This window comes from Canis lupus, chromosome 9 (genome assembly GCF_003254725.2).
Source record: "Canis lupus dingo isolate Sandy chromosome 9, ASM325472v2, whole genome shotgun sequence".
Classification (NCBI taxonomy): Eukaryota; Metazoa; Chordata; class Mammalia; order Carnivora; family Canidae; genus Canis; species Canis lupus.
The window spans coordinates 22,321,094-22,382,041 of NC_064251.1; the positions used below are offsets into that span (position 1 = coordinate 22,321,094).

At 51.3% G+C, this 60,948-nt stretch overlaps 4 protein-coding genes across 4 annotated transcripts in view; all 4 read left to right on the top strand.

The window, feature by feature from the left end:
* The window catches only part of LOC112655241 (keratin, type I cytoskeletal 14), a 4,413-nt gene extending 3,113 nt beyond the window's left edge, over positions 1 to 1,300 (top strand). The window contains exons 5-8 of the mRNA XM_025440246.3: positions 1 to 85; positions 177 to 397; positions 493 to 539; positions 1,044 to 1,300. The exon at positions 1 to 85 is cut by the window's left edge and continues 41 nt beyond it. Of these exons, the coding sequence (XP_025296031.1) occupies positions 1 to 85; positions 177 to 397; positions 493 to 539; positions 1,044 to 1,141 (451 nt within the window). The 3' untranslated portion in view covers positions 1,142 to 1,300. The remainder of the gene's footprint in view (positions 86 to 176; positions 398 to 492; positions 540 to 1,043) is intronic.
* A 9,150-nt stretch (positions 1,301 to 10,450) lies between these two features.
* Positions 10,451 to 17,250, top strand: LOC112655418 (keratin, type I cytoskeletal 9). Its single transcript, XM_049114044.1, has 8 exons — positions 10,451 to 11,044; positions 12,582 to 12,664; positions 12,783 to 12,939; positions 13,216 to 13,377; positions 14,150 to 14,275; positions 14,400 to 14,623; positions 14,986 to 15,980; positions 17,085 to 17,250. Exons 1-8 carry the CDS (start codon positions 10,451 to 10,453, stop codon positions 17,102 to 17,104), a joined length of 2,361 nt encoding a protein of 786 aa, XP_048970001.1. The 3' UTR covers positions 17,105 to 17,250.
* Positions 17,251 to 47,285: 30,035 nt separating this feature from the next.
* On the top strand, positions 47,286 to 51,398 carry LOC112655196 (keratin, type I cytoskeletal 19). Its single transcript, XM_025440168.3, has 6 exons — positions 47,286 to 47,769; positions 49,708 to 49,790; positions 50,031 to 50,187; positions 50,493 to 50,654; positions 50,764 to 50,889; positions 51,017 to 51,398. Exons 1-6 carry the CDS (start codon positions 47,353 to 47,355, stop codon positions 51,269 to 51,271), a joined length of 1,200 nt encoding a protein of 399 aa, XP_025295953.1. The 5' UTR covers positions 47,286 to 47,352; the 3' UTR covers positions 51,272 to 51,398.
* A 4,965-nt stretch (positions 51,399 to 56,363) lies between these two features.
* LOC112655195 (keratin, type I cytoskeletal 15) lies at positions 56,364 to 60,710 on the top strand. The gene is made up of 8 exons (XM_025440167.3): positions 56,364 to 57,017; positions 57,901 to 57,983; positions 58,109 to 58,265; positions 58,730 to 58,891; positions 58,977 to 59,102; positions 59,268 to 59,488; positions 59,811 to 59,836; positions 60,354 to 60,710. Exons 1-8 carry the CDS (start codon positions 56,466 to 56,468, stop codon positions 60,443 to 60,445), a joined length of 1,419 nt encoding a protein of 472 aa, XP_025295952.1. The 5' UTR covers positions 56,364 to 56,465; the 3' UTR covers positions 60,446 to 60,710.
* The last annotated feature ends 238 nt before the right edge of the window (positions 60,711 to 60,948 follow it).

Here is a 60,948-nt window from a genome sequence, read left to right on the forward strand (position 1 = left end):
GGTACAAAGTGGCAAGAGCGAGATTTCCGAGCTCCGGCGCACTGTGCAGAACCTGGAGATCGAGCTGCAGTCCCAGCTCAGCATGGTAGGGGAACTGCTAGGCTTGCATTGGACTCAGGACTAGGAGGGAGGGAGTGACTACCCTCACTGATCCCTGATCTTTCCCTCCCTCACAGAAAGCATCATTGGAGAACAGCCTGGAGGAGACCAAAGGCCGCTACTGCATGCAGCTGGCCCAGATCCAGGACCTGATTGGCAACGTGGAGGAGCAGCTGGCCCAGCTACGCTGCGAGATGGAGCAGCAGAACCAGGAATACAAGATCCTGCTGGACGTGAAGACAAGGCTGGAGCAGGAGATCGCCACCTACCGCCGCCTGCTGGAGGGCGAGGATGCCCAGTGAGTGCACTGCCCTCTAACCCAGTCCTGCCCCCTCACTATTCACCTGTTCTACCCTATATGTCTAATGATCTTGCCCTTTTCTGTCTTCATAGCCTCTCATCCTCCCAGTTCTCCTCTGGCTCTCAGTCCTCCAGAGATGGTAAGACCTTCCTCCTCCTCAAGCCTGAACTCATCATCACCTCCTGTCTCCCAGCAGGTCTAAGGAGGTGGCTTTTTGAGGGGTTGAGCTAGAGTTTTCTCATCCAGGATTCCTTATAAACCTTCTTGAGTAGATGAAGCCATTTTTCTAAATCTTCCTTAGCATTAGGAGCTAGTGGCTTCCACTTTTTACTTCTGTCACCTGGTACCCCACAGTTTAGGTGGTCAGCACCACGGACAGGGCCCCACGCACCATTTCCTGTGAATACCAGTCCACTTGGGTTGATCTGGACAGAACCAGTCTGGTCTGAGTTCTTAGGAGCCCAGTCTGAGGACACAGACTCTGTCCCTGACCTTAGGGAACTCTAGTCTGAAAAAAATGTCTTGATGGTATCAGTGCTGGGATAAGAGCAGTGAGTGAAGTGATAATCAGGGGAGAGAGCAGCAGGGAGATAGTTCACTGCCTATCCACTGTTGGTAACACCCTCTCTCTCCTTTTCCCCAGTGACCTCCTCCAGTCGCCAGATCCGCACCAAGGTCATGGATGTGCACGATGGCAAGGTGGTGTCCACCCACGAGCAGGTTCTTCGCACCAAGAACTGAGGCTGCTCGGCGTTGCTCAGGCCTAGGAGGCTCCCCTATGTGGAACAGATCTCACTGAGGAATCCCCTCTCTTGCCCCCCAAGCACTCCACACTTGAGTCCTGCCTCATCCTTGTCCCCTCCTGGCAATCAATAAAGCTTTATTATCTCAGTTGCACAACTCCCGCCTCTGCCTGGTCATTGTTAGGAGTGGGGGTGGGGAGAGAGCGGGGGAAGTATCTCTTTGGAGCTTGTCAAAACACCTGGCTGTGGCCTCTGGGATTGGGAGAAAGGGCTGGAGGCGGACTGGGCTCAGGTCCTGGGATACATTCCAAACATACTGATAGATGTGTGTCCTAGGTCATTTGTAGTGTCTCCAAGGGCATGGAGGAACATTCATTCACTCACTCACTCACTCACTTGTTCACGTACTCATTTATTCATTAGTTTATTTATTCACTTGCCAATATTATTGAGTGCCTGTGGCAGGTTAAAGATTTTTTTTAAAAGATTTTTTTTATTTATTTATTTATTTATTTATTTATTTATTTATTTATTTATGAGAGAGAGAGAGAGAGGGAGAGAGGGAGAGAGAGAGAGGCAGAGACACAGGCAGAGGGAGAAGCAGGCTCCATGCAGGGAGCCAGGCATGGGACTTGATCCCGGGTCTCCAGGATCATGCCCTAGGCCTAAGGCAGGCGCTCAACCGCTGAGCCACCCAGGGATCCCAAGATTTTTAAAAACAATTTGGTCATCAGGGATTTCTTTGAGAATATATTGAAAGTTATAGATCTTCTCTCCTCCCCCAGCCCAATAAGCACACACCCATTTGCACATAACTCATGAGGTTCATGGGTCCCCTAAAGCTCGTCAGTGGAGGTCCACAAACCCAGTAGGAGCTCATACTTTACTGAGAGGTTGTCTCCCTCCATCCCACCTGCTTTTGCCTCTAGAGCTGGGGCTGATCCTGTCTGCTATAAGTTGACATTAGCACAGGTTCATTATCATCTCCAAGCCTCAGTTTCCATGTCTGTAAAGTGGGCACAATGACACTACCTATCTCATGGGTGTTTTGTGAGGATTTGCTGGAAGAATGCATGAAGGCCACTAGCACAGTGCTTGGCACAGTGCAGGCTCAGGGCATGACAGTGACTTATACTGGATGAGCTACCTCTCATGGGTGGAGATTCTCCATCTATGATTAGGGCAGTTTTAAAGGCTTAGGGAACAGATTGACTGGATTCTAACTCTGGCTCTGTTCTATGTTAGTTCTGTGATCTTGAAGAGTCTCACTTTCCCCACTTATCTAGTAGGCATGGTGAACACAACTTCTTAGAATTAATATGGGAATCCAGTAAGTGAATGCACATTAAGAACCAGATCGTAGGTTGTAGGAGACTTCTCTGGTGGAAAGTGTCTTCATTCTGTAAGGGGCTGGAAAAGGAAGAAGAAGGAGAGGATCTCACCTGAGTGCATAGTGAAGATTCCAGAGGTGGGTAGGGACCATTGCCTCCAGCTAGGAAAGAGTTGACTAGTCACTGTGTCAATTTCAAGAGCTCATTCATTGGGCTCTGTGAATGAAATTGCTAGGGGGGAGACAAGGATGGGACTGGGGTTAAAGAAACACTTAGTTCTTGAGGGCAAGGGATATAAAAGCCTGGACTTTGGAATTAGACACCCAGGGTTGGAGTTGTGGCTTACACATTTGACTAGCCTGGAAGAATTTGGAAAAGATCCTCTTTTACAAAATGGGAAATGAAAACCCTTACCACATAAGGTCAATGGTAGATTGAATGATCTCACTCAGACCAAGAGTTTAGCATTCTGGTTGGCACATTGTTGTTGCTCTATAAATGGTATAATAAGAGGGTGAATTATTAGGAATTGGAATGAAATGATGTTGGTTTCTTCTCTTCACCTCATCTTCACCCCAGGGAAGAGAGGCCTGCTTTGTGTTCCTGAAACTCTGTGATGTTTTTTCCCCTGAGTTTTGGCATTAAGAAGGGTTTATCTGGGATGATCTCTGGGGGAGGATGCTCCATTCTGGAGATGAATGATTAGTTTTGGAGGTATGAAGGGACAACTCAGGGAGGAGGGAGTTTGAAGGACTTTCCTTGGATACTGGGAAGGGATGGTTTTGTGGCCCTAAGAATGATAGGACTCTGGTGCAGAGGGCCACATGATATCCCTAGGGATGCTGAACCCTAGGGACTGGTGTTTCTAACTGGCCAATGAACTCATGTGTGATAGGATTCTGGGGAGTTGTTCACATTTGGGAGGCCACATGGACCTGGAAAAAGAGCAAAGCTTATCAGCAGTCATCCATGAGAAATACTGAAGTCTAGAATGTTCTGAACTGTGTAAGAAGGCATCATTCTGCTGTGGAGGTGGTGGCAGATGAAAGCTTCCAGCCCCCAAAGATCTGATTTAGAGCAATATAGCATGTGAGATTTTTTTCTAGACTTGAGTGTGGTGTGGTGAGCTTCCCCTCCTCTTGACTGGTTGCCATTTTTCTTTAAAGGAAATATAGGGTGAGTGGGCTCGCTTGATGGTAAAGATGGCAGCTGGAGGCCACCTGACTGAAAGCAGGTTCCGTAGTGGGAGGAGAGGAACTCAAACAGTGGGCCTTGAGGGGCTTCCACCCTGTCTGGGCCCTAGAGGAAAAAAGCAGGCAGGGCTGCCATACCAGAGTCCCACATGGAGTCCACCTCTCTCCGAGGTCCCCTATCACCATACTGCGCTGGGAAGAATGGAGTCAACACTGTGGGTCCTGCTGCTGACCAGTGCTCTTGTTCACAAGGCCTGGGACCACAAGAACCCACCCAAGGACCCAGGCCAGCCACTCTGAGGATGGCAAGACTGCCTCCCCCACCGCCACCCCCAGATCTGAATGATAGGAAACCAGGAAAGTGACTCCACAGCACAGTCTAGTGGAGGCAGAAGGAATTGCCTCTGGGAGGCCTGGGGCAGGTCACATGGCCTCTCTGGCTCCTCTTCTGGCCTAAGCAATTTGGTAGGAGTGATCCTCTCTTCCTGCCCTCTTGGAGTACAGAAGGGCAGTGCGGGAAGAGTGTGGGAGACAGCTCCTCCAACCTCTTCAACTTGGGGGAACAGTGGCCTGCTCTAAGTCATACAGACTGAAAGTGGACCAGGTGCTCTGGTGTCTGGTCCTTGACCAGGCTTGTGCTTCATTCCTGCTGTGTTCTCTCTCAGGGATGAGATGAGGCTGAGAGCCTCACGGGACAATAATGATTTTTTTTCCTAGCTGACTCTGAGGTTTTTGTGTTATGGGATGGACCCACCTTGAAATACTGGGTCCTCTTCAGTTTTGGGGACCCTTTTTATTGTGAGAGGAACTCAACTTTGTCCAGGGAACTTTATGGGCCCAAGTGGCACATCGCCCTGTGGTTACCTGATCTGGTGAAAGGCTCTTCCTCAAGGCCACTGATGACCTGGTTTGGGTAATGTAGCCAACTAGTCCTACAGGTTAGTGTCAGAGGGGGCAGGTCCTGATGTCCTGGCCTGGCCCAACTCATTGAGCTTGGATGCTGCCACAGAGGGGACAAGGGGATGCTAGGGAGTTCCAGGGCAATGGTCTGGCCTTGGGAAGACAGGATAAGCACCAGCAGCTCCTCTTTTTCCCTTTGCTGGGCCAATAATTTCCTGCTGGGGCTTCCTTGTGTGGTACCGTCAGCTGTAGGGCCAGGCCTGGGAAAGGAAGCCTTTTCCTTTGAGGTACCCTTATGAACTCTGAGACGTCCTGGCATGTGAGAAAGGGTAAAAACAGACACAAAGAGATATAAACAAATGCATATAGATAGACAGAGTGAGACACAGGGAGACAAGATAGTGAAGGCGTTGGGCTAGGACTAGGCAGCGAGGATCACTCATTCATTTATTCATTCATTCACACTTATTTATTGAAATTTACTCTTTCATGTGTGGAGGAACATGGGGGTGCATTGAGCCAGCCTGAAACAAGGAGAAAGGCCAAGTGAGGAGGAAGGTAGAGAGGGCCCCAGAAGTCATGTGAGGCTGGGGGTGGAGAGAGGGAACCCCAAGCCTTGTGCCCATCTTAGCTCCCATTCACTGCAGGACAAACCCTGTTCTATCTTCTGTTTGTTTAGCTCTGTGACTGTGGCCAAGACACTTAGCCTCTCTGAGCCTCAATTTAGTCATTTTTAAAATGATTTAAAAATGAGTATCTACTTCACTAAACAATTGTGAGGATTAAATACGGCAGGGCAGGCAAAGCAATGGTGTTCTTGTCTGGAGCCCTAGAGGTCCCTTGATGGAAGAAATCATGATCCTCCAACCTTCATGTGACCTCCTCTCCAATCCCACTGAGCGCAGGTCCTCGATCTTACTAGGGACTCAACAGACCAGAGGAGTAGACTGGTAACAAGAGAGAGGGCTGAGAACCCAAGTTGTCCAAAGGGTTCCAGGGGAAGTTAGGGAGATGGTACATTGCCAGTGACAAGAAAATGTCCCGCTAGGCGCTGGACCCACATAAGTAGTTTTACATTAGCTCTTTTAAGCCTCACCATCAGCTCTTCAGCCACACTGGCTTTTTGTCTTTGCAGTCACATTGTTCCTTCTCACCTCAGGATATTTGTACATGTTCTCTATGCCTTCTCAAGGATACTCCTACTCACTCTTCACTGAAGTGTCTTTTTCCCAAGGAGACCCTCCCCGATCTCTCAGATGGGGCTACACCTTTGTCATATGCTCCCCATTTCCCTACCAATAGCACTCACCCTAGTTTTGAATTATACATTTATTCTTGAGGGTCTGTTTTATCCCATAACTGCCCAAGAAGGTAGGGGCTATGTCTGGCTTGCTCACCACTTTCTCCCCAGCACTCAGGACAATGCCTGGAATATAGTAAGTACTCAAGAAAAGAGGAATCCAAACTCACAATGAGGAAATTGAGATTCAGTGAGGGGAAGCAACTTTCCCCAAATGAGTGGAAGAACTTGGTTTTAGACTCAGACCCGTCTGGCTCCAAAAGTTGGTGTGCTGAGCCTCTTTGCTAGGTATGTCTTCGCACCCTTGCCCAGAGTCCCTGGTGTCATGGGGTCTAAGTCTGGCTAAGTAGGGTGGTGGCAGGTGCCTGACATGTGAGGAAAGAAGTGTTGGCAAACAGGTGAAGGTGCCTGGCCCTGAGCCCATGGGCAGTCCCTGCCTAGCTAGATGGGTAATGGAGGCGCCGGCCCACTGGCCCACGCCTGCCTCCCAGAACAGCCATGCATGATGACTCAGGGTGCTCCCTGGGCCCCACCTGGGGCTCAGTGACACAGCAAGTATGGGCTGCAAGCGGCTGGTTGCAGGCAAGCAGCAGGGCTCCTGTGGCTGGGGAATGGCTATCCTTGTCCCCTGCCCCCTGCCCTTTGCCGACACCATGTAGGTGTCTCTCCTCTGTTCGCCTAGTTGGAGCGGCCCCTTCTGTCCCACTCCTCTTGCTGTGCAGGCAGGGCCTGTGGATGCAGGCTGCAGCCTTGCCCATGGGGCTGCAAGGGCAGTGTGGATCCTCTCCGGGTCTCAGGCACCAGGGTGTCCTGAGCTGATGTGTGCTGCACCTCACTCATGTGCTGGAGGCTTCTGGCAGGAGGTGTTCAAGTAGGATTCAGAGGGCAGGGCCGGAGCCCTATGAGGGTAGGAGCGTGAGCCATGTCATACAGCCCTGAAGAAATCAGTTACTCTGCCCAGGGCTTGGTGAGCCTCCCCTATCCCTAAACTTGAAGGGATGGCACCCAGGGACCACCAGAGGAGGGCCTCATTTCTGGCCACTGCAAGAAATGCTTGGCCTTGGAAGTAGGGCTCAATGTGGAGAGGACTGACAGAGGACTGCAGGGCCACACATGGGGAGTAGCTGGGCATTTGTTCAGAGACCCCTCCAGATGAGGCCTGATGCACGCACTGTATTTATGGCCCCTGACACTGTGTATGGGAGGGCTTCTCATGAGGAGACTGAGGCCAGGCCCCAGGGTAGGGAGGATGGGGCTAAGAGGCAGCCCCTGCTCTGTCCATCCCACTGCTTCCCTGAGCCCCAGTGAGGAGTGCTGGATGGAGAGAGCAGAGAGAGAGAGAGAGAGAGAGAGAGAGAGAGAGAGAGAGAAAGCTCAGGAGAGGGTAGCAAGCATTGGAGCAGATGTGCAGGGACAGCCAGATGTGGGAGAAAGGCCTGACCTCTTAGCACTCAGGGAGGCTGGCAGTGACTAGGATTTCCTTGTGCAGGTAGAAAATTGGCCCCATAAGTCCGAAATTTGGGGGACAGCCAGATATGATAGTCTGCCTGGAGCACATGACCTCTTAAGTCCTCACCATACTGGCACCCTGGGAGATGGGCATCCCCACGGGCAGCCCAGCCTTCCTGGGTAGCTGCAATGGAATTCTGAGAATTGCCACCTCTGCTCTGAGCTTCAGGGGGTTAGGGCCAGCTGGAGGGTGGTGAGTTGAGGAGGTGGCAGGGGTTGGAGGGCTTGGGACCAGGCCTGGAAATGGGCTCTCTCATAAGAGTCAGCTGGGTAGAGGTACCCCAGCTGGGAGCTTCTGGTCAGGCAGGCAGGTCTCAACTGCCCTGACAGAGTCAGACCCAGATGTTTAGGACACCCCCCCACCAGCCCCGAACATGAATGCATTTGCAGAGAATGCACGTACAGGGCCCCAGAGATGCTGCTCTGCTGGCTCTTGCTTCCCCTGCTCACCCCAGCTCTGCCAACTCCTCCTCTATTCGGCTAGGGTACCCGAGACCTGGGGTTTACACACTGGGGTGGCAAAATCACCCAGAGATCAGGGGAGGGAGTAAAGAAAGATAAAGTCTTCCTAAATCTCCGATCACATTGCAGGCAGGTGCTGGGCTCACCAGCAGAGCTCGGCAGGAACCTGGGAAAGGTATTACCAACAACATGCTTGCCACCAACCTTGATCTAAGGGTTTCCCTGTGCATTAGGCATTCACAAAATGCCTTCAAGATTTTGTGTACTACCTGTTCAATTTTGTATTTGACATTTAATATTTGATATTAATATTGTGTACTACCATTTAAGTAGTTACTGCATTTGGGTACATCAGCTAAATGTCATGTCAACAAATACATGTTTATGAAGGAAATCCTATACCACCGTATTACTACCAAAAAAAGAAAATGAGAATCACTGGTCAGAAAAAGAAGGAAATAATAGAAATAAATACTTCACTTCTAACTAGATGCTGTTGCTTTCTACAGGTTCTGTGCCCAAGGCCAGCTTTGGTTTGTGAAATGGCGATTGGCAACTAGGGAGGTATGTTGAAGGGGCTGTCGGGTCCACCTGAGATTTTTCTCCTTGACTGACCAGAAGATTGAGAAATAGATAAAGGAATATTTTTCTCACCAAGTGACTCAATATTATTTAACAGAGTCTCCATGTGTCGCCCAAAAGCATCTCAAGAAATGTTGGTCCTTTATGAAGCCTGAACAACCTGTAGCTACAGCCCAGAGGTCATTGCCTTTTCCAGAAACTGTTACCAACCACCTGGCATCTCTTCTCACCTTTAGCTATTAGCCTGTCCTACTTGGAATGATTGGTTATCCTTCTTTTATTCTGTATGCGTTGGACAAGGCATGGTGTTGGGCACTGGGATGAGTATAAGATGAGCAATGGAGCAAAGTGCAAAGCCAGAGGAAGAGGACACAGGAAGGCTTCATGGAGGAGGGGGGCACACAGATGGGTCACCAGAGATAAGGAGGAGTCTCTGGGTAGAAAAGATGGAGAAATGTTTGAATTGGAGCAAGCCAGAAGCCCTGAGCATTATCTGAGGTTTGGAGGGTGTTTGGGAGTATTGCAGGATTTGGTTAGTGGGTCTGGGGAATGATGGCAGATAGGGCCAGAATGGAAAGATTGATATGGGCCTTGAGTGCCAAGAAGGTAGACCTTATGTTGGATGTGAAGGGAAGTGACTGGAAGTGATGTGGTCACACCCAGGTTTGGAAAGACCACTTTGGCTGCTGCATGAAGGAGAAGTCAGAATTGAGAAAAGCAGGAAGAGCAGCTATGAGCTGATGGCAAATCCAGGTGAGGGCAGAGTCCAGAGGGCTTCTGGGATTGAGTGATCAGAGGCAGTCAAACCATTTCTCCAGCACTTCTTGTGTGTCTCTTCCTAGGAGACCAGCACACCCTTAACATCATCCTTTTACAGAGAAAAGAGTAGAAGCACCGAGTATATAACTTGCCAAAATCACACAGCTCGTGAGTGGGGAGCAGGGGTTGACTCTGGTAGTCTGGCGCCAGAGGGACCCCACCCCTGCCCCGGCCCCGCTGCCAGCCTCCTCACCTCTGTCTTCTGGCTTTGTTCACCAGAACATGCTTCTGTCTTTCCATCTGGAGCAGGGGGCTTGCAAATTCCAGGAGGACTGGAAAAGCCACACATCTCTGTATCCCTCCCGGGACTCAGGAAAGGCTAGGCCAGCAACCAAGGTCAATTCCATACCTGGGCTGGGTTCCTGCTGGGCTCCTGATGAAGGACCAGGACAGTTGAGCCCCTTGCCTTCCCGCCCAAAGGTCAGTCAACATCAGCACCACTTTATTTCTTCAGCCTTCCTCTCTGCATCCTTCGCATGAACCCTACTTTCTGTTTCCAAGCCCTGGTAGGCATGTTGCTTTGTCACCATTGTGGCCTTTGTGTCATGCCACTTGTCTCCTTCATCAACCTGGAGTCTCTGAGAGCCAGGACAGGGCTCCCCAGCAGACTGGGGCTCTGAGAGGGCAGGGGCTGGGCTTCCCACCCTCACTGGTAGCTTTCTGTGGGCAGAGGCGGTGCTTCCCCCATCCTTCAAATAACTCCTTAGTACTCCAGTCCTCGTTCACCCACAGTGGGCACAAGGTGGGAGCAGCAAGGGGCGCAGACAATGATAATCACCAATGGGAGAGATGACTCTACTCCTGGGAGTTTCTATCCCAGAGGGGCTAAGTCTCAGCTAAGTCTCTGCTGTTGGGCCAGCTGGAGACCAAACTCTAGGATCTAGGTCACCCCCTTGGCAGCAGAGCTGATTTATGGTGCCCCTGACAGCCTAATATCACCAAATTACCCCACACAATGGAGAGAGGCTGGGCTGCCTCCTGGCAGTCGCTAAAGGACGCTGAGCCTGGGGCAGCCCTGCCGCCTTCTGATCCCAGACCTCCTTTGGGTCTGTGAGAGAGGGGGCTGGTGCAGACAGAGGCACACCCAGGCATGCCATCATCAACTGGGGGTATAAGTAGGAAGCCTTGGGGACAGCTCTGTACCCTGCACTCGGGAGCCAGTAGCACTCGGACGACTACTTCCTGTCCCACAAGCTGCAACAGAGCCAGCCATGAATTGCAGACAGTTCTTGTCCTCCCACTGCAGCCGTGACAGCTCTGGGGGTGGTGGGGGCAGCAAGATGTTCTCCTGCAACCGCAGCAGCTTTTCAGGGGCTAGTGGAGGAGGGGGCCGATTCAGCTCTTCTAGGAGCTTCGGAGGGGGCAGCTCTGGGGCCTGTGGGAGGGGAGGTGGTGGCAGTTTTGGCTCTAGCTACGGTGGAGGATCTGGGGGCGGTTTTAGTGCTGGTAGCTTTGGGGGACATTCTAGGGGCTTCAGTGGTGGTTCTGGAGGAGGCTTTGGCGGTGGATTTGGAGGAGGCTTTGGGGGCTTTAGTGGTGGTTCTGGAGGAGGCTTTGGGGGGCCTGGGGGATTTGGCAGTGGCTTTGATAGTGGTGCTGGTGGTATTCTGGGTGCTGATGAGAAGACCACCATGCAGGACCTCAATTCCCGGCTGGCCTCCTACTTGGATAAGGTGCAGGCACTGGAGGATGCCAACAAGGAACTGGAGAGTAAGATCCGGGAGTGGTATGACAAGCAGGGGTCTAGGACCTTCCATAGGGATTACTCCCCCTACTATGACACTATTGAAGACCTCAAGAACCAGGTAGGTGGGGAAACTCTGACCCCTCTCTCCTGGTCTCTCTGCCTCACACTCTCACACACACACATACACATACACTCACATGGTTTATCTTCCAAAAAAGTCAGATGCTAGACTCTAGGCTTAGATCATCGTCAAGGAATCCATTTTTTAAAGAAACATTATACTTTCATCAGAAACAGAGTTTGTTTGGTTCTTGATGGCACCAGAGCTGGGACTTTGGCCTGTGCTCTAGGCTTTAATCACCATGTTCCCAACTTTCAGAGTATGAGCAGAGCGGTGAAGAGGCTTAGATTAACATGGGTGAGCCTGAGACTGGATGTGGGGGTCTCCTTTTGGAGCCTGGCCAAGAGGTAGTGGGGTAGTGGGGAGGGAATAGAGATGGGGGCACTCCCGTTTATGAGCCAGGGATGTGGTCCTGGGTCTGTCATCAGTTCACTATGTGACCTTGGGAAACCTGATGCCCTCTCTGGACCTGTTCTATGCATTTAATACAGAGGATGGGCAGACCAGCTCTTAGGTCTCTGCTGGTTTAAAACTTCTGTAATCATGCAAAAAAGAGGTAAGAGAGCTACTGCCCCAAATTGGTAGATCATATGGCTCAAGGGAGGAGAAAATCTGTTCCTGTTTCTCCTCTCACTCCCTAAGAATTTAAAGCAGAAAAACTAGAAGCTGTATCTATTCCTTCCTACCTCTCCTGGGCTCCTATAGAGGCCTGTCTTGATCTTTCCAGTTTTGTTGGACCTAGGTACACATGCTAGTTGTTTAAATGATAACAGGATCTAGAACTCTGGGGATGGAAGTAATCTATCCACGTTTCCATCTCCCCACACGCTGCCTCCATATACCAATCCTCTCACCATCCATCCATATATCAACTCATCTATCCATCCACATGTCCATCTATCCATTTATTCATTCATTCACTCAATTTAATGAATAATTGCCTTCCATGTTGCCCGTGGCAGACATAGTGATGTATCAGACTTGGTCTCTGTCTTGAGGAGCTCACAGTCTAGCTATAGTTTGCTGTTCCCACCTATCTCCCTTGCATTTACAACTTCTGCTAAACAGCCTCTAGATATCCTGTTTCTTCTATCCCACACCTTTCCCGTCTACTTTATCCATGTGTAATCCTAGCTATCCTTCAGGGATCAATTCTATTGTTACCTCCTCCCTGAAGTCTTTCTTACAGTGCCATAGCCATATGTCATCTCTCCTTTCCTTGAGCTCTTCTATGATACTTTGGATGTGGTAGTTGACTGTGGGTTCCCTGAGGAGCAATATCTCATTGATGTCTAGACCTCACAGTGTTTGTTGTAGTAAATCTTCAAATATTTGTTGAATGAACACTGAACATCCTTGCTGAAGCCTGTGAGAGGTCTGTGCTGTGTACCAGCTTTTGGAAGCTCCTTCTACCTCTTAAGCATCTTCCTGGATGGGGTTCTCATCTCTTATGGCTTTGCCTGGCTTCTTGCCCTGCTAGCAATGAGTCATAGAAAAGGAGCATGAGTTCCATGCCATCTCCTCTTTTTCTTAGATTGTGAACATCACAGCGGACAACAATAAGACCCTCCTGGATCTTGACAACACTCGAATGACATTGGATGACATCAGGATGAAGTGAGCCCTGCTCCCACTCCCTATGCTGTCATCAATCTTCCTCCACCCCCTAGTGCTCTGAAAGTCCCTTTGGGACTGGTGTCCTCTTGCTTATTCCCTACCTGTGGCTGTTCTGCAGGTGTGATATAGAGAACAACTTGCGACTAGCAGTGAATGCTGACATCAATGGCTTGCGGAAGGTGCTGGATGACCTGACCATGCAAAAGTCTGACCTGGAGATGCACTATGAGTCTCTGCAGGAGGAACTGATTGCCCTCAAGAAGAATCACGAGGATGTACGGTCCTGGCTTCTTATGGCTTATTGAGAAAAAGGAGGAACAGAAGTTGCAGAGACAGTGAAGGGATAGCTATGGGCACTGCCTGGGTGACACCCTTTTCCTGACTTTTGAGGACACTCCCAGTGCCTCCTTAGGAGTGTCTATGGTGGTGGTTGGGCTTTGCCTTCACAACTGTGCCTCCTTTTTGTATCTCTGAGGAAGCAGAGGGGGACGGCTAAGACCTGGTGGAGAGGATCCCATCCTTTGACCTCATATCTCCTTGGTTCCTGGCAGGAGATGAGCCAGCTGACTGGACAGAACTCTGGAGATGTCAATGTGGAGATGAATGCTGCTCCTGGCAGAGATCTCACCAAGATCCTCAATGGCATGCGTGAGGAGTATGAGCGAATCAGTGCTAAGAATCGTAAGGACATTGAGGAGCAATATGAGACTCAGGTGAGCAGAATGGGCTGCCCATTCAACATTCTCTTTCTCTTCCATAGATCTCTCCATTCCTCCACCCCATCTCTCTATTCCCCCATCCCTCCATCTCTTAGTCCAGCTGTTATCTATCCATCTTCATTCATTAACCACAAACACAATTATTAAGTAGCTTGTCAGTGCCAGGTTTTATGTGAAGTCCTGATGTCCCAGAGATGAGCCAAAATGAGACTGCTGTCCTCAAGAGGGTCATTACATATGTGAACAGTTTGTTACATACTGAACATTTACTTTCAATTATCTATTACATTTGTGAATACATATGTGAACAAAGGCCGAGCATGAACAACTCATGTAAGGCTATGTGCCATCAGAATCTAGTAGAGGTACATGGTGTGCCTCTCATGCCACACGGAACCTCCCTGGGCCTCCAATGCCTAGCATAGACCATAGCCCCTGGCCTATGAGAGCATGATCTGTGGTGTGTGTGTGTGTGTGTGTGTGTGTGTGTGTGTGTGTGTGTGTGTTTGGGGGTCAATTTGAAATAAGGTTAGAAAGGTGGTTTGGGGACAAGTGTGAAGAGTCTTGAAGCCTTGCTAAGAGGGAATGCTAAGTTGAGAGAATTGGATCACCTTGGCTGGCTAGCAGACCCAGAACTCAGGATGATTTGTCCTTAGTTTTGTCTCACTCTTGGCTACAGAGGCAAAGGTCCTGGTGAGTGGGGCAGAACTTTTCCCATTGCAGCCTCTGGTCCAGCCTGATTCTCACTGAGTTCTTGGGTTTTCAGATGAGCCAAATGGAGCAGGAAGTGATGAGTAGTGGCCAGGAGATGGAGTCCAACCACAAGGAGGTGACCCAGCTCCGGCACAGCATCCAGGAGATGGAGATTGAGCTGCAGTCTCAGCTCAGCAAGGTTGGTAGTTCTGCTCTAGAACCTCTTCCAGGATGGGGCACTGAAGGTGTGGTATGATCCCTAGGAGTGGGAAGGGAAGAGCTATGATGTAGCATCCCTCTTATAGCCTCTTCCTCCCTCCTAGAAATCGGCCTTGGAGAAGTCCTTGGAGGACACCAAGAACCACTACTGTGGCCAGCTGCAGCAGTTGCAGGAGCAGATCAGGAGCCTGGAGGGCCAGATCACTGAGATCCGGGGAGAAATTGAGTGCCAGAATCAGGAATATAGCCTTCTGCTCAACATCAAGACACGGCTGGAGCAGGAAATTAAGACCTACCGCAGTCTCCTTGAGGGTGGCCAGGAGGACTTGTAGGTTCCCCAGGACTCTGTGGAATCCCTGTAATTTCTAAGTCCCTGGCACCATATTGTCCCTGGTGTCTGGGGAAGTTCCTGTACACAAGGGTTCTGATGGGTTGGGGACTTCTTCATCCTAGGAGAACCTCAAAGGCTTTGGAAAAGGAGGTTGGTAACAAAGAGAGAAGGGACTAGTCCTTACTCCAGGGAGAGGGAGGCTCTCCTCTTAAACTGTGGTGCCAGCCCAGCCTGTTCTCTGCCTTGGAGAAGGAAAACTTAGAGAGACTCACATTTGGGTCTTGACTCTGTCCAGATCCACCCTTGAATATGTATGTAGGGTCATTCATTTTTCTCTCTGTGTTATCTTTCCTTCTCAGCGAATCTCATGAATCTGGACAAAGTCATTTTGGAAGTGGCGGAAGTAGACAGCAAGGTGGAATTGGAGGCAGTCATGGAAGAGGATCCAGGGGAGGAAGTGGTGGCAGCTATGGTGGAGGAAGTAGTTCTGGAGGAGGGAGTGGAGGCAGCCATGGAGGAGGAAGTGGTGGCAGCTATGGTGGAGGAAGTAGTTCTGGAGGAGGAAGTGGAGGCAGGGGAGGAAGTGGAGGCAGCTATGGAGGAGGAAGTGGATCTGGAGGAGGAAGTAGTGGCAGCTATGGTGGAGGAAGTAGTTCTGGAGGAGGGAGTGGAGGCAGCCATGGAGGAGGAAGTGGTGGCAGCTATGGTGGAGGAAGTAGTTCTGGAGGAGGAAGTGGAGGCAGGGGAGGAAGTGGAGGCAGCTATGGAGGAGGAAGTGGTTCTGGAGGAGGAAGAGGTGGTGGCTGTGAAGAAGGAAGTGGATCTGGAGGAAGAAGTGGTGGCAGCTATGGAGGAGGAAGTGGATCTGGAGGAGGAAGTAGTGGCAGCTATGGTGGAGGAAGTAGTTCTGGAGGAGGAAGTGGTGGCAGCTATGGTGGAGGAAGTAGTTCTGGAGGAGGGAGTGGAGGCAAGGGAGGAAGTGGAGGCAGCTATAGTGGAGGAAGTAGTTCTGGAGGAGGAAGTGGTGGCAGCTATGGTGGAGGAAGTAGTTCTGGAAGAGGAAGTGGAGGCAGGGGAGGAAGTGCAGGCAGCTATGGAGGAGGAAGTGGTTCTGGAGGAGGAAGAGGTGGTGGCTGTGAAGAAGGAAGTGGATCTGGAGGAAGAAGTGGTGGCAGCTATGGAGGAGGAAGTGGATCTGGAGGAAGAAGTGGTGGCAGCTATGGAGGAGGAAGTGGATCTGGAGGAGGAAGTGGTGGCAGCTACGGAGGAGGAAGTGGATCAAAAGGTGGAAGTGGAAGATCATCTCAGGTCCAGTCCTCTTCCTCCAAATCTGGTGAATGTGATGATACACAAGGTAAGGGACAATTCTAGCTTGTGGGGTCAGGGAGGCACAGATGTTAAGCTGTCAAGGTACCACCCCTTTTTGATTATCTTTGAGCTTTTCTGGGGAATGCATATTCTGAAGAGTACTAGATTTTAGGGAGGTCACTAGTGAGGTGTCTGACTTGCCCTTGTTTCTGAATTATCATTAATTTTTATTGAGCTTTGGGTGAGGATAGAACAAAATCTACACATGGCCTGAGTCTCAATGGCATAGGAGATGGGTTGGGAGTTGTGCGTTATCTTACATACTTCCCACCACATCCTAAAGGTGGGTATTGTTATTATACCCATTTTGGAGATAAGGAAAATGAGTTTCAGAGAAGACATGTAGCTTATTCAAGATCATACAAAAAATAAATGAGGGACTCAGCTCTGTGGGTCTTCACAGCCAGCACTTTTAATCATCACGAGGATGGGGAGATCTGGATCAGCAACAGTTCAAGTAGAAATGAGGTTCAGGTGTTGTTGTCAGTGGTTAGCTCATACAAGTCAGTTATCTGGTGCAACCGTCTAAAAGGGCATATACTGAACACAATAATCTCAATGTAGGAGAGTCACACAGTGAAGTGGTCTCCAGCTCAGAGAAAGTTTCCCCTTGTGTATGCTGAAATTTATAAAACAAGAATTTAATATGAAATTGTAGTAAAAGTCTGGATAACACAACTGGGAATGTTTAGGTCCAAGAAGCCTTCAAGTGCACGGGAGCTGTCCTTCTTTGGGTGGGTGGTGTGATTTTTGTGTGTCAAGTGGCACTGCACTGCAGGGCCATGGATGTGCATGTATGGGCTGGGGCCATCCTTGCCTCAATATCTAAGAAATTTACTAATAGATCTGTTGAATGGAGGAGGGACCAGGCTCATGAGCCTTCATCTTCAGAAATGGGAGAGTATCTGTTAGGGCTGCAGGACAGCTTTAGGAATGAGATGGAGGCCACTGGGATCCCAAGGTTCTTCCAACTATTTGAGCTCCAATCTTCTTGCTCCCAGTTTGTCCACCTTTCTTTAAGTCCCAGTCTCCCTGTCTCTTGTTCTAGGTTCTCTCTTCACACTCTTACTTCTCTTCTGTCTCTCCACAGGCTACCACATTCAATACTAGAGCTCCTGTAAACTCTCCTGGCCCTGCCCCAGCCAAGTATTCTCCAGACAGGCAGCCCCCAGATGAAGCCTGCTCATTGTCTTCTGGCATCAGAAATAGCTGGCCACAAGGCCCAGAGCTCATGTGGAACTGGGCTGAGTGGGCATGTGTACCTCTGGCCGCCCATGGGCTCCCTCCCTTGGGAGGGTTGGGGAGATCTCTCTTAAACTGTTTGGTCTGGGGTTGACCCCATTCCCTGCCCCATCTCAAGTTTCTAATAAAGCTTTCCTACTGCAAATCAAACTTGGACTTTGACCCATTTGTTCTTTGGGATTAAGAAGGGACAGAAAGGAGGTGAAGGGAGAATCAAATGAATGTACTCTGTGTGTTGGTTAGGTTTTCTATCAGTTGACTTTTGCTTGTAACAAAGCAACCCACAATTTAGTGGCTTAAAATGACAACTATTTATTTAGCTTGTGATTTTGCATTTGGCAGTTTAGTCTGGGCAGTTCTATTTTCCTGCATGCATCTATGGTCAGCTGCAAATTGGTTAGTGGCTCTGCCTCTGGGGCTTGGCTACATGCTGTTTGAAGGTGCTGGGTGTGAATGAGATACATGACTCTCATCCTCCAGCTGGCTAGCTCAAGCAAGTGTCCCAAGATAATGAGTAGAAGTATGCAGTCTCTTGAGGCTTAGGCTCAGAGTAGTCACTTTGGCTGCATCTTGCTGTCCAAAGCAAATCCTAACCTTGGTCAGATTCAGGAGCAGAGGAAATAGATTCTCCTTGATGGGAGGAGCTACAAAGTCACATGGCAAGGACGTGGATATAGAGAGGGCCATAACTGAGGCCAGTTTGTGCCAACAATCTGCCACAGTCTACTAGCAGGTCATGTGCTAGTTACAGAGGAAAACAAGACAAAAAAAAACAATGTGGTTTTGCTTTGGAAAATTTCATAGATGGTAAAAAATATAGCACAAATAAAATGCTCTAAGCCACAGTAATGAATATTCCATAAGACAGCAGCCAACAATGTTCTCCAAGGATTCTGATTGGGCCTGATACAAAGCTCCTTGTCCTGACTAGGGACAGATGGCCCCTCAGCCTATGTTCCGGGTTTTACAGCTGCATATCAAAACTTCCCAAAGCTTAGAGGCTTAAAAGAACAATGATGACATCTCAATCACATAAGCTCTTTAAAAGGAAAGAGTTTTCTCTGGCTGGTTATAGAAGAGGAAGTCTGAGAGACACCTGAGTGGCTTAGTGGTTGAGCGTCTGTCTTTGGCTCAGGGTGTGATTCCAGAGTCCCGGGATCGAGTCCCGCATCGCGCTCCCTGCATGGATCCTGCTTCTCCCTCTGCCTGTGTCTCTACCTCTCTCTCTGTGTCTCTCATGAGTAAATAAATAAAATCTTTAAAAAAAAAAAGAGGAAGTCTGAGATTTGAAGCACAAGATTTTGATATGCCACTTCTGGCTTGAATATGAAAGGTGCATGTGGCAAGAAATGTGGGTGGCCTCTAGCAGCTGAGAGCCACCAAGAAAAAGAGAATCTCAGCCCTCCAGTTGCAAAGAACTGAATTTTTCCAAGTAAGAAAGAGTTTGGAAGCAGATTTCTCACCAGAGTCTCCAGATAAGAACTCAGACTGGTAGACACCTTAATTTCAGCCTTGTGAAACAGAGAACATTTCATAGAGAACCCAGTCACACCTGCAGAGCTGTGAACTAATATATGGGTGCTACCTTAAGCTTCTACATTTGCAGTAATTTATTAAGCAGAAATAGAAAACAAGTACAAACCTCATCTCAAGATGGAGGAGTGTCAATGTCACATTGAAGATTGGTATGTGGGGAAAAAAAGGAAGACTGGCATGTGGAGTGGTATATATTGATCTTTGGAAAACACAATTTGCCATGGATTGGCCAAATTATTGGGGGAGAGGTTACATAAGCATAAACTTAGGGCAGTAAGTGGCACAGAAGCTCAGGAGAACTTGAGATCCTGGGATTTATGGAGATGGAAGTTGAATCTGGCTCTACCAGATTGGTGGAGTGGTGAGAGTTTTTGCTTCTTTCCTTAGTGCTCCACCCCTTACTGCACAGCTGACTACTGTGTTATCTGATTCTCTTCCTGCTACTAGCTGTCTTCCTCTCCTACCACTTTATAGCTTCTCTCTTCTTCTACTTGGAGAACTATCCATCTTGAGTCAGAGGCTCCCCAAGGGAGAAGCTAGAAACTTGCTTTCCCAACCTCCCTTGCAGCAGGGGCAGGAGCACGTGACACAGCTCTGCCAAGCAGGTGCTCCCACACAAGACTGATTTGAATGTGAAGGAAGCAGTGGGTGGAATCTAATATGGCAGGAACAGAGCTGGGGCAGAGACACACAGTTTATCGAGGCTACAGTAATGGTAGCTCTGCAGGGATATGCAGTGCCCAACATCAACAGTTTGACCTGAAGTTCCGTGCCCAGTGGCAATGGCAGAGGCATCTTCCTGGCACAATCCTTTAGAGTGATGTGGGCAATATTTCTGGTTGCCCATACCCCAAATCTGATTCTCTGCATACCCTGGGAATGATGTACTGCTTTCACTGTAGATGAAAGCAAAGATATTCTGTTATCCTTTGCTTGTTGGGATAAAGAAAAAAAGAGTTTTCCATGTCAGAGACCAGGGACTAAGATGGTCTAGTTTAGTAAGTAGACCAAATCTGGATCATTGATTGCTATTGGAATACCCATGTGATAAATTGTAAAATAATCATATCCTAATATCTGTCTGTATTTCACACAGGGAAAACAGCAAGTTAATTGGGAAGTGATCAGAGCCAACAACCTGAATTTATCAAATCTTTTCTGTGGTACTTAATCTCTGTCACTCTCCTAGAGGTGTACTGTTATTGGCTCTTCTTATCACAATAATGCTTACTCTATGGATCAGGGAGCCATTTACTGGTTGTATCTATTCCACTTCAGACACTAGGAAATAACCATAAGATGGGTCCAGTGCACTACGAGTTCACAAGAAGTAGACTTAAATCAAAACTCCATTTGCTATCTTATTCTTTGTATTGATCAGATTCTCAGTTGCAACCAACAAAGGCTACTCTTTCTATTTTATTTATTTATTTTAAAAGATTTTATTTATTTATTCATGAGAGACACAGAGAAAGAGAGAGAGAGAGGCAGAGACACAGGCAGAGGGAGAAGCAGGCTCCACGCAGGGAGCCTGACATGGGACTTGATCCTGGGTCTCCAGGAACACACTCCGGGCCGAAGGCAGGCACTAAACTGCTGAACCACCCAGGGATCCCCTACTCATTCCATTATAACAAGTAAGGGATTTATAAGAGTTCTAGATAACTTGAAGAATCTTTAGGAGGGCTGGAGAAACAAAAATCAAGGCTGAATTTCTAACATCTTCCAAAATGACACAGCAGAATCAATCTGCCAAGGGAGTTGCTGCCTCTGGTATGAGTAGAAGTTTCCAAGTCAGGATGCAGCCTGCTAAATTAAGAAAAAGTGTCCAGGGCAGCCCGAGTGGCTCGGCAGTTTAGCACCGCCTTAGGCCCAGGGTGTGATCCTGGAGACCTGGGATCAAGTCCCATGTTGGGCTCCCTGCATGGAGGCTGCTTCTTCCTCTGCCTGTGTCTCTGCCTCTCTCTCTCTGTGTTTCTCATGAATAAATAAATAAAATCTTAAAAAAAAAAAAAAGAAAAAGTGTCCATAGCTAAGGACTTCAGAGCCATACTGTCTCTGCCATCATGCCAGCAAACTGGATGCCCCAAGAAGAGCCCATTTCCTCAGATACCTCCCTTCTAAATTAAGGCTCACATGGTGCAGAACCTCATTTTAGTGGCAAAGGAGCCTGGGAAATGTAGTTTTTGGGTGTACCTGGGAAAGAATAGTAATCAAATGACAGATATAATATATACCGACATAAACTTCCAGTTTAACTGATAAACCACAGTGTTGTTTTGCTAACCTCCAATTTTCAGAGATTAAAGTTAGTGTGTGGCCAGTGTCCAATAACCCACGCAAATCTGGGTATTTCTCTTCCCCCTACTCTTGCAAATGCCCACAGGTTCCTATGGGGAAGATTTGGAGGTAGACTTACAGTATGTGCTTATGATGTTTTTGCAAAGTCCTTCCTCAAGGATACCTGGACTTCCCTTTATTCAAAGTCCTCTGCATCTCTGAGCTAGTTCTGGTTTTGGAATAGATGAGTCTGTCATTCTCTATTATGGGGCTTAAGACAGGACTCTTTTTGACCTCAAGTTTTCTTTTTGGAGTGTGGGATAGGGAATTGGGGCACTTGTGGAAGACCCACTTGCTCATATGAGTTTCACATCCTTCTAGTGAGCATTCCTGTACTCTAAAGGCTGATAATCTTAGACCTATCTTTCCCAGACTCCCCTACAGCTATGGCTGTAGGTGCAACTTAGTTTTTCCCAGTCACATATGCTTTTGTGGGAGTCAAGTGGTGAGAGGTCTAGAGTGGGGAATGTTTATGCTGGTATGTATCTACTAGGTACTATATGGTCCTGGGGTCAACAGATCTGGTTCTGGCTTACAGATTCCCAAGCTTTCTGATTGTGGCCAACCAAGAGTTCCCTTGAGGGCTGGTTCTATGGTGTTGATCTGAGAGCTATCTCCGAAGGCCCAGTCTAGAGTCTGCTCCTCCAGCCTTCTTATCATTTTGTAAGCACCTAATGTTCTGTATTAAATTCCTTTCTGTTAAAAAAGAGAGATTTGTTTTCTGTTACTTAAAATGGAATCCTGACTGAATCAAGACCTTGGTGGGCTACTATATTTTGGTCTTAGAGGCCCATGACCAACTGACCATAATCATAGATCCTTACAGATTCTATCATTCTACCTACTATTCTAGCCTCCAGCATTAAAATACCCCTATTTTTCCTCTGCTACTTAGAATCCTATTGTTATTGAAATAGGGATCTTCATTCAGTGGTAGCATCTCTCACCCACATCCTCAGAGAACCCTGCTACTGTGCTTTTCAGAGATGCTGTGCTCCCTCTTGTCTAGGTATTTCTTAATTGCCAGAGTCTACACAATGTCTTCTGGGCTTTTATAGTTGGAGAATCATTGAATGAGTTCCACACGATAATTCTACTCCAACATTTCTGTTTCCATAATTGACTGCTTTCCTTCTTTGTTACAACAGGAATTTTCTGGAAACTCAATTTTATTTTGTATAAGCCGCCATTGAGTTCAGTGTCTGCCACCCAACTGAACAAATAATTAGATCCACTCCCAGATACTCAAGCGAGTAGCTGTACTGTGAATCTCTGGGGAATGTCTCCATGTTGATTAATTCAGCTTGATCAAACATTAGAATCAATTCTCAAACCCAGTCTTCTCATTTCTGCTGGTACAGATTAGCAACATCTTGAAATTCTCCTGATGAGTAACCCTTTCTCTCTAAGCTTTAACTTTATAAAGTACTTTCTCTTCCAGAGATAGGACTTATTTACAATTTTGGCGGCAATAAAGGGTGGTAGGGTAGAGTATGAGGATGATTTGGAGTTCAGAGTACTGTAAGTCAGTGAAATTCTCTATATATTTCCACTCCAGTTCTGTGAGTGCCCCTGTTTTTAGATCAGTGGTCTAATTTTTATACAGGAGACTTGGCAAGTTTGTGATTTCAACTGATGATGTGACATGGCAACTTGGGGAATTCTTTTGAGATGAACTCTTAGCTACCTCAGCCTCATAAGTACAGGAGATAAGAGACCTTTTTAGGGTAGCCTTGGAAAGTCCTTGGTCTTCTAACTGCCCATAAAGTCCAGAACTTAGGAATTTGAGCACACTACACTTTCTCTAGGCTCTCCAGTACTATTAGAAGAAACTAGACAACCCCTAACTCACTCGTCACTGCCTCTGTGGGCTTCCAGAGCTCTCTATTTTAATAATAGTTGGGTTTACACTGGCCCATGTAGGCCAGATACCATTCTGATTCACATGTTATTCCTTCAACAACACTTATGGAGTAAAAAATGTATTACATTCCTTCTATGCCAGGTACTGTTCATGAACAAAAGAGGCAAAGATTCCTACCTACCCAGAGCTTACATTACAGGTAGGGGGAGGGGAAAACAGTAAGTATAATACATAAATAAATTATGAGGATATATTTTAAGGTGGTACGTGCAAAGAGAAGTAGGGAATGGTGAGGGAGATTGGACTGCTGTGGTAGGTAGGGAGGGAAGGATGGCAAGGTTAAATAAGATGGCTAAGGTCAGGGTCATCAAGAAGGTGAAATATAAGCAATGACCTGAAAGAATGAGGGAGGTAGGCAGGCAGGTACATGGTAGGAGATCAATCTGGGCACAGGGCATGGTGATGTGAAGATCCTAAGATGGGAAGGGAACATATTTGATATGTTCAAGGATGAGTAAGGAGGCCAAAATAGTTGGAATAGAGGGAGTGAAGGAATAAGCAGTGGAAGGTGTTGCCAGAGAGGTAAGGCAAGGCTACATCACACAGGGATTTGTGGGGGTACTCTAAAGAACTTGGCTTTGATGCTCAGTGAAATGAGGAGCCACTGAAGGCACAGTTGAAAGCAGAGGACTCCAAGATGGCAGATGGCAGAGGACAGAAGGAGCCTGGATGCCCGAGTTCATAGTTTGGAGGGGAGCTTTCAGGAGAGGTGCCCAATCATGTTGTTCCTTATGTGAGCAAGTGACAAACATTCATCACATTAAGCCAGTGAGATTTTTGAGGTCCTTAACAGCAGCCAACATTGATAAATCCGACTAACACACAGGGTTTCTAGGAGAGGTGTAGCACCACCTAAGTGATATCTTAAAAGGATCTCTTTGGCTGCTGTTTGGTAAGCCATTGAGGGACCATGGGTAGAAGCAGAGAGACCAGTTTGGAGGGAGGTAATGCAGGTGAGGGACTGTGGCACTCAAAATGGAGATGGTCAGGTCAGTTGGTCCTGGACATAACTTGAAGGTGGCTCCAACAGGATTCTTGAATGATTGCATGTTGGTAGAAAAAAAGGGCATCTAGGATGTCTCTGAATCTCTGGTCTGAGCAACTGGATGAGAGGAGTTGTCATTCACTGAGATGGAAAGGCTCTGAGTGGAAGCGTTGGGGTGGAGGATGAGTCACTTTGGGACCGCTGAATTACAAGGTCTGTTAACACTGTTATGGGTTGAGTTATGTCTCCTCAAATCTGTATATTGAAGCCTTGTCCCTTATTATCTCAGAAGGTGACTGCATTTGGAGATATGGCCTTTAAAGTGCTAATTAAGTTAAAGCGAAACCATTAAGGTGGACCCTAATCTACTCTGACTGGCATCATTATATAAAGAGAAAGTTTGGATGCCAAAGGGAGACAGCAGAGGTGTGCTCTCATACAGGAAAGATCATGGGATGACACAGCAAGAAGGTGGCCATCAGTAAGCTAAGGAGAGAGGCCTCAGAAGAAGCCAAACCCATGACACCTTAATTTTGGACTTCTAGCTTCCAGAACTGTGAGGAAATAAGTTTCTGTTGTATAAGCTGCCCAGTCTGTGGTATTTTATATGGCAGCCTGAGCAGACTAAGTCACATATCCAAGCAGAGAATTCTTAGGGGTCTTTTGCCAGCCTTCACTATTTATTTTATTTTATTTTTTAAATTCTAAATCAATCAAGATTTTTATCTGCACAAACCAGAAGCCACATTCTGAAGTCAGTTTGTTAAGGGATATTAGGTAAGTCAGAGAATCTCTGGGAAAAACTCCCAGAGAATGAAGCTGGCAGACCAGGCAGCTGGAGGAAGCCCCATTCTTGCCACCATCTGTGGACACAGATTCAGTAGCATGTTCCACCCGATACTACCGCTAAGGCTCTGGCATCGCTGCTCTGGGTGTCTCTGAGGCCACTCCTGCCAGAGTGGATCCCTCGGGGCACCTCCTTCTTTAGGTCATTAACTCTTGGCTTGCAGGCTTATGCAATGTGTTTGGTTGGGGGGGATTTTGGTCACGTGTCTGTGTTCCAGCTGCCAGGGAACCTGGAAGTCTGTGAATTATGGCTTCTACAATGGGGAGGCACGGCCACCACATAGAGCATTTCTTTGCAAAGGAGCTGGGTGACAAGATCAAGAGAAAGGGGCAGGGCCAAATATGTATCAAGCACTTACTATGTGCAAGGTGCTGTGCTAAGCGCTTCATATATATCACCTTCCTCAGTCCTCACAGCAACGTCATGATGCTGTTCATATTTTCGTTTTATGCATGCGGAAACATGTTTCGAGGTATTAAATGACTTGCCAAAAAGATCCCATAGCTTCTAAGCAGTGGAGCCAGGATGCAAGTCTAGAACTCTTCCAACACAGCAGAGATTGTTATGCCCATTTTCCAGAAAAAGAAACTCTAGTTCAGAGAGGTCAAGCAACTTGTCTGAGGTGACACAGTTTATAAGTACTGAGCAAAGAGTCAAACCCAGTGTGGCCTGGTTCCAAAGATGGTTCTCTTCCTGCCCTGTCTGGCCTCAAGCAATTATTGAGCCCCCTATGAACACAGAGACAAGCAGTGTCCATAAGCAGAAGCTTGTCAGAAATGCTGTACGTGGGAAGCAACAACAGCACAAAGAACTAAGAAGATGAGCAACCTCATCCATGTAGGTTCTTTCCTGAGGCCTCAGTTTCCCCCCCGAGAAGGCCCTGGGTCTGTGCTTGCCAAAGAGAAAAATGAGGAAATGAGCCAAGAGTGGAGGAATGAAGAGTGACAGCTGGATGGTCTTGGAAAACCCTTTTGGCTCCAACTGCTCTTGTTCCAACACCTACCAACCTCCAGTGCTTTGATCTCACTGAGGCCCCTGCCCCTGCAAGTCTCTCCTGCAGATGGAGGCTGCTGTTGGCCCTCCTGGCCTGGGGCTCTGGTGTTCTCTCTCCACCTCAGGCCCAGACAGGAACAACCTTCCCTCCTCTGTTCCACTGGCTAGACTGGGAACCACCAGGTCCATCTGGGGATTCTCCTGAAGTCAAAGGGAAATTCAAGGAGATGGGCACTGCCACCAGGTACAAGCCAGGAGACACACTACATGTGAGGTTAGAAGTTAGTGAGGAGGGACAACTGGGTGGCTCTGTCAGTTAAGCATTGTATTCATGTTTTTGGCTCAGGTCGTGATCTTCGGGTCTTGAGATTGAGCCTCGAGTTGGGCTCTGGGCTCAGTGAAGAGTCTGCTTGGAACTCTTTCTCCTTCTCCCTCTGTCTCTCCCCACTGTACTCTCTTGCTCTCAAATAAATAAATATATCTTTAAAAAAAAGCGAGGAAAAGCATGAGGGGAGGTGGAAGTCTCAAAACTGTCTCTATGTAACTGTCACTGGAAGGGCGCCTGGTGGCTCAGTCAGTTAAGCATCTGCCTTCAGCTCAGGTCATGATCCCTGGGTCCTGGGATCAAGACCCATGTCAGGTTCTCAGCTCAGTAGGGAGCCTGCTCCTCCCCGCTGCTTGTGCTCTATCTCTGTGTCAAAGAAATAAATAAAATATTATAAAGAAAAAAAAAAAGAAACTCTCACTGGAGCTTCCATTTTTATCCCCTCTTCAGAACATTTCATTCATCTGTTCCTTCATTCAACAAATATTGATTGATGACTTTTCTGTATCAGAGCTGGAAGGATATAAAACTATGAGGAAAGCAGATGAAGTGTCTTTCCCCATGGGGCTCTCAATCTAGTGCTGGAGGCAGATGCACAGGTTGGTAGTTGCGGAATGGTGCCAGGAGCATGGTCTATGGCAGGACAAGCCCGGGGCCTTGAAAGCACGCCTCCTGCCCCAGCTATGTGGCTGGGGAGGTTCCTATGACAGGTGTGGGACAGAGATGTTCCTTATGTCATTGTTTCTCAAAACACATTATTTCTCACAACAGCTGTGAGAGGTGGATACCATTGCTTCCACTTGCAGACGAGCCAACAGGCTCAGGGAAGGGGAGTCACTTGCTCAAGTCACACATACAAGGTTGGCCTGGCTCTAAATCTTGGCCTCCCAGTACTGCCCACCTGGCCTCTGACAATTTTTAGAATTTTCTAAGGTCAGAGGTGGGCTTCTGACGAGCAGAGCTGTTTTGAGACAACCATGCAAACAACCAAGAGTGAGCTCTGCAGTTTCTGGCCTCAGTTTCCCCCTGAAGGCACTTTGTCTTCAAACTTGTTAAAGGAATGACTGAGTGAACAACCAAAGAGGGGAGGAGGGCAGGCACCAAATGGTGCCTAAGGACCCAACTGCTCCTACAGTGCCTGCTTCTGATCTTCATACATTGTCAGATGCTTTTGGTCTTCCTAAGCTTTCTGGAATCTCTCCCCCAGGAATCCATCTTTGCTGCTACCAGTGCCCTCAGCCTCAAGGACTTTATTGCCACCAGTGCCCTCAGCCTCAGGGACATGTCATTCTCACTTGGACTCAGACCAAACTCACTGGAACATGATCCCTTTCAAGTGTTCCCCTCAGCGTGATTAAGGAGTGCTGGGGATTGTTGGAAAGAGCTTCTGTCAAGGCAGAGGGAATCCTCAGGGAAAGGAAGCATGAAGACACAAAACTCATAGGATAGTGTCAAGTCTGACACAGACCCATAGGTGGGGTGGTGGTGGGGAAAAAGTTGGCTCCTCCAGGTCCTTCTCAGCTTATTGGGAGCCCCAAGTGGAACTCTTATCTACTGTTATTGAATTGTTGACCCCTTCATTCAACAGGTACTCATCGAGGGACTGCTCTGTGCCTGGCATGCTGCTCATTGCTGGGGCACAGTGACCATGCAGGCACAGTCTCTGTCCTGTAGGGTCTTGTGGGGGAGACCAACGAGGACCAGCAACTATAGTGTGGTATGCTGTGTATCTGCTGAGAGAAGTTCAGGGAAGGGGAGGCAGCTTTGGGCACACATGGGGAGTGTCCCACCGAGTCTTGGGAGCCAGGAAACATTCCACGGAGGAAGTGCTGGGCTGAGACCTGAGGGATGATTGGGTTTATTCAGGCTGTAGCTGATGGAGGTGCGTTGTGTGTGCCTGCATGTGTACATGCTGGGATGGGGTGAGTATTTGGGGCTGAGAGACCCTCCCCTGTCTAGGCCTGAAGGAGGTTCTGAGTGTGGCACAATGGAGGAACCAGGACTTGCTTCCCTGGGCAGAATGTGAGGAGAGGCTGCTGAGAGGCAAGGGTGGGTTGGTGGAGATGCTGAGGTCCGAGCTTATTGAACACATGTGCTCAAGTGTGATAGATGCAGGAATGGGGTTGGGGCAGAAGGCTCCTGGTTCTACTGATTAATGATTCTGAAACTCACCAATTTCAAAGAAAACCTGCATTTCCCAAGTTTTCTTCTTCCTGTGGGGCCTCTCATATCTCTCTCCAATGTCATGGTTCCTCTCCACTGCAGGGAAAGAAAGCTGCTCTAGTTCCTTCTAAGGTCTGAACACCAGGAAAGCAGAATCCTCTTCCCTCTTTGCTTGGTTCCCTTCCTTTCCCTTCGTGTTGATGTCTGAGATGCTTTGGAATTTTCAGAGGGAAAGCTTGGCATCCCATGGAAGGTTTACTAGAAATGAACAAGAAGTATTCAGAGTGGATGTAACCCTATGAGATGGAATCATGCTTGTGAGATTAAGGGTAAAGGAAGACAAGAGTGCTTATCTCTAGTAAAGCCACACTAGGCCTTCAGTCCCCTTCCCGGGCCCTTCATGCAGTGGGCAAATATCCTGTGAGCACATAGACCTGTCCCCATGGACCTCACTACCCACCAGGACACACAGCTACCCAGAAACCATGTCCAGTGAGCCAAGGCTGTGATAAGGGAGTGACACAGGCCTGGCAGCTCAGAGCAGGGCATGCAGTTCAGGTTAGGAGAGAAGATTAAGGAGAAGCAGGTGGGATAGGACAGATGTGGAGGTGCTGTTGGTGGGAAGGGCACATGGAGAGGCCTGAAGCTAAGAGCCAGCCTGGCACATTCAAGAAACTAGAGCAAGTTTGGAGTGGTGAGAGAGAGAAAGCACTGAGGGTTGAAGATGGAGAGGTAGCTGGGCTGGATTGTGAAGGGCTTCAAAAACCATGCCAGAGAGGTGTGCCCCCTGAAGGTCCTGTGTTCATGCTGCGCAATCTTCTAATGTCAAATTTCTCAAAGGCTCCTCCTATGCCCACATTTCCCATTGTGTGAGGCAACTGCTAGGAGAGAGGAGATCTTGGTGGAGGGTCCCCTAGTCCAAACGCAGACCCCTCCCCCTGCCCCTACTCCAGAGTGTCCCCTCTGGAGACAGTGGGCAGTTCTGGGAGGTTCAGTGACTTGTCTATGGAGAGACTCACTGCCCTCCTGGATTTGAACCTGACTAGTGGATTTTCTGTACGCATCCCGTCTCTCCGCCCCTTGCAAAGCATATAGGTCTGTTTCTCTGTCTCAGTGGATATATGCTGCTCTCTGCCCTGCTTTCCATAGCTTGATCTCCAAGGGTCCCTGATAAACTCTGTTCCCAATAGAACTGCATTAAGGGGATTGTCCTATTCCTGGAGGTTTTTAACCATTCAGGTTACACTGCAATTCCAGCAGGTCTGGTACTGGGAGGCAGGAGGCTGGACTGAAGCCGCCGTGTGGGTGATTTCCTCCTTCACAGCCGTGGCTGCAGCGGCCCCTTGTGGCCATTCTACACACGAGGAAACAGTGATCTGGGGACGTACCTTTCCTTAGACAGGGCCCGGAGAAGGAAAGACACATGCCCAGGGTCACAGGGCTGGAATCCAGGTCCTTGGACTTCAGGCCCTCCTGGGACGCTCTCTCTTGTACCAGTCTCAGCTCAATGCCCTTTTGCTGTTGCGTAGGAGAGCCAGGGAGTAGCCTGGAGTGTAGGGCCTGCCCTTGCCACATAGGTCCCCCCTCCCATCCTTCTGGCTCAGAATTGAGCAGGGTCAGGGGTACAGAAAGAGGGGACTGAGGGCGGGCAGGAGCACGGCCGGGGGCAGGCAGCGTCCCCGCGCGGCCTCTAGAGGGCGCTGCGGCACCGAGTTGGCGGGGCCTGGGCGCCCGCTGCAGGGGCGGAGCGAGCCGGGCTCGCGGAGGGCGGAGGACGTGGACACCCACGCCTCTTTCTGTGGCTCGGACGCCACGCCTCTGAGCCGCTTCTCCACCCCCTCGTCCACACTACACTTTCCAGAAGCTGCCCCTTCCAGTTGAGTTTCACAGCGTCCAGGGCTGTGGGCCTGCAGGGTCACTGTCCGGGTTACTGGGATGGTGAACAGTTCCAGAGAGGCCGAGGGTTGGCCGCGTCCAGCCAGCAGCTAGGGCTAGAGCCTGGCCTGGAACCTGAGCTGCAGCCTGGAAATCCAGCCCCGTTTCCTGCACGCTCAGGTTCCCATGAGTTTGGCTCAGGGTTAATGGGAAGGTGTGCTGCTCAAGGCAGGGGGCTTTGGAGTCACCTCCACTACCTGCTTAGGTGGCCTTAGGCAAGTCACTCAACCTTTCTGTACCTCCTCTTCTCATCTGTAAAATGGGTGGTAATCCTTTCCCTTGGGGAGTGGCTGTAAGAAATGGCCACAAGGCTGTAGAGAGACGGCCGGCACCTGGTCTAGGGTAGCCCGTGTTGTAAACATGGGGGCTGCCGGCTCTGTCTTCTGTATAGCCTTCTCCCTAGGCGTCCAAGCTGGGACTGTCAAGAGCCTTGCTGTGCCTCCCTGAGGCAGGGGTGCGCTGCCCTGGACTCTGGGGTGCAGAGTGTGGGGCAGGCGTTGCTCAGATTGCTGGAGCCAACGCAGAGATGGAGCTGAGAAGGGCCAGGTCTGGCGGGGTCAGGAGCAGGGCCCGGGTGTGGGGGTGTGGGGTGAGTCACTCACCAGCCCAGATGCTGTGGAGTGAAGGGGAAGGAGCGTGGGGGCTGGCCAGGCCTGGCGGCACCAAGCACCAAAATACCAGGCAGAGAGGCCGCCCTGCAGCGGGAGGCAAGGGTGTGGCACTGTGCCTGCCCCACACTGCCAGCTCCTGTCCTGTCCGGTGCACCCCAGGAACGGAGTGGGCCAACGGAGAAAGGTGGTCTGGGACTTGCTGATGTGGGCCCATGCAGGGAGTGGGGTCCCTCCCTGAGCGTGAGGGTCAGGATGCTTGCCTTCCCCAGCTCCATGCCCTCTCCTGTTCTCCACCTTAGCTAAGGCCTTTCTTCCTGCTCCTGTGGCTGGAGTTGGAAGAGAATGCTCTGTGGGCGTCTCCCAGACCCCTAGGGTCAGACAGACAAATGGAGACAGTGTCCACATGTGCATCAGGCCCATTGCTAGTTACACCCGCCTGGGACAGGGTGTCTGTGGGATACTGTGGACTCTCCGGACCAACTGAAAGGACTTTAGAGAAGGAACAAGTTTTAGAAGTGTGGACAGGAGCAGGGATGGGTCCCAACCTGGACTGTGGACTGTGGAGGGGGTGGGAGGGGGTATGGGGGGGGCCGAGGAGCAGCAGGACGCTGAAGGGACAGCTGAGGGAGCAGTGTGATGGTAGCTGGCCAGGGCAGTGGCGGGGAGGGCTGCCCAGGGCGCTTAATAGATACCCCCACCTCCTGCAGCTGCCTCCCATTGGCCCATCAGCCTTCCTCCACCAGAACAGGGTGCAGGGGATGGATCTGGAAGGACCTGGGATAATTATCAGGATGAAGGGGACGTAAGATGAATAAGCCAGATCCTGCCCTCACCCTGGCTGGAGGAAATAAGAGCCAACCAAACTCACCAGCTGGGAAGAGCACAGTCCCAGGAGAGACAAAGCACAGCGACAGGCCTTGGGGGAGGGAAGGAGTCCGTCTAGTTGGGTGGGGCCGGGGATCACAGGGCTTTAAGGAAGAAGCTTCCTTTTGTTGCTGTTACAAGTTGCCATAAACTTAGTGGCCTAAAATGACACCAACCCGGTGGCTTAGAGTTCTAGAGGACAGAAGTCTGAAATGGGTCTTATGGGCCAAAGTCAAGGTGTCAGCAGAACTGTGTTCCTTCTGAAGGTTCTAGGGGAGAGACTGTTTCCTTGTCTTTCCAGCTCTTAGAGGCCGCTGCGTGCCTTGGCTCGTGGCCCCTTCCTCCTTCAGGCTGTATCATTCTGCCCTTTTCAATGTTCCTGTCTCCTCTCTCTGTCTCTGAGCATCTTGCCTCCTTCTTATGAGGACTCTGGTGATTACGTTGAGTCCGCTCAGATAATCCAGGGTAATCTCTTCATTGCAAGATCCTTAATTTAATTGCATCTACAGAGTCCTTTTTTGCCGCCTAAATTACGGTGTTCAGGTGTTCTGGGGGCAAGCACATCTTTAGGGGGCCATTATTGTGTCCACCATGGGTGGCCCTGGAGGGAGGGTGGGGTTTAGACATGTGAGGACTGAGGGAGGGGATGCTGCAGGTGGAGGGGCCAGCCTGAGCGGACGCCAGGTGCCAAGGACGAAGCAGCATCAGTTGGCACCTGGTGTGTGGTTGCAGGAAGGTGTGGTTTGGGGGGACAGACCTGGGAAAGCTGAAAGGCCAGTGCCACTCCATTTCTAAATAAATCCAGTTGGCTTCCGAGGTGATGAGGAGAACTTGCACCCTCCCCCCTTCCCTGCCGGGGATGAGGGTGCTGGGGGGCTGGGGCAGGACTGTTGGCGCTGCTCTTTTCAGGTATAATGGCCAGAATACCCTTGTGATCGTTTCCCAGGGGTGTCCTCTCCTACCCATGCCAGTCCTGTTGCAGACTTCCTCAGAATCGGTACCACCTCCCCTCATGCTCCCCTCCCGCTCTGAATGGCTGATCTGGGCCTGTTTCTCCTCTGTGGGGCCCCCTTCTCCTCTGCCACTACTCAGCCTCTAAGCCTCAGGTCATGGGAAGACTGCCCCCCCCTTCCCTCCTCTCCACCAAGCACGGAAGCAGTGAGCCGCTTCCACGGGATCTTTGAGGATCGCCTGTGCCTGCTGAGTGGCCGTCCAGTGCAGGGATGATGGACACATCACCCCCAATCCTTCTACTGGTGATAAGAGCTGTCGATTGTTGAAGACTTCCTGTGTGCCAGGCACTGTGCTTGACACATGGTTTCGACTTATCCCCCAACAAAGCCCCTGACACTGATCTTACTGGCTCCACTTCTGACATGAGATTGCTGAAGCCCTGACAGGTAGGTAAGTAACTGGCCTGGAGTGACATGGCTTTAAAATAAATAGTGGATCCACGGATTAAACCCTGGTCTTATTTTATAGGGCAGGGAACTGACGCTTGGGGCGATTCAGTAACTGGGCCAGGCTAAGGAGTGGCTCCCAAACCAAGGTGTGGCTCGTTTCAAAGGCCAAGCTCGTCACTGTCTCACTACATGGTCACTCAATAATCTTAACTGCCACGCGATGCCACTTAGCCTCTGCTTTGTAGCTGTTTGTACAGATCCCTCCTAAGCCACCTCACCCTCGGCCATCATCGGGGGTGGGGGAGTGGCCAGGGGCTGGGCCTGGGTCTCTCATCTCTGTTCCGCAAAGGTCCTGCTCACAGCACAAGCCTGGCCAGATGAGTGAATGGAGGAGAAAATGATGCTTCCCCAGGTGTGGCTCTGGGTGGAGCGAGCTGCTCAGGGAGGCCACCTGTGGCCATTGAGATCCAGAGGGGCTGCAGGCTCGAGACCGGGCTAGGTGCAGACCTGGGGTTCCAGCCCTCCAAATTTCTTGGCAGATCCAAACATTCAAGTTTGCTTTGCCTTTTTTTTTTTTTTAACAAATATATTTTATGCATACTTTGAGGAAGAGGTAATACCCGCCCAGTAGAGTACGAAATTGTAAAAGGACAAAGGACATATAACGAAATGGCAGTCTTCCTGCCCCCTTTTGAATCCAGTGTTCCAGCTCCGGCTCCAAGCAGCAGCTCTTACTGTCACTTTCTTGTGTGTGTCTTTCTTTCTTTCTTTCTTTCTTTCTTTCTTTCTTTCTTTCTTTCTTTCTTTCTTTCTTTTTCTTTTTTTTTTTAGATATTTATTTATTTATTCATGAGAGAGAGAGAGAGACGGAGAGACAGAGAGGCGCAGAGAGACACAGGCACAGGGAGAAGCAGGCTCCATGCAGGGAGCCCGATGTGGGACTCTATCCCTGGTCTCCAGGACTATGCCCTGCGCTGAAGGAGGCACCAAACCGCTGAGCCACCCGGGCTGCCCTCTTGTGTGTCTTTCTAAAGATACCCTGCATTTATAAACTTGCACGTTATCTATGTTCTCCCCTGGAACACACACCCAAAGGGTAGCAAATGATGCACATGGCTCCACAGTCTTACTTTTCATTTAATAAAATATTTTGAGGGGCACCGGGGTGGCTCAACGGTTGAGCATCTGCCTTTGGCTCAGGTTGTGATCCTGGGGTCCTGGGATGGAGTCCCACATCGGGATCCCTGCAGAAGAGCTCTGCTTCTCCCTCTATGTCTCTGCCTCTCTCTCTCTCTGTCTCTTATGAATAAATAAAATCTTAAAAAAAAATAAAATATTTTGAAAACTCTTTCCTATCAGTTCTTTGGATAAATTCTTTCTGAAGGTTGTAAAGTATCCTATTGTATAAGTGGTGTAGTATAAAGGATATTTAAGAGGGTTTCCACTCTTTTGCTACAAATAACGCTGCAGTGAATACCCTAGGACATGATGTCATTTTGCACATGGGCAAAACTACACCCGAAATATGAAATACCTGTAAGGGAGATTGATAGGTCAAAGAATTAGATTTGGAATCTTGATAGATGATGGCAATCACTATTCATACAGTTTATCCTGATTTTACCTCTACCAACAACGTGTGGGTATCCGTTTCCCCACATTCTCAACAAATAATAAGATAGCAAACCTTTTCCTCTTTGCCAATCTGACACCTGCAAAAAAAAAAGAAAAGAGATTTTATGATAGTCTAAATTTGCATTTCTCTTACTGTGAGGCTGAATATTTTCCTCTATCTAAATGCAAATTTGCATATTCTTTTCTAGGAGCTGTTTGTGTATATTCTTTGCTCTTTTTCTCCCTCCTGGGTTATTGATCTCTTACTCAGTTATTTGTAGGAGCTCTTTTCTTTTTCTTTTTTTTAAGATTTTACTTATTTATTTATGAGAGACACAGAGAGAGAGGCAGAGACATAGGCAGAGGGAGAAGCAGGCTCCCTCCAGGGAGCCCGATGTGGGACTCAATTCCAGGACCCTGGAATCATGACCTGAGCCAAAGGCAAATGTTCAACCACTGAGCCACCCAGGCGTCCCTGTAGGAGCTCTTTATATGTGTTAAGCGTATTGGCCTTTGGCCCATGATATAGATTGCAAATATTTTCCCTGTTGTCATTTTCACAAGGTCTGTTGTGAAAGGCCCCCTACTTATCACTTTCCACCTTTGACTCTGGTTACTTGCCTACTTGTCTTATCTCCTCTGTAATTATCTCCCATATGCTGGGTGTCTTTCACTTGTGTGATCTGGTTTAAATTATAAGCTCCATGCAAGATGAATTCCCATTTCTGTTAGGAGACAATTATCCATGGATCTGTTGCATGTATCCTGCACATCTTGCAACTAGAGGTGCTGAATGGCTTTCGATGTGGTCCGCCTTTTTAAGGATGTTTTAATAGCCTTGGAGGGTAGAGATAGCATCTCCCACTTGAGCAGAGGCAGGTTATTTTTTCCTGTTCTGTATAATAATGATGCTTCCCCACTTGAGCAAAGACCATATAGGTTTGCTTGCTGCTCATTATAAAAGATTTGGTTTCCCAAAGCTCGGGGGTTTCTCAGCTGTAATTCAAAACCCCTTGCATATGGAGCACCTGGGGGGTCAAGCTCTGTATTGTCCCATGATCCTTGATGAACAGGATGAAAAGAATCAACATAAACATGAAACTTGAATTGCTTGCTTGCTTTGCCTTGAATAATCAGGTTCTTTGTTTCTGATCCAGGAATCTCTGGTCTGCCAGCATCCATAAAACTGTGGATTTATAGATTTGTTGGCTTGCCAAAAGAGTAAATCTCAGACCCTTACAGGTTTTTAAAATTTTTTTTAATTTATTTATTCATGAGGGACACAGAGAAAGAAGCAGAGACATAAGCAGAGGGAGAAGCAGGCTCCATGTGGAGAGCCTGATGTGGAACTCGATTCTGGGGCCCCTGGGATCACATCCTGAGCCGAAGGCAGATGCTCAACCATTGAGCCACCCAGGTGCCCCTTAGACCCTTACAGTTCTTGACAGTATGGCAGCTGGACAAGGTGAGGCTTTGATCACCTGAGCCCAAGGTCACCCAGATAGAAAGTTGCAAAGCTTGGCTTGAGAATTGGGTCTCTTACGTCCCACCCCAAGTTTTGTCTATGCATAGCCTTGCCCTGCTGGCAGGTAAGCTGACCATGGTTAGGCTCTCAAGGCTGATTTATCTTTGTGTCTCTCCCACACCTCCTGCATGGTTCCAACAAGGGGGCTTGATGAATCTCATTCTCACACTAGTGGCTGTCAAGCTGCAGTGAGTCTCAGAACTGTGAGCATATAGGGGAAGCAGACTTAGTAAAAATATAGGCTCCTCTGCAGAGATTTGATACAGTAACCTGGTGGGCGGCACCCAGGCATCAGCATTTGAAACACACTCCTCAGGTGACGCTGTTGCAGGGGGTCTAAGGACCACAGGCTGAGAGTCACTTCTGTGAGCAGGCTGCCACTGCAGGTTCGTGGGCAGAGTGACTTGATCCAAGTTTGGCTGGAGACAGAGGAGCCTGGTACTGGGAGAGGCAAGGGAGATCAGCTCTGAGGGAGGTGCCGCCGCTGCTGTTGTTGGGTCTTGGAGGTGATAAGGCTAGGATTAGGAGGCAGCAGAGGGAAGGAACAAAGGGAGTGTTGAGACACCCAGCTGGGATAACAGCCCTGAGTTCCCAGCTTCGGGGGTATCCTGCAGCCGGCTCTCTGACTCATCTGACACTTTACCTGTGTCACCTCTTGACTCAAAAGACATTGTTGCTTCTGCAGGGAAAAAAAAAAAAAAAAAAAGAAACCCAGTGGTGGCCTGGGCTGCAAGGCCCTTCCTTGTCTGGGTCGAGCCAGCTCTGCAGCCTCTACTGCCCTGATCCTTCTTTACCAACTTTAAGCTTAAGCAAGTTGCTCTCAGTTTCCTAGTCAGTGAAATGGGGATGTTGCTATTGGTCACAGTATCTATAGCAGAGGCACTTTGATAATTTAAACAAGCCGGTGTGTGTCGTGCGCTTACAGAGTCAGGCCTATAGTAAGAACTCAGTAGATAGGGGCTGTTTTTTTCAGGCTCCTTTATTCCTGGGACTTTCCGCTCATCTGTCACCTCTGTGTTCTCATTCCCTTCACTGTTTATGGTGGCTCACCCTGGGCTCTGCTCAGAGCCCCCCTCCTCCAGGAGGCCCTCCCTACTCACCCCAGGCCTCACTCCGGGTGCAGTCCTTCCCTGAGCTCCAGCAGCCCTCTGATTTGCGTCTCTCCTCTGACCCTGGCCTGCCACCTGCTCTTGTCAGGAACCTGTAGTGTTTACCTTACTCTTCTATAAGCTCAGATCTTCCCTCGGGGCAGACAGACTGGATCCAGGACACCTGCCTGTGGGGCTCAGTTCAGCAGGAAACCAGCTGTGTGACTTTGGGCAGGTAGAGTTCCACTCCTGTATCAGTTTTCTGATCTACAAAGAGATGGAGTTGGGCTAAAGTGCCAGCTACTGAGCTCTGAAAGAGGGAGACCTTCTGCGTAAGCACAGTCCCACAGGAAGCTATGTATGTAAAACCAGCGAGGGCAGAGCTGCTCTGGGGGAGTGTGTGTATGAGCAGGTGAGTGCATGAGTAAGCACGTGTGTGTGAGTGTGAGCATGTGAACACATGACTATGAGTGTGGAGAGTATGTGGGGGTGTGTGTGTGCATGTGTGAGGGTGTGCATGCACGTGTGACTTGAATGTGTGAGAGAATATGTGTGTGGGTGCACGGGTATATGTGACTGAACGCACTAGTGTGTGTGAGGGTGGGTGACCAGCGGCTGCTCTGTGCTGAGGGCTCTGCAGGCCATGCTTGGAAACTTCTGGGTAAAGAGGTTTTTTTTTTTTAAATTTTTATTTATTTATGATAGTCAGAGAGAGAGAGAGAGAGAGAGAGAGGCAGAGACATAGGCAGAGGGAGAAGCAGGCTTCATGCACCGGGAGCCCGACGTGGGATTCGATCCCAGGTCTCCAGGATCGCGCCCTGGGCCAAAGGCAGGCGCCAAACCGCTGCGCCACCCAGGGATCCCGTAAAGAGGTTTCTACACTCACATCCCACAAGGGTGAGAGTTGTTCTGATCCATTTTGCTAGGCTCACAGCAGATGCCTAATGTCTCTTAGGGTCCGGATGAGGCTAAGGACAAGGTAAAATAGGCCTGGCAAAACTGGCAAGTTCTGGGTTCCTGAAGGCTCCCCTCCCCCTTCGAGAGCCCAAACTCTTCCTTCAGAAACTCCAGATACAGATCTCTTTGTGTGAAGGCGTTTGTTTGGTTTCTGTGTGCCAGGGGCCCTGGCTGTGTGTTTACTGATCAGGGACTGATGTCTTTGCGGGATGCTCTGGTCTCCACAGGCCCCTGCCCAGATCCCAGATGAAGCCTGCAGAGGGAATGTCCCCTCCCCATCTCCAGCACATTCCACTGGAGGGGGGCTGGGCCTCGGGCAGGGACAGGAGGGCTTCCTAGCCCTGTGGCTTCCTAGCTGCTTCCCCAGGCCCCTCTGGTGTTGACCCAGCCTGATGGCCTCAGGTTGGTGCTCAAGGCACCTTGCCGAGCGCTGCGGCTGGCATCTGATAGGTCCTGCCTGGAATAGCAGTGAGGTGCCCATGGGAGCCAATGAGGCTTTGTCCTCTGATAATGCTCTGTGTGTGTGTATCTCGGACAAGGGTGTCTATTTCCTTTCCCGCCCAATCAACTGTCCATTGATCAAAATGCCTCTTGGATACCGGGCCCCTGGCGAGAGTGGGGCTTCGCTGCTCTTTGTCTGGGTAAAGGGCATCTCACTCGTCAGACCCCAGAAGACCTGGGCACTCCTATTGTTCCCAGCTTCAGCAGCCCACCTTGTTATCAGATTCTTTGTGGCGTCTGCTAATGAATGTTTACCCTGCAGCTGGCTGGAGCCTGGAGGGGCCAGGAGGGGCCAGGAGGGGCCAGGAGGGGCCGGGAGGGGCGGGGAGTGGAGGGGGGGGCTCAGCCTTCTGTCTCAGGAGCAGCTCTGAATTCCAGCTGCTCTGAAGAATGTCCCTCCTCCTCCTCTCTGACCGTCTTCCTCTCCCAGGAAAGAAGCAGCTTTTCCAGAAACTCAGCTAACCTGACCCTCCTGACCCCAAGCCTGCTGGGCCCCACTTGCCAGCTTGAAGCCCAGGGAGCCTGAGGCAAGTCAAAACTGAAAATATATAATCTCCCCTCACCTCCAATTAGAGAGGTGATACATATTCATTGTAGCTTTGGTGGGAATTTAGAAAACCACAGGTCAAAGGTCACTTCCCTACTCCCTACCCTATCAGGGGGCTTGTGAGGGCAGAGCCTGAATGGGCACAGCCTTCGTCCTTGTCCCTCCCTCATGGAGTGTCAGTGCTGTCAGACTTGGGCACAGTGAGTGCTTGGCGAGTAGAACCCAATTGGAACCTAATGCTGCCAGATTATCCAGATCCGGGTATGACCCTGGGGTGACCACTGTCTATCTGGAAGAGGATCAGATAAACCATGACCCCAGACCAATCCTCTGACTGCAATGCAAACGCCAGGCTCGGGCCTTAAGCTAAGAGTCACCTGGATGCCTCTTCTTCCCTCTTCTGCAAACAAACCACCAGCCTGACCTGTTGGCTCTGCTTTCAGGACACCCCCAGGCCACTTCTCACACACCCTCCCACAAGTTCCCTGAATAAGCTCTCAGCATCTCTGCCTGGACTTTATAAGAGCCTCTTACCAGATGTCCAGCTTCCACCCTTGCCCCCCACCCTCCACCCACCTATCTCCAGAGAGTAGCCCCAGGGCTCCTAGTGCTGCTTTGACCAAAGCTCTCAGGAAGAAGCCCAGCCCTTGAGAAGGGGACTGCACCCTCACACTGTCCTCTCACCTGGCCTCCTCTGGGCCTCCTCTCTTGCACACCCCTCCCCTGGCCTGCCCCTCCCAGCTGGCAGGGCTGGGTGTTCCTGGAACACACCTGGCTCCTTCCGCCACGGGGAGCTTGCCTCTGCCTTGCCCTAGGCCTGGCTCGCCCAGGGGTCTGCAGGCTCCTTTGCCTCATTGAGGCGTCTCTGTCCCTGTTCGTGGCACTCCTGCAATGGCCTCCCTCTGCTAGTGGCTCTTCACCCCTTTCCTGATGAGCTCCTCCCCATGCACCCCTCACTGCTAGAACTACATTGTGTTTGCCGCACCCTGACTGAAATCTCAGGAGGGCAGCGAGTTTTGGGCCATTTTATTTCTGAAGCCCTGACTCCAAAAGCTACCTGGTACATAAAGGGTGATCCATAATTATTGGTTGAATGAAAAAAGGGCTTTTCTGTACCGCTTCCCAGCAAACACTCATTAATCATTCACTAAGGGCTAGAGTCAGCCCTGGGACCAGATGCAGTGGAGAGGCTTGGGAGTCTGGTTGGGGAGACAGAGCTGTGCGTCTAATATGGAGAGTTAACAGGGGGTTGTTGGGGGTGGGGGTCAATAGTGGGAAAAACTGGCCCAGCCTGAGTGCATCAAGGAGGAGGTGCCAAAGGAGGTGATGCCTAAACTGAGTGCTTGGCTTGAAAGAGGAGCTAGAGTTCCTGACATTTAGGGAAAGGGGGGAAGTGGGTAAGGAGGGAGGATTCTCCAGGCCTGAGGAAGGAGGCAGGGATGTTGCCCTCAAGGCCACTTGTCAGCCTCTGGTGCACAGTAGGTGTTCAGTGAAACTGCCCAGGTAGCCCATGTCCCGGAGCCACACCTGATTTTGAGGAAGACAATTTCAGTTGCTGGACAGGAGCCTTAGAGGGGGTGAGGTTAGTAAGCAGTCTGTAGAGTCCACCTAGGGATTCACAGGATCAGATGAGTTTTGAAATGGAAAGAGCCCCAATTCCTAGGGCCTTGGTCCCTGAGGGAGGCAGCGCTGCTTCCCGGGAGGGAGGGAAGTTAGCTGGTTATTTGGCTGGAAAGGGAGCCGAGGACCATCTGGGTGGAATCAGGGCAGGCACCAGACATTCTTCTTCCTCTCTGTCTGTCCTGTGTCTGGCCCTTCCCGTGTCCCAGCCCAGGTGGGATGGGCTGAGGCTTGGCACAGAGCTCCCAATTGGGTTCCAAGAGCCCAGGGCCAAGACAGAAGCAGAGAGAAGCACCCCTGGCCAGGTGGCCCCCTGGCCCCTCCTTGTGTGCAGAGGAGCCTGTACCCCGTCACGTACACTGAGCCCCTCAGGAGGGAGAGGCACTCTGTCTTCCCAAAGTGTGGAATGTGGCACCTAAGGGAAAGCTGCCCGTCTCCCTTCCCCCACTGCCTGGACAAGGGGCAGTTCCCAAGGACTCAGAGCTTCTTCCCCTCCCCCAGAATTGGCCCTGGTTCCTGTCAGGCTGGTTTTTCCTCCCCTGGGGCTTGAAGAGGAACACCGGGGGGCCATCCTGACCCAGCCTGCCCTGCCCCACCTTTCCTGGGTTCCCACTGGTGGAAAGTGAGAGAGATGAGCTGCCACAGAGTCAGCCAGACCCGGGCTGCTGGCCTTGGGTCTCTATGACACCACGCACCTGGGCACCCGGCCAGAGCGAGGTCTTGAGCTCCTCGGAGCATGGCCAATATTTCTTATCTCTGTCTCTTACAACCCATGCTCACTGCTAGCACTTAATTCAGGGCCTCTTTATCTGTAACTCGGACTAAATCAGCAGACCCTAAACTGGTTTCCTTTTTTTTTTTTTTTTAAAGATTTTATTTATTTATTCATAGAGACACAGAGAGAGAGAGAGAGAGAGAGAGAGAGAGGAAGAGACACAGGCAGAGGGAGAAGCAGGCTCCATGCAGGGAGCCCAACATGGGACTCGATCCCAGGTCCTCAGGATCACACCCCGGGCTGCAGGCAGTGCTAAACCGCTGCACTACCGAGGCTGCCCAAAAGCACATCCCTAAACTGGTCTCCTTACCCCAGACCACGTCTGCCTCCCTCGTATCGCCAGCCTCCTCATTGCATGGAACCTGCAGTAATTTCTAAAGTATATGTTTGGGGACAAGTGGGTGGCTCAATCAGTTAAGTGTTTGCATTGGGCTCAGGTCACGATCCCAGAGTCCTGGAATTGAGTCCTGTGTCGGTCTCCCTGCTTAGTAGGAGCCTGCTTCTCTTTCTCCCTCTGCTGCTTTTTTAAAAACTTAAAAAAATAAATGAAATATTTAAAAAATTTAAAAAAGAAATTATTACCTGTTAATACATAAACACGAAACAGATTCCCCATAAATCTATCCTTGTAAAAATTAGAATAGGAGAGATAAGTGTGGGTTCCCCTTGACTAGGAGCCTTCACCAGGCTCAGAGGAAATCCTTGTCTTCACTCTGGTGCATTTCCTCCTGCATCTCTGTGCTTCCGTGCATAATCATATGTACATGTAGAAAGAAGTCACCTTTTAAGTGTATGCCAGCATTAATTTATCCTATGTATTGTTCTCCACCTTTATCCAAGACCTCATTTTTCAGGGGTTTTTGTGTCACTGTCTATTGACATTACTCATTGTTTGTTACCCAGTTTTACTCAACTGTCACCAGTGGTTTGTCTTTCCATTCTGACAAATGGTGCTTCAGAGAGCATCCTTTTATGCCTCCTTGAACCTATGACCAAGGAGTTCTTTGGGGTAACCAAGAAAGAGCGAAACTGGTGGCTTGTGAGGTATGTGGATTTTTGTGGGAAGACTGCTAAATCAGCCTGCAAAACGGTCACTACAACTGCCCTCCTGCCATGTTTGAGGGAGTTCCTTTGCCCACAGCTTCCCCAACACTTGACAGGATCCCCAACACTTGACAGACTCCGTAATTTTTGCTAGGCTTATGGAAAAGAGTAAAGCTCCTGTCTTCTCCTGGCTGCCCTCAGTTGGATGGGGAGTGGGGGTAGGGTGGAGAGGGAGCCTGGTGCTGTTTATGGAAACTTCCAGCCAGACTATTCACAGTCCTATCTTCTACTTCTCTGCTCAGGGCACCTGGTACCCTGAGCTCTGTGGAGCTCCCTATGCTCCCAAGCCCTGGTTTCAGCTTCTTCCTGTTTGGGCTTTCAACGTTTTGTGGGAGTTAATCATCTACTGTTGCCTCTTGTTTTATTCTCCCCAATATTCTTTGTCAGCTTTTTTTTTTTAAATTTATTTTTTATTGGTGTTCAATTTACTAACATACAGAATAACCCCCCAGTGCCCGTCACCCATTCACTCCCACCCCCCGCCCTCCTCCCCTTCTACCACCCCTAGTTCGTTTCCCAGAGTTAGGAGTCTTTACGTTCTGTCTCCCTTTCTGATATTTCCCACACATTTCTTCCCCCTTCCCTTATATTCCCTTTCACTATTATTTATATTCCCCAAATGAATGAGAACATATAATGTTTGTCCTTCTCCGACTGACTTACTTCACTCAGCTCTTTGTCAGCTTAACAGGGTTTTAGGAAGGAGCGGAAATTAATGTGAGTATTCAATCTAACACACTTCATCAAAACTAATACGTGTCTATAATCCCCTGCCAGATTGTTAGCTTCTTAGAAGCAGCAAAATCTTGCTTCCCTCCTGTATCCCAGCACCTAGTACTATGCCTGGCAGCTAGGGGACAGACCCAGATACAGGGTCAATGAAGGAAGGCACAGGTTAGAAAGTACCTTGAGCATTCCTCGCTGATGGTCCCCTGGGAGAAGAGGATGGTATCTAGGGAAGGGTTACTACTTTACACAACAAACAAGTTCATGTAATCTGCACACTTTTATCTTTCTCTCCTTCACCTTATTAATTCTGCTCTATTCACATGCACTCTACCTCCTTGGAGGGGCTGAACTCAGAGCTTTGCTTCAATGACCCATGGACTGACCAAATAAATAATCATGTATTGGAGCAGGGAGGACAAGTTAGGATCTTAACAGGTGACACTCTGCCTTTCCCAGGTTGATGACTCTTGTTCCAGAACAGTGGAAGAAGGGAACCTGACCTCCATCCTATGAGAGGAGCACAGCATTTCTGGTTGGTGCTGTGGCTTTAGGGCATTAAAGATCTGGGCTTGAATGTGGGGTCCACTCTTACTTGTGTGACCTTGGGTCAAGTTATTAATCTCTGAGCCTCAAGTTGATCATTGGAGTGGATCAGCTTTTCTTGTGACATATGGATTATTAATAGGTGTTACCTGACAAAAGATTCCAGTATCTAGTATACTTGGTAAATGTTGGTCGGACCAAGTCAAATAATAATACTTAGAATAATCTATAATATATAATAATATTTATGATATAAAAATACACGTATTTATTATATAATACTTTTAAATATTGTGATATTATTATTTCATGATTAAATTATATAACACAATAGCATTTTTTGAGTGCTCACTATGTGTCAGGCACCCTTACAAGCACCATCTTATTTAACCCTCAAAAGAACCCCGTGAACTAGGTTGTTACTATTATTACTATTTTAATCTCTATTTTACAAATGACTCAGGTTATCAGAGTTTTTGGTACCATGCACTGTAACTCTCTAAAAGGGAATCAAAACAAGCAGTGTTTCTGATCTTCTATGACAGTGCCTCCCTTTCCCACTGGGATCTCACCGCGCTAGGGTTCTGCAGACACCAGTGGGGGCCAGAGCTTGGGAAGGGAGCTCCTCTGGTCAAACAGGGGCAGATTGGAGATTGCTGGTTGCGGGCAGTTTGTTACTGAATGCGCAGCAAGCAGCCGCTTGACCCCTTGATTCCATCTCTGGGGAGGGCAGCCTGTTCAGATCATTCTCCTGAGTTCTTGATGTACCAGAGACCTGGTCATAACCATACAGCTCACAGGGAGGAAAGTGCAGGGCACTGTTCTGGCCAGAGAGTGGGAGTGGGGTATTTTTCCACCTGCTTTTAAGTCTGGGGTTTACTGCTTTCAGAGTTGGTATGAGGTTCTGGAAACAGGACCCAAAGGAGTTGTTCTGGAGCTGGGACTTCCCTGAAAGGGAAAGCAGCGGCTCTGTCATACTCAGAAACCCTGGCCACGGCCATGGGGCTGAGGGTTGAGAGGCTGGAAGGCATACACCTGGCTGTGGACCCAGCGAGTCATCACTCCTCTCGGAGCCTCTGTTTTCTCCTGTGTGAAACAGGCTGGGCTGCTGGCTGGGAGGATCCAATGAGACGAGATGTGCAGACTCTGAGCTGTACCCCCCTGGGTTGGTTGATCTATGATTATGGCCCTGGGGTGGGCACTGGGACTTGAAGCTTCTCTGGAGTTGAAGGAGCTCACAATCCCTTAATATTTGGGGGTGAGAGTGGGGGACTATTGGTCCTACTTTTGTTTCCTTCCACAAAGTCCCTTCCCTAAGCTTCCTATGAGGCCAGAAAAACAGATTCCAGCTGGGGCTGTGTGTGCGTAGCAACTATCTGGCCCACAAAGAGCAGGCCTCCTTTTCAGGGTCAAATAAAGAGTGACTCACCTCAGACCAGCCCTGGCAGCTACAACCTTTGTGAAGGCCCAGCCCCACCCTGATTTCAGGGCCTGCCTTGGGTCACACTGGCCTTTCCCTTTTGGGCACTTCGGGCCCTCTTGCAGGTCTGATTCACTAGTTTAAACAGCCTCAGGCTGGCCTTCCTGCACGGCTCAGGGCTGTTCCTGGTGGGTTAGGGGGTGTGTAGGTGGTTTCCTGGCCCCCTCTCCTGGATAAGTGGGTGTCTGGGAGGCAGTTTCTTGGGACTGGTTTCAGAGGCTGGGACAAATCTTCCTTTAGCCACAAGTGGACCAGGTGATAGTATGCAGAAAGGAGGGTTGAGACTTCACAGGGGGGAAACTGAGGCCTGTTGCTGGCCTACCTCCCTAACGCCATCTCAAAAGGGCATAGGGCCTCTGTCTTGCGACTGGGTGACTGCTCTGACCTAAGGAACCATGGGGACAGTTCTGAGGAGGGGTGAGGTCCTTGAGAGCAGCAACTAAGGTGAGGTGCAGGCAGTGTCTGGCAGGGGGCCTGGCCCTTCCAAGTGATCAAAAAGGGTGGGTGGAATCGTTGCAAGGGATGAAGAGCAGGGCTGGGGGCTGTGTGCAGGGAGGAGGGCTCCTTCCTCTTATCGTGGAAGCACCCTGGCCGTGCCTAGCAGCTCAGTGTTCATCCAGGTGCTAGGACAGGAAGGACCCTGTCAGGTTCCAGGATTCAGCCTGACACGCTCCTTCCAGATGCTCACAAGGGGGGAGGGATTCTATCCCATTTTTGTCTCTGTGTAGCAAGTGCTAAATGTCTCATGGGCAAGTTATTTGCCTCCTGCAGGCTTGGATTCCCCATCATGATTTCAGTATATCTGTGTTGAACGAATGCATGATTTGGGGGCTGGAGGGTAGAGGTTGCTCTGGAGGGGGTGGGCAGGAAGAAGCCCCAGTGAAGGTCTGCCCCAGGTGGGGTCTGGCTTGAGTTTGGGGTTGCCAAGTAGGCCTTTCCAGTGCAGCTGCAGAAGCCTCCTGGCAGCTGTTCTCAGGAGCCGGTGCTCACCCCAGGGCTTTGCATGGCTCCAGCAGGGCGGGGCAGCTTTGTCTTAGGAGGCCCATGGCCAGAACTCCCTCTCTGGGGGCCTGAGAGGGAGTCAGGGTGTGGGTGATCCCCAAGGGGCACGTTGTAATTCCAAGTGGGCGTAGGAACCTTCTGAATGTATTGAGGGGAAGTGTTTAACTCCCATCCCAAGGGAGCTGCTTCAGAACATAATTCCAGAAGGGTCTCTGAGTGATGGGGGGTTGGAGAAGGCAGGATGGGGTATAGGAGTCCACTCTCAGAGGGACTTCATTCCTGGGGTGTGTGTGTGTGTGTGTCAAACTTGGGTTAATCTTAAGGGCTTCATGGGGGAGGGCTGGAATGTGAATGAGGGTGTCTAGGTGTGTGATGGGGGTGAAGAAGGGAATGAGTGTGACAGGAGGTGTGCAGTCGGGCTCCGGAGCGGCTGGGGTGGGGCAGTTTCCCTGCAGGGCCGCAGGAAGGAAGAGCTGGAGGTAGAGCCACCAAGAACGGACCAATGGGGAGAGTGCCCATATTTGCACTCAGGAGCCTGCAAATTCCTCGGGGCTCAGATATCCGCCCCGACTCCCCCCCTACCCTCCCCCCCACCCCGCCCCGCCTCGGCCCGCCCCAGGCATAAAAGTCTCCAGGTGAGGCCCTCGCCACTCCTCTCGCCCACCGCTGCTCCTGCGACCAGTGTGGCCCGCGCGCTCCTTCGCCATGACTTCCTACAGCTACCGCCACTCGTCCGCCACCTCGTCCTTCGGGGGCCTGGGCGGCGGCTCCCTGCGCCTCGGGCCGGGCGGTGCCTTCCGCGCGCCCAGCATCCACGGGGGCTCGGGCGGCCGCGGCGTGTCTGTGTCCTCCGCCCGCTTCGTGTCCTCGTCCTCCGGGGGCTACGGCGGCGGCTTCACGAGCGGCCTGGGCCGGTCCGATGGGCTGCTGGCGGGCAATGAGAAGCTCACCATGCAGAACCTCAACGACCGCCTGGCCTCCTACCTGGACAAGGTGCGCGCCCTGGAGGAGGCCAACGGCGACCTGGAGGTGAAGATCCGCGACTGGTACCAGAGGCAGGGGCCCGGGCCCGCCCGCGACTACAGCCACTACTTCAAGACCATCGAGGACCTGCGGGACAAGGTGGGCGGCGGCCCAGCTGCGGAAGGTGCACCTGCCGCGCGAACCCAGCCCCGCGGGCCCGGCAGGCAGCCGAGCCAGCACCCGGCGGGGCGGGAGCGAGCCCGTTAGGTCGTGGGAGGGCCGCGGGTGGGGCAGGGAGCCGGGGGCAGGTGAGGGGGGCCGGCCGGTGCGGCAGGAAGTGGAGGTCCGGGTGTCAGAGAAGGGGGCGGGTTAGTGGGCGGGGCGGGGCGGGGCTGGTGGGTGGGGAGGCCTGGGAGGGGCTTCCGAAAGAGTGGGAGATGGGACCGTGCTTTGAGCCGCCCGGGGACAAGCAACAGTTTGGCCTGGGAGGAATGCAGTCCACCCCGGGCCAGACCTACCCCCTGCCGCCCCCGGCGCAGGCCCCTCTGCATTCCTTTTCTCCGCTGGGGCACGTCTGGTTTCCATCACGCTCCAGGCTGAAGCCCCTCCTGCCCCGCCCAGGGAGGGTGGGCTCACCGGACTTCGGAACTTCTGGGAAGAACGGGAGGGGGCATATGCTAATGGCCTGCAGACTTGGTCAAGGCGGGCAGCCCCGCCTCCCCGGGGTCCTTCTCGGCAACAGTTCCGTGTGGGTGGAGAGTCCTGGGGTTGGGGGTGCTGGAGCTGAAGAGTCTAAGAGGAGCTCCTAAGGGCATGTAGGGTGGGGCTTGGCCTCCACCCTCAGGCAGAAGCTGGGAGCTCTGCCTCCAAGAAATGTGTCAGAAGCCAGTGGGACATTTAATGATCCGCACGTGCTGGATCTCCAAACACGCAGCTCTGCACGGCGTTGCCCAGTGCCTGCCATGTGCCCAGCATGGTGCTGGGTGCCAGGTGCCAGGTGCCAGGGGCATAGAGCAGACTGACCAGACCTGTGGACAAGGAGGGACAGCTAGAGTTGTAAACAACAAAGTAGGATACTGCTTACACAATTTAAAAATTGTAATCTAACAGTAAGAAATACATTTTACCATGTATCTTCATCCATTCTCTGTCATACACACTCAAAATGGAAGCAAAACTTTTTTTTTTTTTTTTTTTTTTAAGATTTATTTATTTGAGAAAGGAGAGGGGAGAGAGGGACAGGAGAGGGAGAGAGGATCCTCGACTCCTCAACTCCCCACGGAGTATAGAGCCCTATAGATTAGGACCTGAGCTGAAATCAAGAGTCAGCTGCTTAACCAACTGAGCCACCCAGGTACCCCGGGAACACTTTCTTGAAACGATTCTTACCATACTGTGGGTGATCTCTTTTTATGTTTTGTATTCTGTTCAGGTTCAATGAAAAACTATGCAAATTACCTCCCAGTACAATGATTGATGATGAGTTGTGACTTGCTCTTTGGAAAACATAAACCCAAGTACCTCAGTCAAGGCTGTGAATGTGCACCTCACAGCAGAGGGACCTCAGACAGGTCAAGGAATCCTGAACTTCCATTTCCTGCCTCTCTGAAATAGGCATACCCGCTGACCTGGCATGAAGGATGAGGTGCAAAGTAACTGGCGCATAGCAGATGCTGAACTAATGGGAGTTCCCTTTCCTGAGGCAGAAAGTGCTTTGAATGGGGGGTACAGACAAAGGTACCCCAACACTACATCTGGTTTGCAGATCACTAGAGTCTGCCTCCTGTAAGACCATTTAGAGTTTCCCTGCGTGCAGATCTCAGATACTTTCCTCTCAGACTTCTCTCCTTGCCCTCCCACATCCATCCCCTAACCCCTGGCTCAGCGTCCCTGACAATGCTTTCTCCTGCTCCAGCTCCTGGGCATGGATTGATTCCAAGACCTCCCAGAGAGCAGGCCACTGGACAGCTGAGACATGGCTGGGGCTTTGGTCTCTAGGCAGTAGAGGCATATTCATTTGCTCTCTTCTAGGGAGAAAGGAGGCAGGGAGTGCCAGTATGCTGAACTGGTGCCATCTTCCTGCTTCTTATCTTCCAGATTCTTGGTGCCACCATTGAGAACTCCAAGATTGTCCTGCAGATTGACAATGCCCGTCTGGCTGCGGATGACTTCCGAACCAAGTGAGTCTATGTTGGCCTTGGAGAGCTGCAGAAGCCGGGGCAGGGAAGGAGGGGCAATCCCAGACCCTTTGGGGCTCAGTGCAGGTGGCAGGGGCTACTGGATTCTGTTCTCACTCACCCCAGCTGGCCTGAAGCATCTCCCAACCCCCCGGACTCCTGAACCCTGGGGGAGATGGGGGAGGGAAGTCTCCAGGGGTTCTGAGGAAATGCTGGTCTGACAACACTCATTTCCTCTGAAAGGTTTGAGACGGAGCAGGCCCTGCGCATGAGTGTGGAGGCTGACATCAATGGCCTGCGCCGGGTGCTGGATGAGCTGACCTTGGCCAGAGCTGATCTGGAGTTGCAGATCGAAGGCCTGAAGGAGGAGCTGGCCTACCTGAAGAAGAACCACGAGGAGGTAGGCTTCAGGCTGGGCTTCTGTCCATTCCACCCCAACTTCCCAGGACTGAGGACACTTGGGTAGCATGTATCCTCTCAACCATGGTCACCTTGCTGCACCCTTGGCATGGCCTTGGGTGTGGAGCAGGGCTCCCAGGGTTCCAGCAGTGGATGGTGTCCCCCTGGTCTGTCTCCTCGTGCTGGCTCCTTAGTCTGCCCCTGAACTAGCCCCTTTCTGTTTGGGGGATGGGGGAGTGAGACCTGGCCCAGGCCCAGCAGGCTCTGGGCTCAGACATGCCCATCTCCGCTGCTGTGTCTTTCCAGGAAATCAGTGCCCTGAGGGGCCAGGTGGGTGGCCAGGTCAGTGTGGAGGTGGATTCCGCTCCTGGCATTGACCTTGCCAAAATCCTGAGTGACATGAGAAGCCAATATGAAGTCATGGCTGAGAAGAACCGGAAGGATGCTGAAGCCTGGTTCACCAGCCGGGTATGTAGGGGGAAGCAGATTCCCTTTGGGGAGGTGGCAGGGAGAGAGGTCTTCACACTCTCAGGTGAGTTCTGCCTTGGGCTTATTTCTTCTGCCTCTTTTATTGCAGACTGAGGAGCTGAGTCGGGAGGTGGCCGGCCACACAGAGCAGCTGCAGATAAGCAAGACGGAGGTCACTGACCTGCGGCGCACCCTCCAGGGTCTGGAGATCGAGCTGCAGTCTCAGCTAAGCATGGTGTGTGCCCCCTGCCCCGGGATGCACTGGTGCCCACGTAGCCTTGCACAGCCTGGGTCATGGCTGTGCCCATGCCGTCCCTGGGAACCAGCCTCCAGTTAATCTCGTTCCCTCTCCCTGTCCTCAGAAAGCTGCCCTGGAAGGCACACTGGCGGAAACAGAGGCCCGCTTTGGAGCCCAGCTGGCCCAGATCCAGGCTCTGATCAGCAGCATGGAAGCCCAGCTGAGCGATGTGCGTGCGGACACTGAACGGCAGAACCAGGAGTACCAGCAGCTCATGGACATCAAGTCACGGCTGGAGCAGGAGATTGCCACCTACCGCAGCTTGCTGGAGGGCCAGGACGCCCACTACAACAACCTGCCCACCCCCAAGGCTCTCTGAGTCCAGCAGCCTCCTGGGCTCCCTGCTCTCCTGCGGATGGGGTGCCCCTGGGTAGGGCCATGGGAGGGGAGGGACCCTACCCCTGGCTCTTTCCCTGACCTGCCAATAAAGCTTTATGGCTCCAGGAGGGATGTTGGGTCTGTTTTCTCAGTCCATAAAGATGGGCCAGAACTTGGTCCTGTTTAGGATTTATTTGGATCAGAATACACCCTGTATTCCCAGGAGAGGGAGGGAGGGTGCTCACCAACTCCTACTGTTATGGTAATTCCTGTTTGCAGAACTCTTCTTCATTTATCTAACCTATTCCTTAAAACAAGCTTGTGAAATAAACATTGCTCCCCTCTTTATTTTTTAAGATTTATTTTATTGATTTAAGAGAGATGAAGAGAGAGCGTGGGCGTGAGTGAGGAGAGTGGCAGGAGAGAATCCCCAAGCAAGCTCCCTGCTGAGCACAGAGCCCAATGCAGGGCCAGATCCCAGGACCCATGAGATCATGACCTGAGCCAAAACCCAAGAGTTGGACGCTCAATGGACTGAGCCACCCAAGTGCCCCGCATTGCTCCCTTTTTACCAAGGGGTAAACTAAAAGTCAGAGAGCTGAAGTCGTTTGTACGTATAACTGTTCTAAACATGCGGCAGAGGCGGGATTTGAAACTGGGTTTGTTTGTTTGTTTGTTTTTCAGATTTAGTTTTCTTTCCATTTTACTCCCTCAAGAGTTGGTGTGTATTTGTGGGTCTGAAATTAATGTTCACTTGAGCACCTAGTATGTACCATTTGATCGAACAACCCTATATGGGTGGCATCTTATAGAGCAGGGAACAGGCTCAGAGAGGTTAAGGAACTTGTCCAAAGTCACACAGAGACTTCATGGCAGAGACAGGACCAGGAGCTAGGTGTCCTGATGATTGGCCCAAGGTGGCACCCCTACCCCAGTCTTCTGGGATTGACACTCCTTGTGCCAGGTCCTTACACCTTCCAGTCTTGCTCCATGTGAGGGCCTAAGACTGGGATCCCCTGAGGCAGTTCATTTGATACATTTCTCTACCTAACTGAGGGAGAACCTGGGCTTTGGGGGTCAGAGCCTGAGTCATGGAGGCGGGCATCCCACCTAGAAGGCTGCGGAGGGTGTGTGTGTGCATGCACTAACATAGTCATCCATTCCTGGGCAGCCCCACATAAGCCCCTTACACCCACCTGCTCATACCTGGGCCCAGAGCCTGGAGTGGGACCCGGCTGTGACCCAGACCTCCCATATAAGACCCCCAACCTGGCTTTGCCTGTGGCTGGTCCCAGGCCAGCAAAGGAGCATAAGTCTCAGCTTCCTGGTATAATTCTGCCCTTTTGTGGGCATGAGCTTGCCCCTGTGGTTTATAGTTCGGCTGCCAAGAACTGAGGCCAATTAAAGGTATATAAGTAGTTCCACTTCCCCTTGGCTGAGAGTTTCAGGCTCAGTGGGTGTGTTCGGTCCCATGGAGCTGCCTGACCACAGGCCACCCCTGTGCCAGAGGGGAGCAAGTGAGGAAGTCTCAACCCTGGGGCCCCCAGAAGGTCTTCTGTAGGAGAAGGAATGGAACGCTGGCTGCTGTGAGTGCCCAGCGCCGTGCGAAGGAAGCTGTGATCCAGGCATGCCGTGTGCTAATAATCCTGCAGGATGTGCTCTTGCATGGGAGAGGTTCCTGGGGGACCCCGAGCCCAGCTCTCGCTTCTCTCCCTGGGCCAGGAGCCCCATCTGCCACCTCCCTAGCAATTCTGCTGTGGCCTCCAGCACCCACAGCGCCTCCACTCCCACTTAATTTCAGAGGCCTGGCCTCACCCCTAGGCTGGGACTGCCCAGAGATTTTTGTCCCCTGTTCATGAAAGCCTCTGTTGTCACAGCTGAAACCCTCCCCTATGCCCCAGAGGCCCCTGGAATGTGGCTGTGGGGCGGGGTCTGAGCCCACACAGGTGGGGCAGGTGACTGGGGCACAGGTCTGGGTGTGAGGAATGAAGCCTGCCTTTGTGTATGTGGTGGGGGGTGGAGAGGCAAGGGCAGAGAAGCTTTTCTGTCCCTGGCTGGGAGCTGAAACTAGGGGTACTGGGTTGACAGAAAAGCTGGCACAGAGGAGAAGGAGAGGGAGGGAAGGAGAGAGAAGGGGAGAGGATTCAAGGGGTGAGGCTTTCCATCTCTGCTGGCCACTGTGACCATTTCAGTTTGCAGAGCATTTCCTGTTGGTCGGTGGTGGGTCATATGGCTCCATCCCTATCGGCAGGCGGGAGAGTGGTTATATCCATTTTCCAGATTGGCAGACTGAAGCTGAGATGGGCGGCTGGATTACCCAAAGCCATTTACCTAAGAGAGCCACGTACCTGATGTACCTGACGGAGGAGGAGTTACCCAGGACCCAGGACTTGTGCTCTCTCCATCCCTAGCATCTCCCTGGGGAGTGGGGGCGGTGAGGGTGGATTTATGGAGACCACACCCCCATGCATCATTGGATGCTCACTGTGGCCCTGTAGCAGGACTCAGTGCTAATGGCTCCATTTTCCCCCCTTTTTGTTTATCCTGGTAAAATACACATATAATTTACCATCTTAGCTGTTTTTAAATGTATAGTTCTGTGGCGTTAAGTCCATTCACATTATTGTGCAACCAGGACCACCAGTGTATGCTCATGACTGTTTCCATCTTGAAACTCAAAATCTGTTAAATAGTAACCCCTTCTGTGATTCTAACTACCTTATATAAGTGGGAAAATGGCCCAATTTTAAGTTGGGAACCTGGCTCAGAGAGGCTGAGTCACACGCAGAGGTGGAGTCCAGCCCAGGCTTTTCCACTGGGCTGCACATCCCATCCCAAGGAAAAAAGGCCTGGGGACGACCTGTCTGCAATGGGCAAAGGACAGAATCTGGCACATTGTCACACGTGTGCTACCTGAGGCAGGGCCCTGGGCTGCAGCCTGGGCTGGAGCCAAACAGGGCTACGTCCCCAACCTTGCCCAGCCGCCTAGCTGGTGCTAATGAGCAAGCACCAAAGTGGCCCAGACTTTGAGCTCACAGGAACTGTTTGCTTTGAAAACAAGGATTGGGGATCCCTGGGTGGCGCAGTGGTTTAGCGCCTGCCTTTGGCCCAGGGCGCGATCCTGGAGACCCGGGATCGAATCCCACATCGGGCTCCCGGTGCATGGAGCCTGCTTCTCCCTCTGCCTATGTCTCTGCCTCTCTCTCTCTCTCTCTGTGTGTGTGTGACTATCATAAATAAATAAAAATTAAAAAAATATTTAAAAAAAAAAAAAAAAAGAAAACAAGGATTGTGACTGCGGTGGCTGCTACGTCAGCATGAGCCTGATAGTGTTCAACAGCTACCTCTCTGGGGGTGCTAGAGGGGAGTCAGGGTGCAGAAGAGACGGCTGGCTGGGGCCCAGCCCTCCCTCAGCCTGGGGTGATGGTGTGTAATTGTTCATGTGTTAATTGCTGGGGCCGTGATGTCTGCAGAGGTTTTAATGAGCTGTGGCTGATCTGAGTTTGATTATTTTTCTTTCGGAGGAAAAGACAATACCCTCCCACCCACGAGACAATACCGCACTGTCTGTGCCCAGTGCTCAGAGGCCCAGCTCATTTATCCCCACCCACCTAGGCCTGCGGTCCTTCTCACACTGTCCCAGCTCGGACAGGAACCCCAGGTACTGATCCCCACTGTCTACTTCCTTAGAAGAGAGGAGCCAGGAGGAGGCAGGCTGGGCGCTCTCAGGCCTCTAGAAGCTGAGAGTGCCCCTCACTCACCACAGGAACGGGTCCAAGGGTTCACAGGCAGTAATTGATGGTGCTAGGATTTGAACCTGAGCCTCAGGGACCCGGGAGCTCTACCCACCTCACTGCGCTTCAGCCTTGGACCAGGTATCCTGCTGGCTCTTCAGATCAGCCTTGCCTCCCTCTGCCACCCCTCTGGCTTTCCCCAAGCCCCGCAGCGGGGGCCAGAAGGCCAGGCTGTGCCTCCTCGTGGCACTGCCCACATGTATCACGTATCCCTGGAAGCCGGCCCCTGGGTTGATGGCAGAGCAAAGGGCTCTCCTGAGTGTTCAGCTCCCCTCTCTGTCCTCAGCATCCTGCTCTGTGAAGAGGTGTCCTCCAGGCTGCCTGCCAGGCCTCCCTATCTCCACCCTCCCAACACTCAGGCACGTAGAGCCCTGGGTCACGTCCCTCCCCGGCTCCACAGCACCTGACAAGACAAATGGAGTTAATCTGGCCCTGCTATGCAGGGACATGCCTCTCCCTGGAGAAGGCAGGGGCTTCTTGGACCGTGCTCGAGTCTTATCTGCAGAGGTTTGCCCCAACGTGTCCTGGGAGCAAGCAAAGGTTCAATGACATGTGTAGTTGGCAGGTGGTGGGATTATCAGTCAGCTCCTTGTCAGCCTCGAGCCTCCTGGCCTTTGTGAGAGTGCCAGTGCAACTGGGCTGGGGGCTGGGGAGCACTGGGTGGGGAAGGGAAGGGAGGCCGGGAGGAGAGTCCTGCTATGTCAGGGAAGTAACAGATGTAGGCTTCTTTGATCACCTTAGCTGCAACCTGACCCCCTCTCCTGTTCTCAGCCTATCCTCATGGACCCCCAGCCCACCCATCCTCCAGAGGCCACCACTCTGCCTGGGCTCTGCAGGCTCACACATGGAGTTTGTGAGTGGGTCAGCACAGAGCAGTGATGGGGGTAGACTCCTAAACTGAGAGCCTGGGTAGGGTGTGTGGGGCAGGGGGTTGCTGGCTGCTTTGGGGTGAGGGTGGGGGGCTGGTGGCAGCAGAGAAGTCCATAGAGGGTAGATCTGGCCCCAGCTGCTCCAGCCCAGAAGGCGGAGGCCTGGTAGCTGCAGAGGGATCTGAGTTTGCTCCTCCACACGGAGTAGAGAGATGAACCTGCATTCGAAGTGTTAAAACCATGGCCCTGGGGCAAAACACCATTCATTCTGAATCATCTCTTTTGTTGCATTAAAAAAAAAGAAAGAAAAGAGAGATTCCACATCAGCCAGGCAGAGGTGTGCAGGCAGTTGTGTTTGAACACAGGATTTGGCTTCCCTTTGGGGGAGGAGACGAGGTCCCACAACACCCTCTGAGGGCTATATAAGGAGCCCCAGGCTGGGGGGTGACCGGCGCAGCGCTCTGCTTTCAGCCCAGCCTGCACCTCCACCAGCACCTCTTCTGCTTGCTGAGAGCTCACCAGCTGCCTGGCTATGAGCACCACGTTTCTGCAGACCTCTTCCTCCACCTTTGGGGGTGGCTCTACCCGGGGGGGTTCCCTCTGGGCTGGGGGAGGCGGCTTTGGTGGGGGGAGTCTCTACGGGGGTGGTGGAAGCCGCAGTATTTCAGCTTCTTCTGCTAGATTTGTTTCCTCGGGGTCAGGAGGGGGCTATGGGGGTGGCATGAGCTGTGGCTTCGGTGGGGGGGCTGGTAGTGGTTTTGGGGGTGGCTTCGGTGGAGGGTCTGGTAGTGGTTTTGGCGGAGGCTTCGGAGGTGGCCTTGGAGGTGGCTTTGGTGGGGGTTATGGCGGCGGCTTTGGTGACTACGGTGGTGGCGATGGTGGCCTCCTCTCTGGCAATGAGAAGATCACCATGCAGAACCTCAACGACCGCCTGGCCTCCTACCTGGACAAGGTGCACGCCCTGGAGGAGGCCAACGGCGACCTGGAGGTGAAGATCCGTGACTGGTACCAGAAGCAGAGCCCCAGCAGCCCGGAGCGGGACTACAGCCCCTACTTCAAGACCATTGAGGAACTCCGGGACAAGGTGAGTTCTCAAGTGTCAGAGAGAGGGGCACAGGTAGCTGGTGCCCGCACACGTCTCTAATATCAACATTCCTAATGCCTCAAGGAAACTCTTTCCTGCCCAGGCAATGACTGTTGGTGTATAGTTTGGAGAGCAGTGAATGCTTTTCAGGTGCGGATGCAGGCACACCTCCGCTCACTTTGGCAGCATGGGAGGATCCCGAGAATTTGGTCAGGACCACGGGGGTCCGAGGTGGGGGGCAGTTACACACACCCTGCAGGGCTCTGCATAAAGTGCCCCTTTGCTTCTTTTGTAAGAACGGTAAGTGTAGCCTCAGGAGCCCTGAATGCCAGGACCACCTGCCTCACCCTTTGAGGACATCTTTGGTGCCAAAAGCAGTACTGGGGCTTAGGAGACCTGCAACTCATTATGCCAGCCACTTACTCATCCTTTCAACTCACCTGGACCGGTTTCCTCAGCTGTAGAATGCCTTCCTGACCTGCCGTCCAGGTTCCTATGGCTGTGACATGTTCTGTGGGTCCATGGCTATGTCAAGGTGTGCAGGAGGCCAGTGACCAGGGGAGGCTGGTGGACTATCCCCGAGAGGGCTGTTGTCAGAGTCCACTGAACCCCACCCCAACCCCTCCCAGCCAGGCAATTCCCATGGGGGAGTCCGGGCACCCCTCCCTCCTTGGTTTTTCAGGCCCTGGAAACAGGAAGGGTGGCATGGGGGTGGATCATTTAGTGGGTACTTGAGATGAGGCTGAGCACCACCCTGGGGAGCCTACTGGCTTCTGTGGCTGGTGTCAGTGGGGAAGTTGTCAGCGAGGGGTCTGACTCAGGGCGCAGGGTGGGGAGAGCATCAGGGGAGACAGAACAGGCACCAAGTCCCTGTCTCCTGCAGATCCTGGCAGCCACCATTGACAACTCCCGCGTCATCCTGGAGATCGACAACGCCAGGCTGGCAGCGGATGACTTCAGACTCAAGTGAGCTCCTGCCTCCCTCTCCCCTTCTGGATTCCCCCCTGTTTCTTGGCCTTCTCTCCCTCCTTCAGCTCCAACAGCCCAGGCCTCTTGCTCTTCCTTACTCTGGGCTCCCTCTCTCTTCCCAGATATGAGAATGAGCTGACCCTGCGCCAGGGCGTGGAGGCCGACATCAATGGCCTGCGCCGGGTGCTGGACGAGCTGACCCTGGCCAAGGCCGACCTGGAGATGCAGATCGAGGGCCTGAATGAGGAGCTGGCCTACCTGAAGAAGAACCATGAGGAGGTGAGGGCTGGCAGGGGCTGCGTGCTAGTGCCGGGAGGCAGAGTAGGGCCACTGGCACCTCCTCCTAGTTGGCTGAAGGGCTCCATGGTTCAGATACGCTCCCCCTCCACCCAAACAGGGGTTTCCATGGAGAGCAAGGAGGACCATCCTTTGGGGACCCAGACCCCTCTCCTTCTCAGACCCATAGCTAGGGCAGGTAGATAGTGTGACCTGCTGTCCTGATTGGGTTCAGGAGCTCAGACAAGGACCCTACTGTCTTGAGGTCCTCCCGTAGGACCCGGCAAGGAAGAGACGTCCTCAGAGCCAAGGGGTCTGTGTGATCAAGCCTTGTCATGTTCAGCGGGAAACAGAGGCCAGGGGTGGGTGCGCAGGAACTTGGAGGATGTATAGTGACTTGAGGGAGCCCAGACTCTCAGCTCTCTCTTCTGCCTTCTGTCCCTAAATGACCCCTGCCCACCTTGCAGGAGATGAAGGAGTTCAGCAGCCAGCTGGCAGGTCAGGTCAACGTGGAGATGGACGCAGCACCTGGCGTGGACCTGACCCGCGTGCTGGCCGAGATGAGGGAGCAGTATGAGGCCATGGCAGAGAAAAACCGGCGGGACGCCGAGGCCTGGTTCTTCAGCAAGGTGGGCCTGACTTTACAGCCCTGCCCCGGCTCCCCAGGACTCCCCAGGCTCTGTGGGCCTCACTTGTCATGTGTGTGACCTACAGACAGAGGAGCTGAACAAGGAGGTGGCCTCCAACACAGAGATGATCCAGACCAGCAAGACGGAGATCACAGACCTGAGGCGCACAATGCAGGGGCTGGAGATTGAGCTGCAGTCCCAGCTCAGCATGGTAGGGCCACCTGCCCCCAGCCCACCCCAGTCCACCCCAGTGTGGCCCAGCCTTTCCCACCGTCGAGGGCTGTTTCTCTGCACTCCGTTCGATGCCTGTCTGCATGCCCACGGCAGCTGCCTTCCTGGCCTGACCTGGTGTCTGCTGATCTATTGCTCCCTCTAGAAAGCTGGGCTGGAGAGTTCGCTGGCAGAGACGGAGTGCCGCTATGCCACGCAGCTGCAGCAGATCCAGGGGCTCATTAGCAGCCTGGAGGCCCAGCTGAGTGAGCTCCGCAGCGAGATGGAGTGCCAGAACCAGGAGTATAAGACGCTGCTGGACATCAAGACGCGGCTGGAGCAGGAGATCGCCACCTACCGCAGCCTGCTGGAGGGCCAGGATGCCAGGCAGGGGCGAGGGCGCAGTGGGGAGGAGTGAGGGAGGGGCCGGTTGGGGCTGGGGTGGAGAGTCCTCTTACTCAGACAGGAATGGGACAGCAAAAAGGAAACAGATGGGGCATTATTGTAGATCGGAATCTATCTGCTTTGGGATGGCAGGTCTAGACAGGCTTTTGGGATGTCCCAGACTCTAGAGAAGTCAGATGTGTGGGTGGTGGTGGTGGTGGTGGGCTGCTGGCGAGGATTGCTTAGCGAGCCACCAGAGGGGTGCCTCCCTTAGGGGGACCTGGGCTCATGCCTTTCTCTTACATCTGCTTCCCCTCTCTTTCAGGATGGCTGGCATTGGCACCAGAGAAGGTAAGAAGGCTTTTCCCGAGTGGGGTAGCAAGGGGAGCTGGTGAAACCACCACTCCCCCTGGATGGGGTGGAAGGAGAAAGATGCCAAACATGCCAGTGGGGAGGGGACACACTCATGCTAGGCGGTATCTCTTCCGCAGGGACCTTCTATCAGCTTCAGGAGAGTGGGGGCTGAAGATTTATTGAGAAACTTCCAGGTTGAGCAGGTTTTGTCCAGAGAATAGATTCCCCTAGGCCCCACCTTCCTGCATTTAATAGTAAGAATCACTTCCTGTTCACCTGCAGTAAAAAACCCCAACTTTCTTGCTCACTGTGGGCATAACTGTTGCTGCCACCACCCACCTCTACCGTGAATGATTCCACACCAGACCTCCTGACCACTCTCAAAGGATTGGCCAGTGGCCATTCTCAGAGATGTTGTCCAGTTCTCCCTGAGCTAAGCCAAAGTCCTACGTGCCTTGGGAAGGAGAACAGCAAGGGTCCCCCACTCTAAAAAGCATGTTCCTTCTTTCTACAGCCTCCCTGGGAGGTGGTGGTGGCAAAGTTCGCATCAACGTTGAGGAGACAGTGGACGGGAAAGTGGTTTCTTCTCGCAAGAGAGAAGTCTGAATGCCGGGTGCAAGAGAGATGTCCCTTATCATCCCACACTCCCCAGGCTGAGTGGAGGACTGGCCAGAGGGGCCAGAAGAGCAAACCCCAGTCCCTGCTTTCAGAGGGTCCACTTCTCCTTGTTGGGTGCTTGGCATGCTCCCCCCTCCAACTTTCCCCATCTGCTTTAGAGCAAGGATGGCCAAGAAGCAGCTGTCTTGTGTAACAAGCTCATTTGTACCATGTCTGTCTATGCAATAAAGAATTGCTTGGCCTTTTGCAAATATCTCATGGTAGTATGTCCACTTTTTCTTGTTGGAGGCCTCGTGGGCCTAGGACCCGCATGGTGACATCTCTTCTTATTTTGGCCTCTTCCTTGAATGGTCATAATTGATTCTTTGGGGTGTCCAGGGCACCTAGGACCAACTCAGGCTGCTCAGGTGACCTGCTGTTCTGGCTTATTCTGTCTAGTGATCGTAGAAACAGGAGATGGGGATATTCCTCAGAGAAGTTTGGTGCACCTA

Bases quoted from the DNA above. Each gene is read 5' to 3' on its own strand.
- LOC112655418 (XM_049114044.1), top strand. From the start codon at position 10,451: ATGAATTGCAGACAGTTCTTGTCCTCCCACTGCAGCCGTGACAGCTCT. The intron at 13,378-14,149 runs GTGAGCAGAATG...TTGGGTTTTCAG, and splicing joins AGGAGCAATATGAGACTCAG to ATGAGCCAAATGGAGCAGGA. The intron at 15,981-17,084 runs GTAAGGGACAAT...GTCTCTCCACAG, and splicing joins TGAATGTGATGATACACAAG to GCTACCACATTCAATACTAG.
- LOC112655196 (XM_025440168.3), top strand. From the start codon at position 47,353: ATGACTTCCTACAGCTACCGCCACTCGTCCGCCACCTCGTCCTTCGGG. The intron at 47,770-49,707 runs GTGGGCGGCGGC...CTTATCTTCCAG, and splicing joins TCGAGGACCTGCGGGACAAG to ATTCTTGGTGCCACCATTGA. The intron at 49,791-50,030 runs GTGAGTCTATGT...TTCCTCTGAAAG, and splicing joins GCGGATGACTTCCGAACCAA to GTTTGAGACGGAGCAGGCCC.
- LOC112655195 (XM_025440167.3), top strand. From the start codon at position 56,466: ATGAGCACCACGTTTCTGCAGACCTCTTCCTCCACCTTTGGGGGTGGC. The intron at 57,018-57,900 runs GTGAGTTCTCAA...TGTCTCCTGCAG, and splicing joins TTGAGGAACTCCGGGACAAG to ATCCTGGCAGCCACCATTGA. The intron at 59,103-59,267 runs GTAGGGCCACCT...TGCTCCCTCTAG, and splicing joins TGCAGTCCCAGCTCAGCATG to AAAGCTGGGCTGGAGAGTTC.